We start from the raw sequence: 72,089 nt of genomic DNA, 5'->3' as shown, positions 1-72,089 counted from the left end.
CCGTGCGGTTCTGGAGCTGCAGTCCGGAACCGCGGGACAGCTACGGTCGCAGGTTCGAATCCTGCCTCGGGAATGGGTGTGTGTGATGTCCTTAGGTTAGTTAGGTTTAAGTAGTTCTAAGTTCTAGGGGACCTATGACCTAAGATGTTGAGTCCCATAGTGCTCAGAGCCATTTGAACCATTTTTGAGCTGCTGTCTCATAAAATGTGTCTCTCTCGTATCTGTAACTTCTGGTTAAATAATCACGTTAATTTAATGGTAACACCCGTGTTTGAACCAATAAACCCACTTTCCTCTGTCATTAATGCCACATCTCAATTTATTTCGTAGCATCTTAGAACTTTTTCAGGCATCAGCGAAGTTGCCGACGAATTGTTTGGTGACGACAGTCGAGCGCTACTAGAGTTCAATAGGCATCTACTTTACGAAACTTTTATTTCAGTGGCCCTGAGACCTCTTTTACTGATCTTTCCTATCAGTATCCGGGCAATGTAATTACGCAAACTGCGTAATTTTATGATGGGACACTTCCCTCTAAACAATGCCCTCAGCCAACGTTCATGTGGGTCTTATGGGAATCTGATGGCGGATGGTGGAATGCAAATCAGTTAATAAGCAAGTAAAAATTTTCTGTGCACCGTTTCACTATTTCCGAAGCTCTTCCACCAGCGAATGTGATTAAAACTTTTATAATATTACTAACTATTTAACAATCACTCAATGTCGCATGGGGAGTAAAGTTCATTTCAGTCATGAATATTTAAAGAATATGTTAGAAATTAACTTGCACAGCTAATATTGAATTCAATACTTTAAATTAATTCCCTCACCTCAAAAAAATTTGTAATATAATATTTTAATGTTCTTAATATTATAAATTCGACGCTCATATAAATGTCATCATCGTGCACGGAATGGCATCCGTGCGTTCAGTACACGTTCGATCGTCGGCGCGGTTCTGTTTATTTGCCAGAATTGGTGACGTTGTGAGTTCTGGCGGAGATAAAGCCTCGCTCGTTGATAGGGAGCAGTCACCGCCCTTGAGTGGCATCGATTTCGAGCAGAGAGCTGCCGGCATTGTGCCTCAGAGCGGCAAGTATCAAACGGTCTGAGAGGCTGCAAATGCTCTCTCTGGTTTAGCACTGGAATAGGTGGGTCTGCACAGCGTGAGATACATTATGTGCGGGGGAAAATGCAACACCCACAAGCACAAGACCATTTCATGGTCATGTGCAGCAGTATATGATAACAATTTATGTATGGCGTCCCAAAAGGTCATGTGCTGGGACCCTTCCTGTTTCTTATATATGTAAATGACTTGCCAAGTATGGTGCCGTGTAAAGTAGTGACGTACGCAGATGACACCACTTTCATCACATGTAAGGATGTAGAGGCTTATCTCACTAGGGGTAAGATAGATACTGCCTACAGGAAAATTAAAGAGGCCTTTGGAGAAATGAGAACCACTTGTATGAATATCCAGAGCTCAGGTGGAAACCCAGTTCTAAGCAAAGAAGGGAAAGTAGAAAGGTGGGAGGAGAATATAGAGAGTCTATACAAGGGCGATGTTCTTGATCACAATATTATGGAAATGGAAGAGGATGTAGTTGACGATGAAATGGGAGACATGATACTGCGTGAAGAGTTTGACAGAGCACTGCAAGAACTGAGTCGAAACAAGGCTCTGGGAGTAGACAACATTCCATTAGAACTACTGACAAACTTGGGAGAATCAGTCCTGACAAAACTCTATCACCTAGTGAGCAAGATGTATGAGACAGGCGAAATACCCTCGGACTTCAAAAAGAATATAATAATTCCAATCTCAAAGAAAGCAGATGATGACAGATGTGAAAATTACCGAACTATCAGTTTAATAAGTCACAGCTGCAAAATACTAACGCGAATTCTTTACAGACGACCTCGGGGAAGATCAGTTTGGATTCCGTAGAAACATTGGATCATGTGAGGCATTAATGACCTTACGGCGTATCTTAGAAGATAGATTAAGGAAAGGCAAACCTACGTTCCTAGCATTTGTAGAATTAGAGAAAGCTTTTGACAGTGTTGACTGGAATACCCTCTCTCACATTCTAAAGTTGGCAGGGGTAAAATACAGGGAGCGAAAGGCTATTTACAATTTGTATAGAAACCGGATGGCAGTTATAAGAGTCGAGGGGCACGAAAGGGAAGCAGTGGTTGGGAAGGGAGTGAGACAGGGTTGTAGTCTATCCCCGATGTTATTCAACCTGTACATTGAGCAAGCAGTAAAGAAAACAAAAGAAAAATTCGGAGTAGGTATTAAAATCCATAGAGAAGAAATAAAAACTTTGAGATTCGCCGTTGACATTGTAATTGTCAGAGACAGCAAAGGACTTGGAAGAGCAGTTGAACGGAATGGACAGTGTCTTGAAAGGAGGGTATAGGATGAACATCAACAAAAGCAAAACGTGGAAATGGAATGTAGTCGAATTAAGTCGGATGATGCTGAGGGAATTAGATTAGGAAATGAGACACTTAAAGTAGTAAAGGAGTTTTGCTATTTGAGGAGCAAAATAACTGATGATGGTTGAAGTAGAGAGGATATAAAATGTAGACTGGCAATGGCAAGGAAAGCGTTTCTGAAGAAGAGAAATTTGTTAACATCGAGTATAGTTTTAACTGTCAGGAAGTCGTTTCTGAAAGTATTTGTATGGAGTGTAGCCATGTATGCAAGTGAAACATGGACGATAAATAGTTTGGATCAGAAGAGAATAGAAGCTTTCGAAATGTGGTGCTACAGAAGAATGCTGAAGATTAGATGGGTAGATCACATAACTAATGAGGAGGTATTGAATAGGATTGGGGAGCAGAGGAGTTTGTGGCACAACTTGACTAGAAGAAGGGATCCGTTGGTAGGACACGTTCTGAGACATCAAGGGATCACCAATTTAGTATTGGAGGGCAGCGTGGAGGGTAAAAATCGTAGAGGGAGACCAAGAGATGAATACACTAAGCAGATTTAGAAGGATGTAGGTTGCAGTAGTTACTCACAGATGAAGAAGCTTGCTCAGGATACAGTAGCATGGAGAGCTGCATCAAACCAGTCTCAGGACTGAAGACCACAACAACAACAACAATGATGGAAGAGACTAGTGAGTGGTTCAGGGGCAACAGATTAAAGCTAAACAACTTATACAAGTATAAATTAAAATTTATGTAAGTTATATGTAATATTATATTCTGTTGTCCACAAAGAAATAACTTGTGCTTGACAATGTCTTATGCAACAGCAGTGTTGTCTTCAGACAAATAAAAGAAATTGATTGATTGATTGAGATCAAATGAAACATACAAGTCACAGTAAAGACTGCCCCAACAGTCACATAGATACGAAGTGCACCCACTCCCCGCCCGGGAGGCAACGCACGAGTGTGTTCTCGCATGCAGATGATCATTACAGTGCCGAACTAAGCACAGTTACTGCCTGCACACTCAAAACAGAGGGCGAACCGAGAGGCCGGCTGAGCACCATTTGATCGCCAATCAACGAATCACATAAATCACTAACGCTAGAAACTTTCAGTAAATATCCTCAGTGTAGCAAATCAGCTTAAATCATTTAATAACGACGAGGCCTCTGGTCTAGATCGTATACCAGTCAGGTTCCTTTCAGAGTATGCTGATACAATAGCTCCAGCCTTAGCTCATCGAAAGGTCCGTGCCTAAAGACCGGAGAGTTGCACAAGTCACACAAATACACTCCTGGAAATTGAAATAAGAACACCGTGAATTCATTGTCCCAGGAAGGGGAAACTTTATTGACACATTCCTGGGGCCAGATACATCACATGATCACACTGACAGAACCACAGGCACATAGACACAGGCAACAGAGCATGCACAATGTCGGCACTAGTACAGTGTATATCCACCTTTCGCAGCAATGCAGGCTGCTATTCTCCCATGGAGACGATCGTAGAGATGCTGGATGTAGTCCTGTGGAACGGCTTGCCATGCCATTTCCACCTGGCGCCTCAGTTGGACCAGCGTTCGTGCTGGACGTGCAGACCGCGTGAGACGACGCTTCATCCAGTCCCAAACATGCTCAATGGGAGACAGATCCGGAGATCTTGCTGGGCAGGGTAGTTGACTTACACCTTCTAGAGCACGTTGGGTGGCACGGGATACATGCGGACGTGCATTGTCCTGTTGGAACAGCAAGTTCCCTTGCCGGTCTAGGAATGGTAGAACGATGGGTTCGATGACGGTTTGGATGTACCGTGCACTATTCAGTGTCCCCTCGACGATCACCAGTGGTGTACGGCCAGTGTAGGAGATCGCTCCCCACACCATGATGCCGGGTGTTGGCCCTGTGTGCCTCGGTCGTATGCAGTCCTGATTGTGGCGCTCACCTGCACGGCGTCAAACACGCATACGACCATCATTAGCACCAAGGCAGAAGCGACTCTCATCGCTGAAGACGACACGTCTCCATTCGTCCCTCCATTCACGCCTGTCGCGACACCACTGGAGGCGGGCTGCACGATGTTGGGGCGTGAGCGGAAGACGGCCTAACGGTGTGCGGGACCATAGCCCAGCTTCATGGAGACGGTTGCGAATGGTCCTCGCCGATACCCCAGGAGCAACAGTGTCCCTAATTTGCTGGGAAGTGGCGGTGCGGTCCCCTACGGCACTGCGTAGGATCCTACGGTCTTGGCGTGCATCCGTGCGTCGCTGCGGTCCGGTCCCAGGTCGACGGGCACGTGCACCTTCCGCCGACCACTGGCGACAACATCGATGTACTGTGGAGACCTCACGCCCCACGTGTTGAGCAATTCGGCGGTACGTCCACCCGGCCTCCCGCATGCCCACTATACGCCCTCGCTCAAAGTCCGTTAACTGCACATACGGTTCACGTCCACGCTGTCGCGGCATGCTACCAGTGTTAAAGACTGCGATGGAGCTCCGTATGCCACGGCAAACTGGCTGACACTGACGGCGGCGGTGCACAAATGCCGCGCAGCTAGCGCCATTCGACGGCCAACACCGCGGTTCCTGGTGTGTCCGCTGTGCCGTGCGTGTGATCATTGCTTGTACAGCCCTCTCGCAGTGTCCGGAGCAAGTATGGTGGGTCTGACACACCGGTGTCAATGTGTTCTTTTTTCCATTTCCAGGAGTGTACTAAGAAATGAAGTAGGAGTAATCCGCTGAATTACAGACCACATCACTAATGTCTATTTTCTGTAGCATTTTAGAACATATACTGTGCTCGAACATTACGAATTACCTCGAAGAAAACGATTTGTTGACAAACAGCCAACGAGGATCAAATGGTTCAAATGGCTCTGAGCACTATGGGACTTAACATCTGTGGTCATCAGTCCCCTAGAACTTAGAACTACTTAAACCTAACTAACGTAAGGACATCACACACATCCATGCCCGAGGTAGGATTCGAACCTGCGACCGTAGCGGATGCGCGGTTTTAGACTGAAGCACCTAGAACGGCTCGGCCTACCCCGACATCAATATGGGATATGATCACCATGCAGACTTACGAAGGACGCACAACGTGTTGGCATACTCTGCATCAGGTGGTCGAGCAGCTGCTGGGGTACAGCCTCCCATTCTTGCACCAGTGCCTGACGGATCTCCTGAAGTGTCGTAGGGGTTTGAAGACGTGCAGCGATACGTCGACCGAGAGCATCCCGGATGCGCTCGATGGGATTTAGGTCTGGAGAACAGGCATGCCATTCCATTCGCCTGATATCTTCTGTTTCCATGTACTCCTACACGATGGCAGCTCGGTGGGGCCGTGCGTTATCATCCATCATGAGGAAAGTGGGACCCACTGCACCCCTGAAAAGGCGGACATTTGCAAAATGACGTCCCGATACACCTGACCTGTTACAGTTTCTCTGTCAAAGACATGCAGGGGTGTACACGCACCAATCATAATCCCACTCCACACCATCGAACCACGACCTCCATACAAGTCCCTTTCAAGGGCATTAATGAGTTTGTATCTGGTTCCTGGTTCACGCCAGATGAAAACCCGGCGAGAACCACTGTTCAGACTATACCTGGACTCGTCCGTGAACATAACCTCGGACCACTGTTCCAATGACCATGTACTGTGTTCTTGACACCATGCTTTACGGGCTCTCCTGCGACCTGGGGTCAGTGAAATGCACCTTGCAAGTCTCCAGGCAAATAAACCGTGTTTGTTCAGTCGTCTGTAGACTGTGTGTCTGGAGACACCTGTTACAGTGGCTGCGGTAAGGTCCCGAGCAAGGCTACCTTCAATACTCCGTGGCCGTCTGCGGGCACTGATGGCGAGATATCGGTCTTCTTGCGGTGTTGTACACTGTGGACGTACCGTACTGCAGCGCCTGGACACGTTTGCTGTCTGCTGGAATCGTTTCCATAATCTTGGGATCACACTTTGTAGCACACGGAGGGCCCGTGCTACGACCTGCTGTGTTTGACCAGCCTGCACTCGCCCTAGTATTCTACCGCTCATAACGTCATCAATATGTGTTCTTTGACCCATTTTTCAACACACGGTCACCATTAGCACGTCTGAAAACGTCTGCACACTTACTCGCTGCACCGTACTCTGACATGCACCAACACACCTCTGCGTATGTGGATTGCTGCCAGCGCCACCGTGCGAAGACCGCAGATCAAATGCACCGCATGGTCATACCCCGACGTGATTTAAACCCGCAAACCGCTCACCAGAGCGTTGTTTCACCATGTATCAGCATTATCTTTAATTTATGAGCATGAGTGTAGATTTCCAGACGGTTTTTGTAAATGATGCTGTAATTTACCGTCTTACAAAGTCATGAGACGATCAAAAGAAAATGCAAAACGATTTAGACAAGATATATCTATGGTTACAAAAGTGTAAAGTCGTCCACATCAGTAATAAAAGGAATCCGCTAAATTTCGGTTACACGATAAATCACACAAATCTAAAGGTTGTAAACTGAAATGAATACTTAGGGAATATAATTACGAATAACTTCAACTGGAGCAATGTCATAAATAATGATGTCAGGAAAGCATAACACCCACAAAACGCGCCGGACGGTGTGGCCGAGCGGTTCTAGGCGCTTCAGTCTGGAACCGCGAGACTGCTACGGTCGCAGGTTCGAATTCTGCCTCGGGCATGGATGTGTGTGATGTCCTTAGGTTAGTTAGGCATAAGTAGTTCTAAGTTCTAGGGGACTGATGACCCCAGAAGTTAAGTCCCATAGTGCTCAGAGCAATTTGAACCATTTGAACACAAAACGCAACACGTCTACTAAAGAGACCGCTTACACTACACTTGTCTGCCCTCTTCTGGAGTACTGCTGTACGGTGTATGAGCCTCATCAGATAGGATCGACGGAGGACATCGCAGTAGTTCAGAGAAGGGCAGCGAAATAGGGGAGAGAGTGCCGTGGATAAGATACGCGAACTGGAGTTGCAATCATAAAAACAAAGGCATTTTTCGTTGTGGTAGGACCTTGTGATGAAATTTAAATCACCAACTTTCTCCCCAGACTGCGAAGATATTTTGGTGGCGCACACATCAGTAGGGATAAAAGACCTTCGTAGTAAAATAAGAGAAATCAGAGCTAGCACGGAAACATGTAAGTGTTCGTTTTTCCCGTGCTTTTAGTGAGCGGAACGGTAGATAAAATGTTTGATGGTGGCTCAGATCAAAATGGTTCAAATGGTTCTGAGCACTATGGGACTTAACATCTGAGGTCATTTGTCCCGTAGAACTTAGAACTCCTTAAACCTAACTAACCTAAGGACATCACACACATCCATGCCCGAGGCAGGATTCGAACCTGCGACCGTAGCGGTCGCGCGGTTCCAGATTGAAGCATCTAGAACCAATCGGCCACAGTGGCCGGCAAAGGTGGTTCGATGAACCTTCTGCCAGGAATTTAATTGTGAATTGCAGAGTGATCATGTAGATGTATCTGCAGATATAATGCACATGTTATACTCTGATCGCACTAAACACATTCCTTTAGGGTGCTGGATTTTTTTTTTTTCGAGTGTATCATGTCTACGTGTCACAAATCTTCGTTAGTTTCCAATTATCAGTAATACATTTTAAAACCACTGTGTCACACACGAAACATAACGTTAATAGTCCTTTCGACGACTGCCAACTATGACGCACACTCTGTAATTTGAGCGTACAAACGGTATACTTCGTATGAGATCGTACGTACATCTTCGCTTATGCAAAAGTTATTTATTTATTAATATCAACATTTCCTGGCATTGTAAAATTACTGAAAGGTAGTATTTATGACCCGTAGACTCCTCCTGATGTCTGAGTGGCAGAAGGCAACTTTTGTTAGCAAATATTTATTAACAACAATTACTTGATTCGCGCCAGGATAAATGTACTTTCTCCACATATCTATTTTCTGACGCCACGAGCGATTTCTGCGTCGGAAGCTCATCACACTGACTCTGAAAGCGCCACTTTATATATGTGAAATAGCAAAACTGAAAATAAGGTAAAATATGGTCTTATCTGCTTATAAGGAGTACCTTAAACAGGCAGATGGATTGTCACCATTGTTGTTCAATATAGCACTGGACAAAGTGATCAGGCAGTGGAGAGCAATAACCGAGGAAAAGGGAATACCAAAGACCCATGTGGAGGACAAAAAGGACAACAGTGCTCAAGTCGACTGCCTAGCCTTTGCAGATGACGTAGCAATAGTAAGTGAGACGCAAAGACACAACTCGACAACTTAAGGAAAGTAGTCAGAAAGGTGGAAATGAGGATCGCCTATAACAAGACAAAGACGTTAAATACCACTGCAGACTGGGAAACACCGGAAGGCGCTGTGCAAATGGTGGACAAATTTAAATACCTGGGAGAATTTATAACAGGAACGAACAGGAGCAAGGAGGGAATAACACAGAGGATAAAGAAGATAAGGTCAGCCTTCTACATGAGGAGAGAGATATACAATAAAAAGAATACATCCACAAAGGCAAAGATAAGCCACAGCAAGGCAACGGTGAGGAATGCAGTATTGTATGCTGCTGAGACGATGACACTAGGATAAAATGGGGCAGAAGAACTAGAGAAAGAAGAGAGAAAAATACTGAGAAAAATACTAGGTCCCAAAAGAGGTGAAGAGAGGTGGATGCAAAGACCTAGGGAAGAATTGTTGCGGAACATCTACATCTACATCTACATATATACTCCGCAATCCACCATACGGTGCGTGGCGGAGTGTACCTCGTACTACAACTAGCATCTTCTCTCCCTGTTCCACTCCAAAACAGAACGAGGGAAAAATGACTGGGTATATGCCTCTGTACGAGCCCTAATCTCTCTTATCTTATCTTTGTGGTCTTTCCGCGAAATGTAAGTTGGCGGCAGTAAAATTGTACTGCAGTCAGCCTCAACTGCTGGTTCTCTAAATTTCCTCAGTAGCTGTTCACGAAAAGAACGTCTCCTTTCCTCTAGAGACTCCCACCCGAGTTCCTGAAGCATTTCCGTAACACTCGCGTGATGATCAAACCTACCAGTAAGAAATCTAGCAGCCCGCCTCTGAATCGCTTCTATGTCCTCCCTCAATCCGACCCGATAGGGATCCCAAACGCTCGAGCAGTACTCAAGAATAGGTCGTATTCAATGTTTCATAAGCGGTCTCGTTTACAGATGAACCACATCTTCCCAAAATTCTACCAATGAACCGAAGACGACTATCCGCCTTCCCCACAACTGCCATTACATGCTTGTCCCACTTCATACCGCCCTGCAATGTTACGCCCAAATATTTAATCGACGTGACTGTCTCAAGCGCTACACTACTAATGGAGTATTCAAACATTACAGGATTCTTTTTCCTATTCATCTGCATTAATTTACATTTAACTGTATTTAGAGTTAGCTGCCATTCTTTACACCAATCGAAAATCCTTTCCAAGTCATCTTGTATCCTCCTACAGTCACTCAACGACGACACCTTCCCGTACACCACAGCATCATCAGCAAACAGCCGCACATTGCTATCCACCTTATCCAAAAGATCCTTTATGTAGATAGAAAACAACAGCGGACCTGGGGCACTCCAGATGATACCCTCACCTCAGATAAACACTCACCATCGAGGACAATATTCGGGGAAATCAGACTCAAAAGTTGCTGGCCATATAGATAGGATGTGTATGGACAGAATGACAAAGAGAGTGTGGGAAACAACAGAGAGGACCAGGGGAAAGAGGAACCAAGTGGGTTGTTGAACTTGGGAAGGACTGGTTGGAATAGGGTCGAACGAATGGAAAATTGGAGGAACAAATATGTACCAACCAATATGCCGGAGATCAGTGACAGAGAAGAATACAGAAAGAGATAAGAGTGTCACCAGTGGCGCCGACAGGAGATCTCGGAAGAAGAGCGGGAGAGAAGAAGAGAAAGAATGACGAGGTTCTGGGAGAAATGCAGTCCACGAAGGAGATACCCGTGTTCCTAAAGAGGCTGTAACGCAAGAAGAAGAAGAAGAAGAAGAAGAAGCACTTCGTCTTCAGGCCACGAGTGGCCTACCGGCACCATCCGACCGCCGTGTCATCCTCAGTTGAGGATGCGGATAGGAGGGGCGTGGGGTCAGCACACCGCTCTCCCGATCGTTATGAAGTTATACTTGACCGAAGCCGCTACTATTCGGTCGAGTAGCTCCTCAACTGGCATCACGAGGCTGAGTGTACCCAGAAAAATGGCAACAGCGCATGGCAGCCTGGATGGTCTACATCTACATCTACATCCATACTCCGCACTCCACCTGATGGTGTGTGGCGGTGGGTACCTTGAGTATCTCTATCGGTGCTCCCTTCTATTCCAGTCTCGTATTGTTAGTGGGAAGAAGGATTGTCGGTATGCCTCTGTGTGGGCTCTAATCTCTCTGATTTTATCCTCACGGTCTCTTCGTGAGGTATACGTAGGAGGGAGCAATATACTGCTTGACTCCTCGGTGAAGGTATGTTCACAGAACTCCAACAAAAGCCCATACCGAGCTACTGAGCGTCTCTCCTGCAGAGTCTTCCACTGGAGTTTATCTATCATCTCCGTAACACTTTCGCGATTACCAAATGATCCTGTAACGAAGCGCGCTGCTCTCCGTTGGATCTTCTCTATCTCTTCTATCAACCCAATCTGGTACGGATCCCACACTGCTGAGCAGTATTCAAGCAGTGGGCGAACAAGCGCACTGTAACCTACTTCCTTTGTTTTCGGATTGCATTTCCTTAGCGTTCTTCCAATGAATCTCAGTCTGGCATCTGCTTTACCGACGATCAACTGTATGTGATCATTCCATTCTAAATCACTCTTAATGCGTACTTCCAGATAATTTATGGAATTAACTGCTTCCAGTTGCTGACCTGCTATATTGTAGCTAAATGATAAGGGATCTTTCTTTGTGTGTGTTCGCAGCACATTACACTTGTCTACATTGAGATTCAATTGCCATTCCCTACATCATGCGTCAATTCGCTGCAGATCCTCCTTCATTTCAGTACAATTTTCCATTGTTACAACCTTTCGATATACCACAGTATCATCCGCAAAAAGCCTCAGTGAACTTCCGATGTTATCCACAAGGTCATTTATGTATATTGTGAATAGCAACGGACAGCTCCCATCCAAGTGCCGACCACGCCCGACAGCGCTTAACTTCGGTGATCTCACCGGTACCGGTGTATCCACTGCGGCAAGGCCGTTTCCTAACGCAAGAAGAAGAAGGAGAAGAAAAATAATGGGTACCTTACAAAGTATGCTGGTACTGACGGCCTCATTACAACACACTGACGCGTCCCCGCCGCTCCTCAGAATACATTCACGTTGTCCGATGAGGCTCGGCGCAGAAAGGGAACGAAGGGCAGTGCTTAAAACCTCACAAGGCTGGAGAGAAGGCATTCTTCCAAGTCGCGATAACCGTCGGTAGGCGGCGGTAATCCTGAAGTAATTATAAGGAAGCCGTCAGGAGGGGCTGTGTGGTGCGGAAGGCAGGGGGAGTCGGAATGGCGGGGGGGGGGGGGGGGGGAGGGAGGGGGTGGAAGCCGCCGACTGCAGACTCCGAGCCACTCGCCGGCCAACGAAGATCGATGGAAAACGCTCTCCGGCCGCGCCGACCTTGGTAGACTCAAAAGGCTTCGTTCGTCTAGCAGGCGGCAAGGCTGTGTAGTCGGCTGAGAGAGGAAGCCCCGAAACCTCGCGGCAAAACTGGCGTTTATTCGATACTGTTTACAGAGAGACCTTTTGTTTGTCGCGTCTGACATCACGGACAACCATTCGCTCTACAGAATATCCATAGCGTAAGACGGGAAAATTGCACAGGAAGGATCGATACACGAGAAAGTTGGAACGATATCTCTCTTTTGAACTGCAATTTCCTTAACATTTAACATAAAGGGAGTGGAAGGAACGACCCATACAGTGACCGTTTCATTTCAACATATTTATTTGCATCATAGATGAATCATTAAGAGAATTACAATCATAAATCGGATAATAATGTCCTTAAGAAACGCCATTCAGGCAAACTTTACAATCTGCTTGTTATATGAAACCACAAGCGAAGGCCGGCCGGAGTGGCCGTGCGGTTCTAGACGCTCTAGTCTAGAACGGAGCGACCGCTACGGTCGCAGGTTCGAATCTGCCTCGGGCATGGATGTGTGTAATGTCCTTAGGTTAGTTAGGTTTAATTAGTTCTAAGTTCTAGGCGACTGATAACCTCAGAAGTTAAGTCGCATAGTGCTCAGAGCCATTTGAACCACAAGGGAATTTAATCACTTTGTAAACATTTAAAGATACTGCCACTCGGGCCAAGCAAATCATTTAAAATAAACTTTACATCAGATAACTAGGAAATCAATTATTAGTTCCAGATAGATTGAAAATCGCCCCTCCCGGACGAGATATTACGAAACAACTTTACAAGGTTATAGACAGTTTGATCAATAATAACCCAGTTATTTCCCCATCAAAATTGACACACGCCAGTAAGGCTGAATTGCACCGCAATTTTAGAAAACGGTTTCAATTAAGACACATTCTTCCAGAAATCCCTCAAAATTCTTAAGATAAATATTTAAAACATTTAACCTGGCCAACCTTGCAAAGCCACCACAATTTTCAGAGAACTACAGCTTGTACAACAACTGAGGCCCGAGATTGTGAGGCCGCGGCTTGGCCACGAACGGTGGAGGCGACTGAGTACTTATCTTCGAATTAAGACGTGGACTCCGTTTGTACTCCCACCCCGTTCAGAACACCGAAATCGGAACCAAACAGCACACGCGAGCTCAGGCGAAGTCCACCGCCATTACGCCAGCTAGTAATTTAAAAGGGGAGGCTCTGCACTTCGGTGGACCACTGCTTCCGATCTCTGAAACATAAATCAGAAGCGTCAACGGGGAACCAAACAACCCTTCCTTCTCCTTAATACTCAAACTTGTACAGAAAACTACTTCGATAAAATTGACAGTAATAAAACTGATTTCATTCCTGTAAGTAGAACCACGTACACGAATGATGCAAACGGAACTGGCTCATTAAAACCCAAGCATCACATGGAGCACCTTATTTGGGCCTGTAAGGTACCACACGGCAATCTTTACACACGGAATATAGATCGCTCGGTAAGGCTGCGCACACGTATGAATGTATCAGACACTTGCCAGTTGAAGTAAGAACAGTACTATTAAGGAGCGAAGCACACACTTAGCCGGCCTGAGTGGCCGTGAGGTTCTAGGCGCTACAGCCTGGAGCCGAGCGACCGCTACGGTCGCAGGTTCGAATCCTGCCTCGGGCATGGATGTGTGTGATGTCCTTAGGTTAGTTAGGTTTAAGCAGTTGTAAGTTCTAGGTGACTGATGGCCCCAGAAGTTGAGTCGCATAATGCTCAGAGCCATTTGAACCATTTGACCACACACTTAATGAGAGGCATGAAATATCACATCAAAGTCCTTGCAACGCTTTGGTGCCTCAAGAGCATCCTTATACACTCCTGGAAATGGAAATAAGAACACATTGACACCGGTCTGTCAGACCCACCATACTTGCTCCGGACACTGCGATAGGGCTGTACAAGCAATGATCACACGCACGGCACAGCGGACACACCAGGAACCGCGGTGTTGGCCGTCGAATGGCGCTACCTGCGCAGCATTTGTGCACCGCCGCCGTCAGTGTCAGCCAGTTTGCCGTGGCATACGGAGCTCCATCGCAGTCTTTAACACTGGTAGCATGCCGCGACAGCGTGGACGTGAACCGTATGTGCAGTTGACGGACTTTGAGCGAGGGCGTATAGTGGGCATGCGGGAGGCCGGGTGGACGTACCGCCGAATTGCTCAACACGTGGGGCGTGAGGTCTCCACAGTACATCGATGTTGTCGCCAGTGGTCGGCGGAAGGTGCACGTGCCCGTCGACCTGGGACCGGACCGCAGCGACGCACGGATGCACGCCAAGACCGTAGGATCCTACGCAGTGCCGTAGGGGACCGCACCGCCACTTCCCAGCAAATTAGGGACACTGTTGCTCCTGGGGTATCGGCGAGGACCATTCGCAACCGTCTCCATGAAGCTGGGCTACGGTCCCGCACACCGTTAGGCCGTCTTCCGCTCACTCCCCAACATCGTGCAGCCCGCCTCCAGTGGTGTCGCGACAGGCGTGAATGGAGGGACGAATGGAGACGTGTCGTCTTCAGCGATGAGAGTCGCTTCTGCCTTGGTGCCAATGATGGTCGTATGCGTGTTTGGCGCCGTGCAGGTGAGCGCCACAATCAGGACTGCATACGACCGAGGCACACAGGGCCAACACCCGGCATCATGGTGTGGGGAGCGATCTCCTACACTGGCCGTACACCACTGGTGATCGTCGAGGGGACACTGAATAGTGCACGGTACATCCAAACCGTCATCGAACCCATCGTTCTACCATTCCTAGACCGGCAAGGGAACTTGCTGTTCCAACAGGACAATGCACGTCCGCATGTATCCCGTGCCACCCAACGTGCTCTAGAAGGTGTAAGTCAACTACCCTGGCCAGCAAGATCTCCGGATCTGTCCCCCATTGAGCATGTTTGGGACTGGATGAAGCGTCGTCTCACGCGGTCTGCACGTCCAGCACGAACGCTGGTCCAACTGAGGCGCCAGGTGGAAATGGCATGGCAAGCCGTTCCACAGAACTACATCCAGCATCTCTACGATCGTCTCCATGGGAGAATAGCAGCCCGCATTGCTGCGAAAGGTGGATATACACTGTACTAGTGCCGACATTGTGCATGCTCTGTTGCCTGTGTCTATGTGCCTGTGGTTCTGTCAGTGTGATCATGTGATGTATCTGACCCCAGGAATGTGTCAATTAAGTTTCCCCTTCCTGGGACAATGAATTCACGGTGTTCTTATTTCAATTTCCAGGAGTGTATTTCCCTAATCGTCGGTTCAAAAATGGCTCTGAGCACTATGGGACTTAATATCTGAGGTCATCAGCCCCCTATAACTTAGAACTACTTAAACCTAACTAACCTAAGGACATCACACACATCCATGCCCGAAGCAGGATTCGAACCTGCGACCGTAGCGGTCGTGCGGTTCCAGACTGAAGCGGCTAGAACCGCTCGACCACATCGGCCGGCTCACTAATCGTTGGTAGGACTTTAATTACTTACCTTGATGCCAGCTGCTGGATCGATGTGGCGAAGACGCCAGACGCTGCTTAGGCCGATAGTAACAGTGTGTTCCTTCTCGGAAGCGAGCACATGCATAGCTCCACGAGTTTGCCCAGAAGCCACAGAGCCGGCCCGCTGTTACTGACCCCAGTACGATCAAGCGCTAACTGCCGCCCGTACTCAGGCATACAATGCTCGCTGTCGTCTCTCCAACGTCTCGCTAATACGCACACTTCCGCGTGCCCTGCCCAACGTTGTTTCCCGTTTTCCACCCCGCACTGCCCGCTATATCCTGAGTCGGCCCAGGCTCCAAAGACAAACTTCTGCCAGAGGAAATCGACAGTGCCTAAGCCAAAGATAGCCCTGGCACCAGTCGCGTCTCGACTCAAAAGTAAATAAAAGACTGTTATATGAATACAACAGCACGCATTCATGTAAATGATTGGTCTAGATGATGAATGGATCTACCTTCTTCAGTGCGGATGCACAAGTACCTCCGACCTCCGGCTGGAATCTCAGATTAGCGATCATAGACATGGACTGAGGATAGCAAGCGCTCGGTGTGAGGGTGCGTCGGCCTTGAGACGTATCGAGATAGTTCGCGCGACTGCAATAAACGCCGTGTCCCGGGTGATGCAGTGATTAACGCACCTGCCTAGTAACCAGAAGATCCCAGGTTCGAGTCACAGTTCGGCACACAGTTTCACTCGTCGCCGCTGATTCCGCTTGATGACCTGATGCAGCTGACATCACTTACCCGTCTCCTTTCCTTACCTTCAGTTTATATGTAAATAAAAGTAATCTTCTGAAGTTTCAAGCACGTGTTAAAGGCACAGGAAAGGGTGGAAGTGTTTCAGGGGAAAGGGGTGGCATCACCTAAACATTTTGGTAAAAACCATTTATATTTTTTGTATATAAATGAATGTCAGAAACACAGATAACACTAAGTGTGCCTTACACAGATATTATCCATGTGTGTATGTATGAGGGTCACCCCAAAAGAAATGCACACTATTTTTGTAAAAATACATTTTTCATTATGCATGTGTGAAAGTTTTACAGTGTGTAGATACATCCTTCCCGCTTCTTTTCAAACTTAGTTCAACCTGTTCCCGTGAGTGGCGCCGTCACAGCATGTCTTCAAGATGGCTGCTACACTTGACGTTCGTCAGAAGCAACGTGTTGTCATAGAATTCCTGTGCTGTGAAAACGAGACAGTGGCAAACATCCACAAGAGATTGAGAAAGGTGTATGGAGATGCTGCTGTCGATCGCAGTACATTTAGTCGGTGGGCAAGCAGGTTACGTGACGGAAGCGGACACGGCAATATTGAGGATTGTCCTCGCAGCGGCAGGCCTCGTACTGCACACACTCCAGACAATGTGCAGAGAGTTAACGAATTGGTGACTGCTGACAGACGCATCACAGTGAACGAATTGTCACGCTACGCTGGGATAGGGGAAGGAAGTGTTTGCAGAATACGGAAAGTGTTGGCGTAAAAAAATGTTCGTGCCAGGTTGACAGTGGCTCACAAAGAAACAAGAAAAACGGTGTGCAGCGAACTTTTGGAACAGTACGAGAATGGTGGAGATGAATTTCTTGAAAGAATTATGACAGGTGATAAAACATGGCTCCATCATTTTTCACCAGAGACGAAGAGCCAATCAGTGGAGTGGCATCAAGCAAATTCACCCAAGAAAAATAATTCAAAACCACACCTTCTGCTGGAAAAGTTATGGCTACGGTGTTTTTCGATTCCGAAGGACTCTTGCTTGTGGACATCGTGCCAAGTGGAACCACCATAAATTCTGATGCATATGTGACGACACTGAAGAAACTACTAGCTCGACTGAGTCGTGTTCGACCACATCGGCAAAAGCAGCATGTTTTGCTGTTGCACGACAATGCACGGCCACATGTCAGTCAAAAAACCATGGAAGCGATCAGAAAACTCGGATGGACAACACTGAAACACCCGCCTTACAGTCCTGACCTGGCTCCATGTGATCATGTCTTTGGGAAACTGAAAGACTCTCTTCGTGGAACAAGGTTTGAAGACGATGACTCCCTTGTGCACGCTGCCAAACAGTGGCTCCAACAGGTTGGTCCAGAATTTTATCGTGCGGGTATACAGGCGCTGGTTCCAAGATGGCGTATGGCAGTTGAGAGGGATGTAAATTATGTGGAGAAATGAAAATATTGTTCCTAAAGGATGTATCTACACACTGTAAAACTTTCAAACATGTAGAATAAAAGATGGATTTTAAAAAAAATAGTGTACATTTCTTTTGGAGTGACCCTTGTATATACACATCAATGTTCCACATCTCCTCCTAAACATCTGGACCACGCCAACCAAAACTGGGAGACACATCACTGTCTGGGAAGAATCGCTGTGGGGGGAAGACGACCTACCTATCAAAGGGGCACAATCAGGTTCAAAAGGATTTTACCCCACGGTGCATGAATATTTAGATTTTATTCAAAGCAGTATTTTCGAAAGAGAGCAATTAGTGACTTGGAAGGCAGTTAACACATAATTTCAAACCTTTACGAAATATTTTCTTAATGGCAATCCCCACAAAATGATGAAAGAAGAAAATATTTATTATTTACTACATTTTCTCTGTTCATGCGGTATAACTGCCGCATGAGGCATAACGTTTCAAATAATTACTTCTTCACTAACTCTATACTTCATTCATTTTCTAGACACTATCCACGTATACCTCTGAATGTACCTGTAAAACTGTGTCATTGTACGATATTCAGGGACAGTCACTAACTATTGTCACCAAGAATAATTCCGAAAGTATGATAGAAGCTGAAAAGTTTGCGGGACAAAAGTTGCATGGGACAACGGAGGACATAATATGACGTTGGTTTTCCGTTACTAGGTGGGGTCGCTTCAGAGATATGAAGGTCAACTTTGTTTTTCTGAATGGGATGCTATAGTTTGGTGTTTATTTCTAATAGCGGCTATCGAAACGAATCCAATTATGTGTAACAGTAAGGTCTTTCAAGGTCAACAAAGGTGGCATGAACATCCATTTACAGATGGTGTTCGAAGTGATGACAATTGGTATCAATGCAGTGCTGCAATCTTCTTATCATGGATCGAGTGGTATTCCTTATCACATGTCCATGGCCTGCCCACCCTTGCCACCTCACATCACTTGAACCGGGAACGGTCTTCGTGGATTGTAGGTCGATCGTCCTACCGAACGACGTCAATTGGCTCGCCGATCGCTTATGTGTTGGCAGCAGGGGGGCGCAGAAAGCGATGCGCAGAAAGCAACGTGTTTTCTCAGTTGTGCGCATGACGTCACGGTGGAAGCAGCTGTGCCAAACAGTACACCGAATTGTGTGTGATTGTTGTTGTTGTTGTGTTCTGTTGTGTTTGAAGGAGTATTTTGATTGAGTTCTTTCTTCTAAGGTACTCAGTCAACAGTGGAAACATTCGGAATTCGGGAGTGTTACGGTTTTTGCTGTAATTGATATTTGATTCGGAACTGAAATAGTTAGCGATAGTGGACAGCGGGATCAACATTGTGTTCTCCAGCTCTGTAGTTAGTGGTTTGACCTGTGAAAATCTTATTGGAGAATCTGCAAGTGAGTGAGAAAATTAATTTTTACAATGCCAGGCTGTGCTGTTACTGGCTGTTCTTCCTACAACCGGAGCAAAAAGGGAACTGACGTAATGTATCACAGTTTACCGCGTAATGAAACATTACAAAAACTATGGTTGTCGAAATGTAGGAAAGACTGTAAATGTTGCGCATGCACGAATATGCTCTCGCCATTTCGCAGAAATAGATTACTTAAGGGATTTACAGTTTGAATTGCTTAATTTGCCCCGAAAAAGAATGCTCAAGCCAGATGCAATTCCTTCGTGCAATTTGCCGTGCAGTAGTGCGACTGTCAATGCGTCACCCGCAACACAAGACAGAACCAAACAGTATAAGAAACGAGAACCACATAAGAGATCTATGGAAACTCTGGAAAAGCTGTCACCAAATAAGAAACATCTTAATGTGAAACTTCCTGGCAGATTAAAACTGTGTGCCCGACCGAGACTCGAACTCGGGACCTTTGCCTTTCGCGGGCAAGTGCTCTACCATCTGAGCTACCGAAGCTCGACTCACGCCCGGTACTCACAGCTTTACTTCTGCCAGTACCTCGTCTCCTACCTTCCAAACTTTACAGAAGCTCTCCTGGAAACATCTTAATGGTTCAAATGGCTCTGAGCACTATGGGACTCAACTGCTGAGGTCATTAGTCCCCTAGAACTTAGAACTAGTTAAACCTAACTAACCTAAGGACAGCACAAACATCCATGCCCGAGGCAGGATTCGAACCTGCGACCGTAGCGGTCTTGCGGTTCCAGACTGCAGCGCCTTTAACCGCACGGCCACTTCGGCCGGCAAACATCTTAATAAGAGCACATGTACAGATGACAGTTTTTTTTTTTTTCACACACAGATAAAGTTACTTTGATGAATACTATAGCGGCATTAGAAAGGAGGAATGCTGTTCTTACAAACAAGTGTGTGCTACTTCGAGCTCTTAAGTAAATTCATTTCAATGCGATTGAATGAATAGTTTCTGATTTATTTGAGCCGAGGTTTCGAATTTCAAGTGTGTGTCAGTGTGGTTGTGATCTGATATTTTACCGATGTGTGAGGCATAAGCTGCCAAAGAATATAACTCATCAGATTTAACTGTAATATTTTAGCAGAAGAAAAGCGGTTTAGAAATCTCAATTCTGCTATAAAGAAAATCTTCCGCCAAAAACTTGACGTAAACGCGCATGCCGTGTCGTCTGCTTGTGAGCGCTTGCTTCCACGCTGACGTCACTAGGCCAGCCAATGGCAGAGCAGAGCGCTTACTGCCCAACCTTATTATTTAGTAACATTGGTTGGCTGTGTGTGTGTGTGTGTGTGTGTGTGTGTGTGTGTGTGTGTGTGTAGCGACTCCCGATTTGTCTTCGTGATTGCACAGCTACTGCTAGGTGTCGTTCAAGTCTTCGTGCAAGTGTTTGTCAAACTGTGTATGTTGTTGTTGTTGTGGTCTTCAGTCCTGAGACTGGTTTGATGCAGCTCTCCATGCTACTCTATCCTGTCCAAGCTTTTTCATCTCCCAGTACCTACTGCAACCTACATCCTTCTGAATCTGCTTAGTGTATTCATCTCTTGGTCTCCCTCTACGATTTTTACCCTCCACGCTGCCCTCCAATACTAAATTGGTGATCCCTTGATGCCTCAGAACATGTCCTACCAACCGATCCCTTCTTCTGGTCAAGTTGTGCCACAAATTTCTCTTCTCCCCAATCCTATTCAATACTTCCTCATTAGTTATGTGATCTACCCATCTAATCTTCAGCATTCTTCTGTAGCACCACATTTCGAAAGCTTCTATTCTCTTCTTGTCCAAACTATTTATCGTCCATGTTTCACTTCCATACATGGCTACACTCCATACGAATACTTTCAGAAATGACTTACTGACACTTAAATCAATACTGGATGTTAACAAATTTCTCTTCTTCAGAAACGCTTTCCTTGCTATTGCCAGCCTACATTTTATATCCTCTCTACTTCGACCATCATCAGTTATTTTGCTCCCCAAATAGCAAAACTCCTTTACCACTTTAAGTGCCTCATTTCCTAATCTAATTCCCTCAGCATCACCCGACTTAATTAGACTACATTCCATTATCCTTGTTTTGCTTTTGTTGATGTTCATCTTATATCCTCCTTTCAAGACACTGTCCATTCCATTCAACTGCTCTTCCAAGTCCTTTGCTGTCTCTGACAGAATTACAATGTCATCGGCGAACCTCAACGTTTTTATTTCTTCTCCATGAATTTTAATACCTACTCCGAATTTTTCTTTTGTTTCCTTTACTGCTTGCTCAATATACAGATTGAACAACATCGGCGAGAGGCTACAACCTTGTCTTACTCCCTTCCCAACCACTGCTTCCCGTTCATGTCCCTCGACTCTTATAACTGCCATCTGTGTGTGTAGTTGGCGTTATTTCCACTGACAACTCGTTTTAAATGTTGTCGGCGTACTGGCAGTGAGTCAGTCGGTTGGTGCGGATCAGCGAGCAAGAGTCCGCGCGGAGCAGTCGGTCGAGCACGCTGCCGTTCTCTACGCAGTGTCGGAGTGTGTGGGGGCTGTTCCGATTGCTACGAGGTTCGTGGCTCACCGACCCAGGACATGAAAGTTGAGTGGTGATTTAATTACCGAAACCCGACTGTTCACATTGTGCCGTTGGTTTTCATGGTTGGCTGTTGGAAGTATTCCCGTGAGCAACAGTGAGTGTTCGAGTTGGCGAAAGTTTGCCCACCATCCGGTGAAGTTTAACTGTATTTTGATTATTTGAAGTTCAAGTGCACCAACGGGATTTTCTGCCTTGTGGGCGTTAGCGTTCCGGTTACCTGTCCTGGCCGCTGACGTAGAATTCAGGCAGTGTCCTTTCCTCACCGTGTTGTCGCTGTCCAACACGTGTGTGTAGTTTTGACAGCTTATGCATACTTGGTTGTGGGTGGCTACGCCCTTTACGTTTTGGCTTAGGAGTTCCTTGTGCACTGGTTGGGTGGAAAGCAAGTCGTCTTGTTGGTGGGTCCGTTGGCTGTCTCTTGGTTGGGTTGCCGGCTCATCGGATATACCTGGGCCGACTCCCTGTCTCCCCTAAGCGAACGTTAATATTTTAAGTGCCGACCGACCCCCGGAAACTTCTGAGCGCCGCTGGCTGTACTGTATTTTCTTATATTTTAATTTTAGTTCTGTTGATATGGAGAACGCACAGGATGTGAGAGTTTGAGGAACTCAATTCGAAATTAATGTATCGGATAAGTGTATTGCTCTAAATTCTGGGAATAAAATAAAACATATTACTGTGCTACGACAGGATAACCCAGAGTGATTGTGTATTTTAATGGCTTATAGCCGATGGTTTGAATTTCTATGCTTTTAGTTGGGTTTTTAATAATGCGCCTCCAGCCGCTTTAAAATTTAAACTCCTCATTTGTTAAATCTCAAACTGTCTGGGCCTTCAGCCTGTGTAAAATATTTTTTAAAGACAAAGCTTGGGGCCTTTCGTATACTAAAAATTATTGTAGTTGTGTTAGTCGCCGTTCAGACATTTTTAAATTAAAGATCTCGTCGTTCAAGTATCAGGCTGTGTGGGTCCTTCAGCGTAATTGAAGATAAGGCCTTCTGCATTGTTTTTCTTTTTAGTTAAATATACCTGCAGTCTTAAGTCTTTTGCCTACAGCCGTCTTTAAATTAAACTTGTTTGCTTTTCAAGTGTTAGATTTGTTGGGCCTTCAGCCAGGTTATAGAACTTACTTACGTGAGGCACTTCTGCCTTCTGAATATTCTGTTTTGAGTCTGAATTTTAAGATAATGACTTTCAGCCGTTTTTAAATTTAAGTGGTTGTGCCCTTAAGGCATAAGATGGTGTGGCCTATTCAGCCAATAGCTAAGTTCAAAAATTTTTGCTGTATTGTTTGGACAACTAAATAAAGTTTTATGTGTTCAAGTGTAACTGACAGCCCCCATTTGGCCCTTTTCCACAATTCCAACTACCAGTTCTGTCCTGCGGATTTAAGCAGGGCGTCTCACTCACGTTATTGTCTTACAATGGGAATCGTACACCTCTTGCAGCCGAATATGTGAGGCGAATATATTTTAATTTTAGTTCTGTTGATATGGAGAACGCGTAATATGAATTACGCTGCCATACACACAGTATGTGAGAGTTTGAGGAACTCAATTCGAAATTAATTGTATTGGATAAATGTATTGCTCTAAATTCTGGGAATAAAATAAAACATATTACTGTGCTGCGACAGGATAAGCCAGAGTGACCACAGATCAGAAGATCAGCAGCTTGTAAGCATGACACCCGCGTTATTGCATCCTAATAAGAATAATGTCTGTCGCTACTGAAATAAGTGGTGCGAATTAATCAATTCAAGACATAAAGTCTTTAAGTGAGTCCATGATCATACTGTGGCACTTTATTTGCAAAGGCCCGTCTTGATCACACAAATTTTACATTTCGCTGTTACCGGTGTAGGCTACTGCCATCCTCAGATCTACTACAAATAAAGAACAGTGGTGTAACCAGCGAAGTTCAAATAGTTGGAGCAAAATCTATAACACGCCTGGTGATACATTAAGAAAATAAGACATTTTAACTACTATGCATACCAGCCATACATACCACAAAATATTGTAATGAAAGTATCAACGTCAAAATCTATGTGTGCAGGTACTTAGCAAGTGGTGGTGATGGAATGGATGGAATTTACATAAGTAACTGAAGCATGCGACATTTATAACTACCTTCTGCAGTTCTTCACGGTCTCTGTCCGTCAGAACAATGAGGTCTGGCTGGTCACCGTTTATCTATGGTTGCTCTTGCCCGTTTACACTTAAAGAGTCGACTTGGGCAGCTTTAGAAGGGCTGAAATGTCCCTTATGAACCTGTTACTCAGGTGACGTTACTAAGTAACGCAGAATTCCGCCGAAGACACAACTGTGAATTACACCAACATACGGAAGACATCGTTACAAGCATGAGGAAGCGGAGAATGACTTTTTTGGTCATCTTGAAAGAAGGAACCCGCAAAGACTTACTCATCACATACATTCACCAATTTCAAAAACAAAATCGTATTCAAAATGGACAAGCCAAGTGAAAAAGGATTTACAGGAAGCTGAAATTTCATTTTATGACATTCAGGATCGAGAAGTTTTCAGAGAAAAAGTCAAAATTCCTAAAAATCTTATTTCGCTTACTACGCCAGTTCCACGTCCTGCTTGCAAACGGTCAGAACAGAGAAAAGATGCAGTCAGCCAAAATGAAAATCTACTGGGAAAAGAGGTAAACACAATGAGGAAAGAGATAAAAATCTTCGTGGTCCATAGCAGGCCGAAACGACAGCAAAAAAAAAAAAAAAAAAAAAAAAAAAAAAAAAAAAAAAAAAAAAACTGAAGCATCCAGAGGGCACTAAAGCTGGGGCACGTGAGTAGCCAGTAACGTAAATTTAATAGTTGCGTCCGTAGTAGAATACTACACGTGCACCCTGGGTAACGCTAAATGAACTAGCAAAGTACAGGCGACCAGATAATCCTTAGTTGATCTCCCGGTCACGGCAAATCACGATGAATTTTAGCAAAACGAACCCTTTGACTAGAGAACTCGGATCGCTGATTCGAGTCTGCCACCTGAATATTGAAGGCATAAGTAGAGCCAAATGCATGTACTTGCATAAAGTTTTAACAAAGAACGACATTGACGTAGTCGCAATTCAGGAGACCCATACTGAAGATGACGAGCAGCTAAGATCAAGGAGCATAATATCTGGCTATGACTTAATAGGCGCCACACACCACAGACATTATGGCACGGCAACATACGTCAGGAGAAATATCGAAGAAGTGGCTCTCGTATCAACATCTACCACAAACGAGATTCACGAAGTCATCATAAAACTGGGTGAAGTCACAATAAATAATATATACAAGCCTCCAGGGCAATCGTGGCCCCCACAAGCCCTTCAAATCCTGCCTCACCCAGCAATATACGTGGGTGACTTTAATAGCCACCATGAACTGTGGAAATATCGAATATCTGACCAAAACGGCGAAGACCTGGTGAAATGGACAGAAGATCATAATACTCAACTAATCTTTGACGCCAAAGACCGAGGTACATTTAAATCAGCCGCTTGGCTAACTGAGACCTGCCCTGACCTCAGTTTTGTTACAACTGACAAGAACAACAAACCCCTGCCGGTCTCTCGCAGGGTACTTGAGGATTTCCCCCACTCTCAGCATCGTCCAGTGCTCTTAGAAATAGGTCTTACTATTCCCCTGATATCCTCTTATCCTCGTCCTAGATGGAACTTTGGGAGGGCAGATTGGGCTGCTTTCTCGGAGAAACTTGATAAATGCCTTGGATGGATACCCCCAACGTATAAGAACTACGAAAGATTTGTTGGAGCCGTCATCAGCTCAGCTAAAGTCAGTATGCCCAGAGGATTCAGAAACGAATATGTGCCAGGTTGGAGCGAGGAAAGTGAACGGCTTTATAGACAGTTTCTGGACAATGGGGATAAAGAAATTGCAGACGATCTATTACATAGCCTAGACGCGGCCAGGCGTGCTAAGTGGATGGAGACCGTGGAACAAATGGATTTTACAAGATCAAGCAGAAGGGCGTGGTCTTTGCTTCGGAGACTTGGAGGTGGAGGTAAAAATCTGCGAATGACCAGCGCTATGTCCCCAAATACAGTTGCGGTTCACATCAGCAAGACGTCCAGGGCCCCAAAGGAACGAGCCCATACTATAAAAATTAAAAAGGAGCTTAAAGAGCTAAAATCGACAGCAGAGAACAATACATCTTATTCCCAACCCTTTTCAGTCGAACAGTTAAATATGGCCCTGAACGATATAAAACCAGGAAAGGCCCCAGGGTTTGACGGGATTCACCCAGAATTTCTGCTCCACTGTGGTAAATTTGCAAGATTATGGCTTGCGCGATTCTTCTCTAACGTGTTGCAAACTGGAAAAATTCCGCACACTCTCAAAAAGGCTAAAATTGTTGCCATATTAAAACCGGGCAAACTGAGTGACCAACCTCAGAGCTACCGCCCAATCGCCTTACTCAGCATGATCTATAAATTACTGGAGAGACTTATGTACAACAGAATGAGTGAAGTCATCCTGGAGGCTGTACCGGTAGAACAGGCGGGCTTCCGGCCGAAAAGAAGCTGCACGGATCAGGTCTTCGCTCTAACAACCTACATCGAGGCGGGCTTCCAAAGACAGCAAAAAACATCAGTGGTATTTGTTGACCTGACGGCGGCGTTCGACACTGTCTGGAGACAGGGCCTGATTTATAAGCTCCTCCACATCGTGCCATGTCTAAAAACGGCTAACCTTATCAACGAAATGCTCTGCAGTAGACCATTCCAGGTTGTCGTCGGTAACAACAGAAGTAAATTCATGAATCTTAATAATGGCCTGCCCCAAGGCTCAGTACTGGCTCCACTGCTTTTCAGCATGTATATAGCCGATATGCCTAGGACGAGATCCAAAATGTTCGGCCACACAACACCGGGTGATGGAGGAAACCACGCTATCCAGCGATTTGACCACTCTAGGAAAATACTTCCGTGACTGGAGGCTCCAACCCAGCCCATCCAAAACAGAGGCCACTTGTTTCCACCTGAATAACAAATTAGCAAACAAAGAGCTCAAGATCCGCTTTGATGGCGGCATTCTTCCATATAATAGAACACCAAAGTATCTGGGCGTGACACTCGATAGAACATTGAGCTATAAACAACACCTTGTAAACACTGCTGAAAAAGTCAGAACTAGAAACAACATTGTCCAAAAGCTTTGTGGCACTAGTTGGGGGTCCACTGCCTCGGTTCTGCGTAGCTCTGCACTAGGACTTGTCTATTCTGCAGCAGAGTACTGTTCCCCAATATGGTTAAATAGTGCTCACATCAAGAAGGTGGATGCAGTCTTGAACCGAACGATGAGGATTATCTCTGGAACGATCAGGTCAACTCCTGTCCAATGGCTGCCTGTATTGAGCCATATCCCGCCGCCACATTTGCGCAGAGAAAACGCACTTGTCAGGGAGTGTCGAAAAATCCAAAATAGCCCAGATCTTCCTATCCACACCCTGAGTAATGGAATTGAGCAAAATAGATTGAAATCCAGACACCCCCCTCTCGCAAGTGCCAAAGATCTGGTAAAGAACGCTTTTATTCTTGAGGAGCGCTGGAGAGAAGAATGGGAGGAACAGACACCGCCTCAGGTTAACACCTTATTGGGAACATCTAACAGACCTCGGGGCTTTGATTTGCCCCGCAAAATCTGGTCTACCCTTAACAGGATCAGGACGAGCCACGGCCGTTGTGCGGACTCCTTGTACAAATGGAGCATAGTGCCATCACCACAGTGCGACTGCGGCGCTGACAGGCAGACAATTCACCATATCGTGGTAGAATGCCCTCTGAGGGCCTACCCTGGGCCAACAAGGGACTTCATGGATGCGACTAACAGTGCAATCGATTATATTTCTAACCTAGATGTTTGTTTGTGATATTGTAACTGTTTTGTGTGTTATGTACTTTTAGATTTTTCATACGTGATTTGTACTTGCCATACGCTAAATAAAAAAAAAAATAGTAGTTGCAATGCAGCGCGCGTAGTCATTAACGAATATTACTTCACATGACAAAATGAGCGTCTGACAATAAAATATGAACTGATATACAATATGTGGACTTAGATCAACATTTAAAATGCACATAACAGGTGCAAATAGTGAGAATGGGCAGGTCCGCGCCAGACGCGAACGAATTTCTAGACTCGTTTTAGAGAGCTTACGTATAACCAAAATAAGAGCGCTTTCGATATGCATTTGGATAAAGAAAAACATACGGCAGGAAACATACAGGATAATATGGAAGTGTTGCACAAGGCATCAAAAGGACAATTGTTGAATCAACTGGAAGAAATGGAAATCTACGTGCACAGAAAATGGTAACCGGAATTACTGTAGAATAAACAGAATGAGTCTAACCTGAAGGATTATTTTTGTGTGTTCAGAGACCCACGAGCCTGAGCAGCCACGAGTGCCGCGGCAGGTTGGCGCATGTGTTGTTCACTGTCGAGGTTTTATTTAACAGACACTGTTTTGTTGATTACCTTACGGTTGTGGATTAATTGTTTTGTCATCCTGGAAGGTTTAGATTTATAGATGCGATGCTATTTTTAAACTTCTTATTCTGGCTTTTACACAACTGCGTGTTATATAATATTCCAAGCAAGAAGCTTTCCCATTAATACTATTTACACGTTGTATGTGACTATTAGGTATCGATGTGATTCCACACATTTTACGTCAGTTCATGTTTTACTGTCAGATGCTCACTTTGCCATGTGGAGTAGTTTCAATTAATTACTGCTCATGCCGCATTTCAACTATTAAATTTACGGTACCAGTTATCGCTGTTGGGGAGTGACACTTCGTCGCTAAATAGAACGCGTGCAAAAAATCTGTCATCGTCCCGTAATTTCTCTTGTGCCCAGCGGAAGAACTGTACACGACGTTCAAAATCGTCGCCATGCCATTCCTGGTGCATAGAAATATGGTACGGGTGCAATCCATGTTGATGTGGCATCCTCAATACCGACGTTTTTGAGATTCCCGATTCTCGCCCAATTTGTCTGCTACTAATGTTCGGATTAGCCGCGACAGCAGCTAAAACACCTACTTGGGCATCATCATTTGTTGCAGGTCGTGGTCGACGTTTCACATGTGGCTGAACACTTCCTTAAATAACGTAACTATCCGGCCAACGGTTCGGACACTTGGATGATGTAGTCCAGGATAGCGAGCAACATACATAGCACACGCCCGTTGGGCATTTTGATCACAACAGCCATACATCAACACGATATCTATCTTTCCCGCAAATGGTAAACGGTCCATTTTAACACGGGTAACGTATCACGAAGCAAATACCGTCCGCACTGGCGGAATGTTGCGTGATACCACGTACTTGCACGTTTGTGACTATTACAGCGCCATGTATCACAAAGCGAAAAAAGTGGTCCAACTGCAACATTCATGAAGCTTCCTGGCAGATTAAAACTGTGTGTCCGACCGAGACTCGAACTCGGGACCTTTGCCTTCCGCCGGCAAGTGCTCTACCACTGAGCTACCGAAGCACGACTCACGCCCGGTACCCACAGGCAAAGGTCCCGAGTTCGAGTCTCGGTCGGGCACACAGTTTTAATCTGCCAGGACGTTTCATATCAGCGCACACTCCGCTGCAGAGTGAAAATCTCATTCTGTGAAACATTCATATTTCTGTACGTACTACGCGAATATGTAATAAAAAATGGGGGGTTCCCATTTAAAAAAAACGGAGTAGATTTCCGTTTGACCTATGGCAGCGCCATCTAGCTGGCTAACCATAGCGCCACCTGGTTTCCCCCTTCAAGCTAGACGAGTTTCGTTCTTTGTAGTTTTTTCATTTGACGCTTATTTCGTGAGATATTTGGCCCGGTCACTATCAATGGACCACCCTGTATGTATATTTCTTATATTATCCCTTTCTTGTGTTTCACTTAATAATAATAATAATAAATAAATAAATAAACACAGAAAGGAAGGGATAATATAAACTATATGATAAAAACGTAAATTAGTTGCAAAATACGGCATGCACACAGTTTAGTCCACATGTAAACATCACTACAGACATTCGTATTCAGGTTATGACATGTTCTATATGCCTGACATCATTCACGATGGTTTGGCGCAAACGAATAGCGAAATTCTGCATGACCCGCTGATGTGTCGGAACATTGATGCCGTCGATGACCTCCTGAACGGCTGTTTTCAGCTCAGCAATGTTTTTGAGGTTATTGCTGTACACCTTGTCTTTAATATAGACCCATAAAAAGGAGTCACATGTGTTCGGATACAGAGAGTCGCGGCTCATGCCAGTGGCCACAGGGCAGAGGCAGAATGCGGTCCCCAAAGTGCTCCTCCAGGACTCCGATGGGGTCGAGCTCCGTCTTGTAAGAACCACATCTTGTCTTAATCAGGATCACTTTGGATAATTGGTTTGAAATCATCTTCCAAAACCTTCACGTATCGTTCGGTAGTCACCGTCCCATCAAGGAATACCGCACCGATTATTCCGTGACTCAACACTGCACGTAACACAGTCACTCGTTAAGGGTGAAGAGACCTCTCGATCGCGAAATGAGGATTCTCAGCGCCCCCAAATGCGCCAATTTTGCTTATTGACGAACTCATCCAAAATGAAAGTGGGTTTCGTCTCTAAACAAAACCGTACATGCGCATGCTAATTCCCATCATGTCCTTCGGCCAACCGCGCATTTTGAACGTCCTAACGCAAACCTTTCAGAAGTTGTGACGATTTTAGTTCATATAGTTCAAGAAATCCCCCTATATCTACATGCATAGATTTGACATTAGAACCTTCAGTAGAATATTTTTTAGTATGAATGGCTTGTACGCATGGCTATTAATCAAAAAAATGGTTCAAATGGCTCTAAGCACTATGGGACATAACATCTGAGGTCAACAGTCCCCTATACCTAGAACTACTTAAACCTAACTAACCTAAGGACATCACACACATCCATGCCCCAGGCAGGATTCGAACCTGCGACCGTAGCAGCAGAGCGGTTCCGGGCTGAAGCGCCTAGAACCGCTCGGCCACAGCGACCGGCGGCTATTAATCACGTAATGTTTTATTCTCTCATGTATTATCAGGCATGTCACAGATTTTGCTTCAGCTAATGGAATTTAGTTGGTTACAACACTGTTTTTTATTTGTAACCGATCTAAAAATGGCAGTAACCGAAAGTGAAATGTAAAATCTGTAACATCAAGACATAATTTTACAAATTACTCCTGTCGCTATTGAAGTAAGTGGAGTGAATTAAATACACCTCCACTCTTTTCCAAAAACACACACTTAACTGTCTGTAAATAACGGTTAATATTCCTGTCCTCTGGTTCTGATCAAGATTTTTGAGAGTGCTCGCTTGTTTATCATGAAATTGCCGGAAATGAGAATTCCACTGCCTACCTACTTGGATATTTGGGCAAAAAATGTTCTGTAATTAACAGTGAATAGTAAATGTAAAAAAATGAACACTATCACTTAAGGCTGATGCCACCCTTATGGTGGAAATAATCCTGAGGCAAAGAAACTTCACTTCGGATTTTCGGGTGGGAACGAATGTTGCCATCATCATCATCATCACCAAAGCATCTGGCGTTCTACGGGTCGAAGCGTGGAATATTAGATTTTTTTAATCGTGTCGGACAGTTAGAAAACCTAAAAGATAAAACCTGACAAATGGGTAGGTTGAAGCTAGGCGTAGTGAGACTTAGTTCAGTGTGTTGGAGGGAAGGGCTTCAAGCAGGGCAAGAACAGGGTAATCAACACAAAGTCAAGTAGCAGTAATGTGGGAGTAGGTTTAATACTGAACCAGGAAACCTGAATGTGCATAAACTGTAAGGCATAGCATAGTAAACGCATTATGTCTGCTAGCTCCGCAGATCAAGAAAATGTATGACGAGATAACCAGTACGTAAAATAAGACAAGAGTTGACAGCAAGAATAAGAAAAGAGGGAAAGATTAATTTGGAACACGGACTGGGGAAAAAGAATCAAAGAGGATACCGTCTTGTAGAGTTTAGTGATATTTTTAACACTTGGACTGAATATGATAAAAGAAGATTGTATACGTTGAAGAAGAGTCCTAGAGACACAGGAAGGTATCATATAGATTACTTAGTGATAACACAGATATTTCTAAGTCATATTTTAAAGCGGAAAATATTTAAAGGCAGAGACGTAGACTCTGAATGTAATTTAACAGACATGAACTGCAAGTTAAAATAGAAGAAACTGCAGAAAGACAGAAAATCATGGAAATGGGACGTCGATAAGCCGAAGAAGCCAACCGTTGTTGGGAGTTCCGAAGTGAGCATTGCGCAGATGAGAAACGGGTAGCGTTGAGAAATGAAATAGGTATCAAATGGGCAAAAAAAAATCGCAATAGGAATCCTTGGATAACACACGAACTATTGAATTAATAAATATACTACACCACTGGACATTAAAATTGCTACACCAAGAAGAAATGCAGATGATAAACGGGTATTCATTGGACAAATATATTATACTAGAACTAACATCTCATTACATTTTCACGCAATTTGGGTGCATAGATCCTGAGAAATCAGTACCCAGAACAACCACCTCTGGCCGTAATAACGGCCTTGGCACGCCTGGGCATTGAGTCCAACAGAGCTTGGATGGCGTGTACATGTACAGCTGCCCATCCAGCTTCAACACGATACCTCAGTTCATCAACAGTAGTGACTGGCGTATTGTGACGAGCCAGTTGCTAGACCACCATTGAACAGACGTTTTCAATTGGTGAGAGATCTGGAGAATGTGCTGGCCAGGGCAACAGTCAAACATTTTCTGTATCCAGAAAGGCCCGTACAGGACCTGCAACATGCGGTCGTGCGTTATCCTGCTGAAATGTAGGGTTTCGCAGGGATCGAATAAAGGGTAGAAAAAAATGGTTCAAATGGCTCTGAGCACTATGGGACTTAACATCTGTGGTCATCAGTCCCCTAGAACTTAGAACTACTTAAACCTAACTAACCTAAGGACATCACACACAACCATGCCCGAGGCAGGATTCGAACCTGCGACCGTAGCAGTCGCGCGGTTCCGGACTGAGCGCCTAGAACCGCTAGACTACCGCGGCCGGCCAATGAAGAGTAGAGCCACGGGTCGTAACGCATATGTAATGTAACGTCCACTGTTCAAAGTGCCGTCAATGCGAACAAGAGGTGACCGAGACGTGTAACCAATGGCATCCCATACCATCACGCCGGGTGATACACCAGTACGGCGTTGACTAATACACGCTTCCAATGTGCGTTTACCGCGATGTCGCCAAAACGGATGCGACCGTCATGATGCTGTAAACAGAACCTGGATTCATCCGAAAAAATGACGTTTTGCCATTCGTGCACCCAGGTTCGTCGTCGAGTATACCATCGCAGGCGCTCCTGTCTGTGATGCAGCGTCAAGGGTAACCGCACCCTTGATCTCCGAGCTGATAGTCCATGCTGTTGCAAATGTCGTCGAACTGTTCGTGCAGATGGTTGTCTTGCAAACGTCCCCATCTGTTGACTAGGGATCGAGACGTGGTTGCACGATCCGTTACAGCCATGCGGATAAGACGCCTGTCATCTCGACTGCTAGTGATAAGAGGCCGTTGAGATGCAGCACGGCGTTCCGTACGAACACACCGATTCGATATTCTCCTAACAGTCATTTGATCTCGACCAACGCGAGCAGCAATGTCGCGATACGATAAACCGCAATCGCGATAGGGTACAATCCGACCTTTATCAAAGTCGGAAACGTCATGGTACGCATTTCTCCTCCTTACACGAGGCATCACAACAACATTTCACCAGGCAACGCCGGTCAACTGCTGTTTGTGTATGAGAAATCGGTTGGAAACTTTCCTCATGTCAGCACGTTGTAGGTGTCGCCACCGGCGCCAACCTTATGTGAATGCTCTGAAAAGCTAATCATTTGCATATCACAGCATCTTCTTCCTGTCGTTTACGTTTCGCGTCTGTAGCACGTCATCTTCATTGTGTAGCAATTTTAATGGCCAATAGTGTATTACACCACACAACCAGTCTACCTAACATCACTTTTCTAATGGTGCTGAGAGTCACAAAAATTCCGAAATTACTCGCAAACGAGGGTCCACCAGGGTGAATGGCTGCAGGTTGTGATACCTGGCATCTTCACCTACATCACCGTATATTTGGTTTCAAAAAACAGATCCCACAACTGGAGTGAGACACAGCAGGTTCCACAGGATGTCGGAGTGTGTCAGGGGTCACGTTCAGAATGGACTGCACAGTGCATGTGTTCCACTAAGCTACGTTTGTAATTGGAGCACTGAAGACACCATACCTCAGATACTCCCACAGCCAGAATGGTTCAGATGGCTCTAAGCACTATGGGACTTAACATCTGAGGTCATCAGTCCCCTAGACTTAGAACTACTTAAACCTAACTAACCTAAGGACATCACACACATCCATGCCCGAGGCAGCCGCGTGGTTCCAGAATGAAGCGCCTAGAACAACTCGGCCACAGCGGCCGGGCCACAGCCAGAAACCACACGGATTAAGATCAGGTGATCTGGACGGCCAGGCTGTAGGGAAATGGCGGCTGATAATTCTACCATTTCCCAAAATGTCCCTGTAGCAACTGCTCCACTTGCTGTGCAATTTGCGCCGTCGTGCGTAAAAATGATGCTACCCGCACATCCATGCTGTTGAATGGTTGTAATGACATTGGTGCGCAAAAGACTCTCATAGCGTTTAACAGTGGGTGATGTGTGACTGATTAGTTTTCCCAACTGTATAGATAAAATACCAATCATCACATAACCGGTTTGATCAAAGTCGGCTAACAACGTATCTACATCTACATCCATACTCCGCAAGCCACCTGACAGTGTGTGGCGGAGGGTACATTGAGTACCTCTATCGGTTTTCCCTTCTATTCCAGTCTCGTATTGTTTGTGGTAAGAAAGATCGTCGGTATGCCTCTGTGTCGCCTCTAATCTCTCTGATTTTATCCTCATGGTCTCTTCGCGAGATATACGTAGGAGGGAGCAACACACTGCTTGATCATCGGTGTGTGATTATATGATAGCGGAACAAACACTGGCAGCAGTTACTTCTGTAAAATATCTGGGAGTATGCGTGCGGAACGATTTGAAGTGGAATGATCATATAAAATTACTTGTTGGTAAGGCGGGTGCCAGGTTGAGATTCATTGGGAGAGTCCTTAGAAAATGTAGTCCATCAACAAAGGAGGTGGCTTACAAAACACTCGTTCGACCTATACTTGAGTATTGCTCATCAGTGTGGGATGCGTACCAGATCGGGTTGACGGAGGAGATAGAGAACATCCAAGAGCGGCGAGTTTCGTCAAGGGGTTATTTGGTAACCGTGATAGCGTTACGGAGATGTTTAGCAAACTCAAGTGGGAGACTCTGCAAGGGAGGCGCTCTGTATCGCGGTGTAGCTTGCTGTCCAGGTTTCGAGAGGGTGCGTTTCTGGATGAGGTATCGAATATATTGCTTCCCCCTACTTATACCTCCCGAGGAGATCACGAATCTAAAATTAGAGAGATTCGAGCGCGCACGGAGGCTTTCCGGCAATCGTTCTTCCTGCGAACCATACACGACTGGAACAGGAAGGGGAGGTAATGACACTGGCACGTAAAGTGCCCTCCGCCACACACCGTTGGGTGGCTTCCGGAGTATAAATGTAGATGTAGATGTAGAAGGCATGTTCTCGAAACTTCAACAAAAGCCCGTACCGAGCTATTGAGCGTCTCTCTTGCAGAGTCTTCCACTGGAGTTAATCATCTCTGTAACGCTTTCGCGATTACTAAATGATCCTGTAACGAAGCGCGCTGCTCGCCGTTGGATCTTCTCTGTCTCTTCTATCAACCCTATCTGGTACGGATCCCACACTGCTGAGCAGTATTCAAGCAGTGGGCGAACAAGCGTTCTGTAACCTACTTCCTTTGTTTTCGGACTGCATTTCCTTAAATTCTTCCAATGAATCCCAGTCTGTCATCTGCTTTACCGACGATTAATTTTATACGGTCATTCCATTTTAAATCACTCCTAATGCCTACTCCCAGATAATTTATGGAATTAACTGCTTCCAGTTGCTGACCTGCTATATTATAGCTAAATGATATGGGATCTTTCTTTGTATGTATTCGCAGCACATTACACTTGTCTATATTGAGATTCAATTGCCATTACGTGCACCATGCGTCAATTCGCTGCAGATCCTCCTGCATTTCAGTACAATTTTCCATTGTTACAACCTCTCGATAAACCACAGCATCATCTGCAAAAAGCCTCAGTGAACTTCCGATGTCATCCACCGGGTCATTTATGTGTATTGTGAATAGCGACGGTCCTACGACACTCCCCTGCGGCACACCTGAAATCACTCTTACTTCGGAATACTTCTCTCCATTGAGAACGACATGCTGCGTTCTGTTATCTAGGAACTCTTCAATCTAATCACACAATAAGTCTGATAGTCCATATACTCTTACTTTGTTCATTAAACGACTGTGGGGAACTGTATCAAACGCCTTTCGGAGGAAACACGGCATCTACCTGGGAACCCGTGTCTATGGCCCTCTGAGTCTCGTGGACGAATAGCGCGAGCTGGGTTTCACACGATCGTCTTTTTCGAAACCCATGCAGATTCCTACAGAGTAGATTTCTAGTCTCTAAAAAAGTCGTTATACTCGATTATAATGTGTGTTCCAAAATTCTACAACAACGTGCTGTAGCTGTCCAACCAGACTGGAGCGCGCACAGCCAGAGACGTGAATCCTTTATCGCACCCCCATGTGTTGCGTGTTCCAGCCTTTCACACACACACACACACACACACAAAACCCTCCTCCATCCCCCTAGTCTGGCAATGAAGGGGTGGAAGGCGCCGTCCTTCATCAGCGCTTGTTTACTCAATTAGAGAGCAGTGCGCGGGAAGACTTTTTAGTGCGCCTCCTCAAACGGTTTGTCGTGGACGTAATTAGTTTACGAGCGCAGCTTCGTTAGCGCCGAGGGCTCTGCGTACAAGAGGCCCTTTCCTCGAAAAAGTGAAGGCTCGATCCATCTTTTTATGCTGACACGTTGCCGTTCCGGCTTCCTCGCCTGTCGGTTGTACTGGGTACAAAAAGCTGCCACACCCACAAGACGGCGCAAGGTGTGTGGCAAGAGACTGCTTGTTACCAGTACTGTGTTTTCTCTTTCCTGCGAGACAAGGTCTGCGTGTCGAGAATGCCGTTTCAGAAATGCACCCTAATATCTTTAGTTTTACCTCTGTCGTCTTCTCAAATGGACAAGCGAACCCGACAACGCTTCGCAATTGCTAAATTGCATGGGAATTGATCACTATTGGCCATTAAAATTGCTACACCAAGAAGAAATGCAGATGATAAACGGGTATTCATTGGACACATATATTGTAGTAGAACTGATATGTGATTACATTTTCACGCAATTTGGGTGCTTAGATACCGAGAAATCAGTACCCAGAACAACCACCTCTGGCCGTAATAACGGCCTTGATCCGCCTGGGCATTGTTAAACACAGCTTGGATGGCATGTACAGGTACAGCTGCCCATAGAGCGACAAAACGATACCACAGTTCATCAACAGTAGTGAAGAGCCAGTTGCTCGGCCACCAGAGACCAGACATATTGAATTGGTGAGAGATCTGGGGAATGTGCTGGCCAGGGCAGCAGTCGAATATTTTCTGTATCCAGAAAGGCCCGTACAGGACCTGCAACATGCGGTCGTGCATTATCCTGCTGAAATGTAGGGTTTCGCAGGGCTCGAATGAAGGGTAGAGCCACGGGTCGTAACGCATCTGAAATGTAACGTCCACTGTTCAAAGTGCCGTCAATGATAACAAGAGGTGACCGAGACGGTTAACCAATTGCACCCCATACCATCAAGCCGGGTGATACGCCAGTATGGCGATGACGAATAAACGCTATGTGCGTTCACGATGATGTCGCCAAACACGGATGCGACCATCATGATGCTGTAAACAGAACCTGGATCCATCCGAAAAAATGACGTTTTGCCATTCGTGCACCCACGTTCGTCGTTGAGTACACCATCACAGGCGCTCCTGTCTGTGATGCAGCGTCAAGGGTAACCGCAGCCATGGTCTCCGAGCTGATAGTCCATGCTGCTGCAAATGTCGTCCAACTGTTCGTGCAGATGGGTGTTGTCTTTCACGCGTCACCGTCTGTTGATTCAACGATCCAGACGTGGCTACACGATCCTTTACAGCTATGCGAATAAGATGCCTGTCATCTCGACTGCTAGTGATACGATTTCATATTCTGCTAACAGACATTGGATCTCGACCAACGCGAGCAGCAATGTCGCGATACGATAAACCACAATCGCGATAGGCTACAATCCGACCTTTATCAAAGTCGGAAAAGTGATGGTACGCATTTCTCCTCCTTACACGAGGCATCACAACAACGTTTCACCAGGCAACGCCGGTCAACTGCTGTTTGTGTATGAGAAATCGGTTGGAAACATTCCACATGTCAGAACGTTGTAGGCGTCGCCACCGGCGCCAACCTTGTGTGAATGCTCTGAAAAGCTAATCATTTGCATATCACAGCATCTTCTTCTTGTCGGTTAAATTTCGCGTCAGTAGCACGTCATCTTCGTGGTGTAGCAATTTTAATGGCCAGTAGTGTATATACAGTGGAACCTCGCTAAAAGAACAGCCCCAACGACGCGCAATTCGCATAGGAAGCAAAACAAATCGAAAAAAATGACTTGCTTAAGGAGCGATGTTTCGCATAAGTAGAGACGACGATTTAGACTGAGGTGGGTTTAACGGTCTTTCTGATACCATGTTAGTGCACCTTGTGATCACACATTTTTTCTGTTTTTTGAGCTGTGTTACTGCTCAAGTTACGTGCTGCAGAAAGCAAAATTGCAATTTAACCACAGCTACTCAAAGGAGATACGAAGCTAGGGATCTTTGCTGATGGACAAACTTGTGGTTGGAACATAATTTTAATTTCAACAAAAGATCAAATTTCATTGTTACAGATTACAGAATCAGAATAACAATATAAAAATTTAATTAGTACCTTTGTCCTCTTAAGAATATATACAACTGTCTTCAACCGTCTGCCTTGTTTTTCTTTTTTTAAAAAAGGATGCTAATGGAATTACGAAAGTACAAGTCTTTAAATTTCGGACGCTTGTCCTTCACCAGAGTTAGAAAAACTATGTGATTAGATCATGGATTAATATAAAAAACAGAACTTGAAAGATATTAATTAGATCTGGTTGTAACAGGATCACAGACAGACACCACCATAAGCACACTATCAAGTTCATTGCTTACGTAACCAAAATTCACACACCACTAATGATCCACCTTGAGTTACTTGTGGAAAGATCTCGTCCGTCCCAGCGGACAGGCCGGATATTTAACTAAAGAATGGAAGCGATGCTTATACACGGTGGTACTCGGAACAAACGAGTAAAAAGAAATCGCCGAGCAATTTAGAAGATGATCAGGGTGCAAGCCAGGGCAGAAAACACACCGAACACACACACGATCGCAGCCTGCCCGCCAAGGCGACAAACGCCATATGCCCCACGTACCAGACCATTTCTGCAACAGCAAATAATTCACGCAGCAGACAAATTCAACTGGTGATTCAGCTTTTCCAAGACCATGCAAAGCTTACTAACTACGTGACTATCTTTCTAATAACTTCCGGGAATTCAGCCAGGTAACACTTTCAGCGACCGCCGATATTTCGGCGGGAGAACACCCCGCCATTTTCAAGGCAAACTGCAACGGACCGGCGACGTGCATGCAAATTTAAAACCTCGGTTCTCGGACTGATGCGGGAAAGATAACACACACACACACACACACACACACACACACACACACACACACTGAGCACTAGTGCCACCAAAGATGACCAAAGTCAGAGCTATCGATAGTGAGACTATGAATTCGCAGGCGAGGTAGCATTGACTCTGTCCCTCTGTTTTTTGACAATGGAGAGAGCCGGATTCGAAACAGAGTTTAAACAGAAACCTCCACCCCTGTTAACGAGGCTGTTCGCTAATTTAATCTCAACTGCCTCCTTAATAGCACTGTCCCAATAGCTGGGCGTGCATGCCAATATCTCGGTGTTGTTATATAATATGAGGTGACCAGCAATGTTCGGCAATAGCAGATCTATTTGGCTGCTTTAATCGTGTGTGCCGTTTATGCTCAGTACATCGGTCCTCCACGGTCCTGATAGTTTGACCAACATATGCCATGCCGCAGCTACAAGGAATGCGATATACATCCTCCTTACGCAGGCCAAGAAAACTGGTCACCCAATGTTATATAACAACACCAAGATATTGGCATGCACGTCCAGCCATTGGGACAGTGTTAATAAGGAGGCAGTTGAGATTAAATTAGCGAGCAACCTCCTTAACAGGAATGTAGGTTTTTATTTAAACTCTGTTTGGAATCCGGTTCTCCCCCTTGTCGAAAAACAGAGTCAATGCTACCTCACCTGCGAGTTCGTAGTCTCACTATCGATAGCTCTGACTTTGGTCATCTTTGGTGGCACTAGTGTTCAGTGTGTGTGTTATCTTTCCTGCAAGACAGCCAAGTCACTATGAGAGGAAGCCGAAAGGCACGCGTTCAAGCTCACGCAGGCTGGCGTGAGGTCTGGAACAGGTAAAGTGATTGAGACTAGCAAATAAAGTACGAAGCTGCTGGAATACTTAACTTTAATCCATAAGTGGTGAACATAGCTCTTGACGGTACATGCATCACAAGACAAATAGCAAATGATAATGGCGCCTTGCTAGGTCGTAGCAAATGACGTAGCTGAAGGCTATGCTACAGGGTGTTTCAAAAATGACCGGTATATTTGAAACGGCAATAAAAACTAAACGAGCAGCGATAGAAATACACCGTTTGTTGCAATATGCTTGGGACAACAGTACATTTTCAGGCAGACAAACTTTCGAAATTACAGTAGTTACAATTTTCAACAACAGATGGCGCTGCGGTCTGGGAAACTCTATAGTACGATATTTTCCACATATCCACCATGCGTAGCAATAATATGGCGTAGTCTCTGAATGAAATTACCCGAAACCTTTGACAACGTGTCTGGCGGAATGGCTTCACATGCAGATGAGATGTACTGCTTCAGCTGTTCAATTGTTTCTGGATTCTGGCGGTACACCTGGTCTTTCAAGTGTCCCCACAGAAAGAAGTCACAGGGGTTCATGTCTGGCAAATAGGGAGGCCAATCCACGCCGCCTCCTGTATGTTTCGGATAGCCCAAAGCAATCACACGATCATCGAAATATTCATTCAGGAAATTAAAGACGTCGGCCGTGCGATGTGGCCGGGCACCATCTTGCATAAACCACGAGGTGTTCGCAGTGTCGTCTAAGGCAGTTTGTACCGCCACAAATTCACGAAGAATGTCCAGATAGCGCGATGCAGTAATCGTTTCGGATCTGAAAAATGGGCCAATTATTCCTTTGGAAGAAATGGCGGCCCAGACCAGTACTTTTTGAGGATGCAGGGACGATGGGGCTGCAACATGCGGCTTTTCGGTTCCCCATATGCGCCAGTTCTGTTTATTGACGAAGCCGTCCAGGTAAAAATAAACTTCGTCAGTAAACCAAATGCTGCCCACATGCATATCGCCGTCATTAATCCTGTGCACTATATCGATAGCGAATGTCTCTCGTGCAGCAATGGTAGCGGCGCTGAGGGGTTGCCGCGTTTGAATTTTGTATGGATAGAGGTGTAAACTCTGGCGCATGAGACGATACGTGGACGTTGGCGTCTTTTGGACCGCAGCTGCAACACGGCGAACGGAAACCCGAGGCCGCTGTCGGATCACCTGCTGCACTAGCTGCGCGTTGCCCTCTGTGGTTGCCGTACGCGGTCGCCCTACCTTTCCAGCACGTTCATCCGTCACGTTCCCAGTTCGTTGAAATTTTTCAAACAGACCCTTTATTGTATCGCTTTTCAGTCCTTTGGTTACATTAAACCTCCGTTGAAAACTTCGTCTTGTTGCAACAACACTGTGTTCTAGGCGGTGGAATTCCAACACCAGAAAAATCCTCTGTTCTAAGGAATAAACCATGTTGTCTACAGCACACTTGCACGTTGTGAACAGCACACGCTTACAGCAGAAAGACGACGTACAGAATGGCGCACCCACAGACTGCGTTGTCTTCTATATCTTTCACATCACTTGCAGCGCCATCTGTTGTTGAAAATTGTAACTACTGTAATTTCGAAAGTTTGTCTGCCTGAAAATGTACTGTTGTCCCAAGCATATTGCAACAAACGGTGTATTTCTATCGCTGCTCGTTTAGTTTTTATTGCCGTTTCAAATATACCGGTCATTTTTGAAACACCCTGTAAATATCGTCTCGGCAAATGAGAGCGTAATTTGTCAGTGAACCATCGCTAGCAAAGTCGGCTGTAAAACTGGGGCGAGCGCTAGGAAGTGTCTCTAGACCTGCCGTGTGGCGGCGCTCGGTCTGCAATCACTGATAGTGGCGACACGCGGGTCCGACGTATACTAGCGGACCGCGGCCGATTTAAAGGCTACCACCTAGCAAGTGTGGTGTCTGGCGGTGACACCACAAAAACTCTATTCTCTTTTGCAGTTGCCGAAATAATTAGCTCCGCGAAAACTACACTACGAAGCCTTAGACTTCGTAAGTTCCGTATAACACTCTCTTATTCAGAACCATCCTTAACTGATCTCCGGTAGATACAACATGCCACCATAAGATTCACAGGTTGACAGCAGACTGTGAATCATACGTAACTTCATGCTTCCAGTTATGCGATGAGATGATGTCCAGCCTGAGATGACGGACCCGCGACCGTTTCGCACGCAAACGCGTCGACTTATCAGCACCGTACAGCCGGCGAGCGGCAATACGTCGAGGACGGCGAGGCCCAGGCAAAGCGGATCGGGACGAGGGCCTGCCTTCAAAACATGTTGCCTCGTTGAACGCCGACCGGAGAGACCACGGCCACACGGCAAGCCGGAAAGCCAAAGGCGAAACAGAGATACAAGACCCAGACGGGTGTCGATATCAGCGCCCAAGTGGAGCATACGAGGCGCGGCTGGAAAAAAACCGGACTGATGCTGGAAAAAACATTTATTTACAATTATTTACAATTTCATGTAACAGTCGCCAATGGGCAAGGTTTTTCTTCCGTTCATTAGTGAGGTCACACATCGTATTGGGAAAGTTTTAAGCAAGTATGGAGTGGAAACTATTTTCAGACCCACCAGGAAAATAAAAGAATATTTAAGATCGGCAAAAGAAGCACGACACCCTTTGGCTACACCGGGGCTATATAAAATTCCTTGTAGTTGTGGACAGGTTTATGTCGGTACCACAAAGAGATGTGTGAACACCCGTCTTGGTGAACATAAGAGGAATTGCCGCCTGGGTCACACAGATAAATCCGCCGTAGCGGAACATGTTTACCAGGAAGGTGATCATGAAATAAAATTCTGCGAGACGAGCGTCATATCAATAACCGCGCATTACGAGGTGCGGCTAGAAAAAAACCGGACTGATGCTGGAAAAAACATTTATTTACAATTTCATGTTATCTCCTTCAATGTACTCTCCTCCTCGGTCTCTACACCGCTCCATACGAATTTTCCACTGTTCATAGCAATGCTGCAGATCATTTTCGGTAAGTCCATACATTACTTCCGTCGCTTTTTCTTCTACTGCTTCAACAGTCTCAAATCTAGTTCCTTTCAAAGCTGACTTGACTTTAGGGAAAAGAAAAAAGTCACAGGGGGCCAAATCCGGTGAGTAGGGTGGATGATCTAAGATGGGAATGTTGTGTTTTGCCAAAAACGTCTTCACTGACAACGCACTGTGAGCTGGGGCATTGTCTTGGTGAAGGATCCATGACTTTTTTCTCCACAAATCGTTCCGTTTTCTCCGTACTCGCTCACGTAGGGAAGCCAGGACGCTAATGTAGTAATGTTGATTCACTGTTTGTCCCTCTGGTACCCAATCAATGTGCACAATCCCTTTGATGTCAAAAAAAAACCATCATCATTGCCTTGAATTTCGATTTTGACATTCGTGCTTTTTTTTTGTGGTGGAGAACCAGGAGTTTTCCAATGCATCGATTGGCGTTTAGTTTCGGGATCATAAGTAAAAAACCACGATTCATCGCAAGTAATAACATTTTGTAAGAAGGTGGGATCACTTTCAATGTTTTCCAGGATGTCAGAACAAATCATTCTTCGGCGTTCCTTCTGTTCAACTGTGAGACACTTTGGAACTATTTTTGAACACACTTTGTTCATGTTGAAACTTTCATGAAGAATCTGCCTAACACTTTCCTTGTCAACTCCTGTTAACTCAGACGCTGCTCTGATTGTTAAACGGCGATCTTGTCGAACAAGTTTACCGATTTTTTCAATGTTTGCATCAGTTTTTGCTGACAATGGTCTGCCAGTGCGAGTGTCATCACTGGTGTCTTCGCGGCCATCTTTAAATCATTTAAACCACTCAAACACTTGTGTTCGCGATAAACAATCATCGCCGTACACTTGTTGTAACATTACAAACATTTCACTTGCAGATTTTCCTAGTTTGAAACAAAATTTGATGTTAACACGCTGTTCTTTCTGTACACTCAACATTTTCCGACGCACAGACAAAACGTCAACTACTTAAAACAGACGCCACGGGCAGACTGAGTGCAGGAGGCAGATGAAACTCTAGCAGTAGGCGGAGCGAGAGTCACGTGACAGGCCACGCGACTTTCAGGCTTATTGCATTCGTTTTATTGTTTCACCAGTACTAGTCCGGTTTTTTTCTAGCCACACCTCGTAACTAGCGCCGGTCGCCAAGGCTCGTTTTTTATGGGCAAATTTTAATAATCTTCATAGAAATGTTCACGATAGCCGCAAGAAGACGACCATAAGAGAAAGAAAATAACCTTATAAATGAAACGTAAAATAATCAAAAACGGAAACGTGGTGTGAGCGTTTCTGATTTAGCACACGCATACAATCAGTCTGCATCAACTATTTGCACTTTCAAGAACAAGGACATGATTAAGGAGACAGATGCTTCAAAAGGAGAATAGTCTCTAAACAACGGATTCGTAACCTGGATGATGCCGAACGTTTGGTCTTTATATGAATAAATGAAAAGAAATTGCAAGGCGACACTATTAACAAGAACATCATTTGTGAGAAGGCGAGAATGATTTTCGCCGACCTCGTTAAAAAACGCCACGATCATCGGCTGCCGGAGAAGGGAAGCCGTGGGTGGTTCCAGAAGTTTAACAGAAGAACCGGCATCCACAGCGTTGCGAGGCACGGTAAAGCAGACAGCTGCGACACAAAGGCAGCCGAGAACTTCATTAGCTTCAAGACGCTTGTAGATTCTGAGGGTTATCTGCCGCAACAGGTCTATTCTGGAGAGAGATGCCGGAGCGTACCTTTAAAACAGCAGAGGAGAATGCACTGCCCGGTCACAAGATAATGAAAGACCGTCTCACATTGCTATTCTGTGCCAATGCAAGCGACGATTTGAAAATTAAACCGCTGCTTGTTTACTACTCAGAAACTCCAAGAAGCTTCAGGAAGTGTAAAGTCCAGAAGAGCAGGTTGAATGTGATATGTAGGTCCAGCAACAAAGCTTAGATGACAAGTGATCTTTTTTTGTGATTGCATAAATGAAATGTTTGATTCTTCGGTGAGAAAATATTTGCTTGAGATGAATCTGCCACTCCATGTCTTGCTTGTTACGGACAGAACTCCTGCCCAATCTCCAGGCATACAAGACCATCTCCTTGAAGTATTTCAGTTCATCAAGATCCAATTTCTGCCTCCCAACACCACTCCAGCCTATGGACCAGCAGATTATTTCTAACTTTAAGAAGCGCTACAGTAAAGCTGAAATATGTCAACAGAAAATCAAACAGGCCATGAAAAAATTTATAAGCCAAGAAATATGTAAATAACAATTATAATGTGTAAGAAAAACGTTAAGAAAAATGTTTTGTAGAATTTATTTAAGTTCTTTGTATATCGATGGTGACAGTGAAGTATCCGCACCAAGCTCTTTGTCGGCGGGAGAGCCCACGTATTGATAAATACGGAGAGCGGCGAGAAGCGCACAGCATTGTCGATAGAACACTCTTGAGTCAACCTTTGTGCGGTGAAGGTGTGTCTAGAGACAGAGCAGTGAGCTCGTTCACCACCAGCTATATATTATTTGAAGAATACTATAATTATATAATTGATAATTATTCATGAATTGCTAAAAATCGACATCATCAAGACATCAAAGGCATTTAAGCGCTAACTGCACATTGTAAGTTCGTTGTTGCATTTTTAATCTGTTTTATGTAAACGATCCCCAAACTAATGTTTTATAAAGTGAATCATTATAAAGAGTTAGAAAAAACGCCAAATTTAAAGAAGTTGAGGGACACAGAAATAAGATTTAAACCAAAAATTGACAAACGACATACAATGAAAAGGGTATTTACAGATAAGGAACGACGAAAAGCATCGGAACGAATGAAGAGATACTGGGCCACTCGGAAGGGGAAAATACCAAAGAAGAGGACCAGAAATGATTGACTGAAGTGGTCCAATGAGGCCGTAAAAGCAGAAGAAGACGAAGAAAGAGTTAGAAATTTATATTCAGTCATTTTCAGAATTGATCAGTTTATCTCAGTCAATACCGTATTATTTTTCATTGAACCCAGTAACCACAAGATTTAATTTTTGTTGAATTTTCTCAATTTCTTTATTTAGTAATGACATTTAATTTTTCACCAGTAACTTCAAACAAAGAAGGAAATAAGTAATAAGTACAGTTTCAGCTCACATGTTTGCAATCCCAGTAAATGAATGCCAACCCAAATAATTATCAACAATAGATCAGAGTGAGTATATGCAGTCAGATGAAGTTATCCAGAGGGGATCCAATAAAATAAAAGATAAGGAAAATATATATGTATGTTTTCAGGTTCACTGCATACACAACCAGTACTAAGGGCCATGGCGTAAGCTTATGCGTTCACGTCGAAATAATCTTCTTTTGATCAGTCACATTAATATTGTTACCAATAAAGGCACAAGGAGTATAGCACTATGTACGCTAAAGACTATCAGATCAGACACGTTGTCAAAAGCAAGTCCAGACAGGAAAGCTGAAAGGCACAAAAAGTTCAATTCTCTTTCTTTCTTTCATTAGAACGAAAGTAAATTAAATTATTTCTTTTATTTATTCGACGGGAAGGTTTCAAAGCACTATTCGAGCATTGCTTTGAGTTGACTGAATCTACCAATCTCACTCTGAGAGAGTTTTTGAAATATCACTTCAACATCGTTGCCTGCGGCAAGATGATCGTGGGAAGGGGTTACCTAGAGAACTTCTGCTTGGAAGAAGCTTTGGTCGGAGTGCGTTGTCGAATGTAACAAATTTGAGTCAGTAACTGTGGAGCCTGCAGTCGATGGGATTGTGTCTTTGCCCAAGAGCATGTGACTGTAAGTGGATAACAATTATATCAATGAGCTTGTGGAAGTTCACAGCCAAGAAATGACCGCCGAAGAGGCTATGGAGCTGCAGTGTGTTTCACAGCAAGAAGTTGTGGATAGGAGCTCTACAGAGGAGGAGGAGGAAGCGCCAACAACAAAGCAGCAATCCTCTGACGCAATTAGAGAAATGCTGAAAGCATGAGAATCGGTTGCATCGCACACTGAACATCATCATCCCAATAAAGCAGCGGCTACACACGCTAAAAATTTATTTGACTATAATGCTTTGTCGCATTTTCGCCAAGTGTTGAAGCGTCGGCAGAAACAAATTGCTATAGGCAGCTTCCTAGTAAAAAAGAATTAGTTATCTATCGTGAATACTAAAGCACATAATACTGTTAGTATGAGTTTCGCACTGTAACATTCTGGAACGAATTATGCTCGCTATTGGAGGTTCCGCTGTATATCCTAAACTCGTTCCCAACTCTCTCTGCCCATCTGTTTGTTCACGCCTTCGCTCCCCCTCCTTCTCTATCGATGTCGTTCTTCCACCTCTCTGGCCGTCACCTCCTTTCCTCTCTCTGATCTTGAGCCTTGTTTATTGTTATTGCCAGCTTAATCATGATTGGAAATTGAAGTTGCTTAGTATGAATAGGTTAATCGATTGGAATCATACGAGTGCAAGAGATACCTCCGACTGTCGGATTTGCGAGAATAGTAGCTTCTGTGACACTACTTCGCATAGTTTTAATCCCCGAAGTGGTAGGAGTATAAAGTTTCGAACGATTCAGATTCTAACCGTAAGCCGATAGGCCACAAACACACATTTCCTATTTCCTGCAAAACCGACGGTGGGTAAGAAAACAAAAGAGTACATTCTTGAATATACTTTTTTTTTCTTGTTTGTTGATAGGGCGCTCAACTGCACGGTCATCAGCGCCCGTACAAAGTATCAATTTTTACACAGTCCAATCTAGCCACTTCGACAAATGGTGATGATGATGAAATGATGAGGACAACACAAACACTCAGTCCCCGAGCAGAGAAAATCCCCAACCCGGCCGCGAACCGAATCCGGGACACCGTCATCAAGAGGAGCAACGATAGCCACTAGACCATGAACTGCCGACATATACAATTTTTGATTGAAACTATATGTGAATAGAGTGAACATGTCAGATACAAATTGTCTAGTAGTTTACATACCTTCCTGTCGTAGCTGAAACTAACTGCAAGAAAGGAAATAAAACCGCATATTTTCACAGCGCACCACTGCATTTTCTTTCTCACTGTCACTTTTAACAGAAAACCTATGCATTATCGTTTGAAATATGGATAGCCTATGTCCATCTGAATGTTGATTAGCGTATCGTGTCAAAATTTGAAGTAAATCGATCAACTTTTCAAGATTTGTGGTAACAACGTTTCCTCTTTATATGTTACATATGTATTTATATATAATATATAAACATATATAGCCTATCCGAATGTTTATTAGAGAATGGTTTAAAAATTTGAAAAATATGAGTCAAGAATTTTTCGAAACTTTTAGTAACATGGTTTCCCTTTATATATTGGTGCGTTAATCATATTTAAAAATATGTAGCCTATGTCTGTTCAAATGGTCATCACAGTATCAGGTAAATCTTCGAAGTGAATCGGTCAAGAACTTTTCGAGATTTTTGGTAGCAAAGCTAACCATCGACTTGTCCTTATAAAATAATATAGATTGAAAATATACGTTTATATACCATGACTACAGGATGAGGCAGTCAAGTCATGACATCCCTTTTATCTCCCCAACCGTAACAGATACAAAGATGCCGTTTTGTCAGAGAATTGCAGGGACAGGTGCTACTTGAATACATCACATATCATGTTTGTGCTATTTTTTATTACAGAGATATGAGGCCATTTTGGTTTTTTAAATGGAACCCTATGTTAAGTTTTAGCGTAACATGGTGGGCTTAAAAAGACGGTTTCAAATATGTGTATATCATAATATTTAGGTGAATAGTTTTTGAGACACAGGTATGTGCCCGTATCGTGTTCGTCCTTCGAAGCGGCGTTGTCCAATGCGAACTTTCCTTTTGTGTAGAAAAAACGGTTCAAATGGCTCTAAGCACCATGGGACTTAACATCTCAGGTCATCAGTCCCCTAGACTTAAAACTACTTAAACCTAACTAACCTATGGACATCACATACACCCATGACCGAGGCAGGATTCGAACCTGCGACCGTAGCAGCAGCGCGGTTCCGGACTGAAGCGCCTAGAACCGCTCGGTCACAACGGCTGGCTTCTGTGTAGAGTACATGGTAAACGTCGCGAGTCCATCCTTACCCAAACACGCTCATTTACCCGACAATTGTAATACATACTGCGATATTTTGCACAAAAATTAACTTATGATGTCGCGCAAATATTATTCAGTTATTTGGCAACTGTGATACCAAAATAGTAGACAACATACAGTATTAAAATACTACAAGATGTTAATACATTTTAAATAACAGAAATACAAATGTAAATTAGCAGGCCCTTATTGGTCACAATTATTTCGTACGTATTTGTTTTTTATTTTAAAATATTTACTATTGGTCACGATACGAATCAAATACACACAAAGATGCAAAATACATAGTGTACATGATACAAAACTTAGCCGGTCGGTGTGGCCGAGCGGTTCCAGGCGCTTCAGTCTGGAACCGCGCGACCACTACGGTCGCGTGTTCGAATCCAGCCTCGGGCATGGATGTGTGTGATGTCCTTAGGTTAGTTAGGTTTAAGTAGTTGTACGTTCTAGGGGACTGATGACCTGAGATGTTAAGTTCCATAGTGCTCAGAGCCATTTGAACAAAACTTTACTGAAGCATGTGCTCAAAATGCTTCCCCTCTGCTGCGATGCACATTTGTAGTCGCCGTTCGAATGATTTGTGAACGGCTGCGAGGGTGTCACGTGAGATATCAGTGCACGCTTCGATGATACGTTGCTTCATATCGTCTAGAGTTGTTGGTATTTGAACATACACTTTATGTTTGACTGCTTCCCACAGAAAAAAATCAAGAGGGGTCAAATCCGGAGACCGGGCTGGCCACTTCACTTGAGCACGTCGTCCTGTCCAACAATCCGGGAACTTTTCATTTAACAGCTCTGTAGCCACACGGGAAGAGTGAGCAGGACAGCCGTCATTTTGGAACCACATTCACTGACGCGTAGTTAGTGGTACCTCTTCCAGCAAAATGGGCAGAACGTTTCGCAGGAATTGTGCATAGTTATTGCCATTTAGTATACCCGGAATGACGTACGGCCCCAAGATGACATTTCCGACGACGCCGCACCACACGTTAACACTCCACGGTTTCTGATGCTGTACCTGTCGAAGCCAAAGAGGGTTCTCTATTGACCAGTAATGTATATTATGTAAATTCACATTACCGTGGTTGGTGAAAGTCGCTTCATCAGTAAAAAGCACCCGTTGAAAAGACATTGGATGATCTTGTAGGCGCTGCAGAGCAAGCCGGCAAAATTCCTGACGCCGTTCGAAATCCACACCGGAGAGTGCTTGATGTAATAAGAGGTGAAACCGGTGAAATCTATGCCGGTGCAATATGCGCAGAACACTTCTCTGACTTATACTACATTCCGATGGGATACGTCTTGTCTTGACGAAACAGTAGGGTCGTTACGCACCAACGCTAGAAACCTCACTTCATGTACCACGCCAGTTGCAGTTTTCTGCCTTTGTATGGCGTTCCATGATCCCGATTGAAGTAGTTTCTTGCCAATGCGTGCAAGAAGCTGGCGCGTAGGACGCTCACGATCAGGATACAGGTCTCCATATCGCGTTATTGCTCTAACAGCATTTCTTCTGCTTTCACCATACACTATCTAACCATACATATCTAACTTTTCTTCGTTGGTGTACATGTCTGCTCCAAGAAACTGACTGAAATGCGATGTCTCATTACCCTAGTAGCACATTTATACCCTTCTCTCCAGCTACCTCGTGCGTCACCTTCCTGCGTTATCGAGAAGCAGGAAAACAGCGCCTTCCCTGTTAAGTTCCTCAGTGGTCAACAGGAAAGGTCGCATTGGACAATGCCGCTTCGAAGGACGAACACGATACGAGAACATATCTGTGTCTCAAAAACTATTTGCCTGAATATTAAGATGTACACATATTTGAAACCGTCTTTTTAAGCCCATCATGTTACGCTAAAATTCAACATAGGGTTCCATTTAAAAAATAAATAACAATTGGCCTCATACCTCTGTAATAAAAATAGCACAAACATGAAATGTGATGTATTCAAGTGCCGGCCAGAGTGGCCGAGCGGTTCTATGCGCTACAGTCTGGAAACGCTCGACCGCTACGGTCGCAGGTTCGAATCCTGCCTCGGGCATGGATGTGTGTGATGTCCTTAGGTTAGTTAGGTTTAAGGAGTTCTAAGTTCTAGGGGACTGATGACCTCAGTAGTTAAGTCCCATAGTGCTCAGAGCCATTTTTGATGTATTCAAGTAGCCCCTGTCCCTGCAATTCACTGTCCAAACGGCATCTCTGTATCTGTTACGGTTGGGGACATACAAGGGGTGATATGACTTAGCTGCGTCACCCTGTATTTGAAAAATATGTAACTCACGTTAGTCGGAACGTGTAAAAGTATTGTGTAAAAAACTAAGGTAAATCGACGAAGAGTTCAACGAGATTTTTGCTATAAACATTGCCCCTTTCTATAGTATATGTGTACTTATATACCATAATATTAGAAAAATATGTAGCTAATGTCCCTCCAAACGCTTATTAGAGTATTGAATACAAATCTGGAGTAAGCTTGTCAATTACTTTTGGAGATTTTTGGCAAAATGACGTTGAACGACTGCTTATCTTTCTACAGTAGAATTGATGTACTGTCATTTTCCCACTAAATTTGTTTGTTAGATACAGTTTATTATTACTTTTCTTTTACTTTATTTTTATACAGCGTGTTTCACAGTCTTTGCGTTATTCGTCTAGGTCTGTGGGTGAATCACGTCGTCAGAACCAGTTTCGGTACAGGTAAAATGTTGGTTGACACTTACCAGTGATGCTACGAGCCTTTTATACTTTGTTTTGCCCCGGCAGGTAGCAGAGTGTAGACACTCTGCAGTATTCCTATGCAGTGCATGTTGCCAATAATCCAGTGATCTGATATGTGCAGAGGGAGGGACATGTAGCCTCTAAAGTAACTTTTTCTGCTTAGAGGCACTTGTTCTTAAGGTTTTCTTGTTGAAAATGACTCTGCAAGTACAGCGGGACTCGTAGCATGGAAATGAAGCCATTGATGAGTAAGCCCTGCTAGTTCAGTGAAATCTCGTCCCACTGAATAGAATAAAAATCCTAATACTGGACAGGAATCGAACCTAACAAATTTGCATTTCTAACCCGGCACTTCACTGTTGAAGCACCAAGTCATTTTTTTTACAGACAGCTATTCTCACACAGCAGTTCATGCTTAGCAGTTTTGCGGAACTTCCTCTACATCACGGGGCACTGAGTTCGATTCGCAGCTGTGTCGAAGATATTCTTGACAGGTATTGTGTGTGTGTGTGTGTGTATGTGTGTGTGTGTGTGTGTGTGTGTGTGTGTGTGTGTGCGTGCGTTGTCAATCTTTTCCTCTCGTCGGACGTACAAGTCGCCGAATTGGCGTCTAACAGAAAGGAATGCACTTGGTGGCTGTAGGATAATTTCATTTCTTTTTTTAAAATTGGTCACATACCAAACGTACAAAAAAAAAATTAAGTACGTGAAGAGATATTTCGACAAACTGGTTACTGGTATCTGCCACAAATGTAAGGATTCACAAAGTGGAAAAGGCACATGGAATTAAAAAAAATTTTGACAATTAACGTGCGGTTGTGCTGTGGCGTTCGACCTGGAGGGAAGCCTGTTCGAAGCGTGGTCGTGGAAAAATTTTCACTGTCAGTGTTTGGCAGACAAGGGGAGGAGAGGTGGTAGCGTAAAGTTCCTGATCACCAGACTTTGAGTCCATATCCTGGTTTAAATACCAAACCTCTCCGCAGTGTCTCATGAAGTGAGGGCATGTGACGTTGGTGGTGATGTCCGTCCGCTGGGCGGCGATGTTAAGCTTGGCAACCACATTGGTGCTGTCCGCTCATCATCATCATCATACAACATAAACACTACACTACACTTCACACAAACACACGCTCACGCACACACACATACAATACATACATGTAATATTACAAATACTGTAACGGAACATGTTGTAAAGAAACAAACAATAAATAAAAAGTACATATCAGGAAATTCAGCACAACAAGACAGTGAAACTACAATGCTTCTATGCAAATTAGTGCCTAATATTGAATTAAAAATTATGCACGCTAAGAACGCTGGAGAAAAGAATCATGAGAAAAATTATAAAATCAATAAGAAGAACAGAAGCTTGGAAAATAACAAGCAATGAAGTAATAAATCAAAACATAAAAAAATAACACAAACAACGACGGAAGAAAACTGTTAGCTTCTGGACATTTAAACAGGATGAATGACAACTGACTAAACGTGGAATCTCCAAGTGAACTGATAACCCCAGAAAGCTAACAAGTCCACTTTTACAGATTTTACAGGAGTTACCAAAAACATTTTGCAAAAAAATCTAGACCAAAATTATTCTATATTTTTTCTAATAACATGTTGTTGTGCAGTGCTTTATATTATGTAGTTTTTGTCCAACTCTGTCACTGGTAGCTAAAAAGATTTATATTTTGGAGCTGGAGAGGCACCCATTTTGCAATGAAGAATGTGGAATATAAATTAAAAGCGTTATATTTTGAGGATACAAATTTATTTTACAGAGTATTCTCTAACTAAATAAATTTTAAATATTATTACATCAAGATAAGTTCATGAACTCAAATGTTCTTTTAATTTTGTCTCTGTCTGTTGTCAGGTATGCGAAAATTTCATTCGAGAATTACATTTTTCTTCCTGAATTAAATTAAACTTTTTAAATATCATCCAGTTTTAAGATTTACATGGTTCGTTTAGCTTTGTAGACATGTTACTAGGAAAATTCTAGATTGATATTAGCATTCCTTAAATAAAAGCTAGCAGTTCGCAGGCCATTGATGTTTATCTTACATTGAGCGACGTGTGATGTATCTATGCTGACATTAAAGCCATGATACTCCGGTAGGGCAAAAGAAATCTTTTGCTTCTATGGAACACCTTTCCCATGAAATAGTAACTAAGGCAAGATTTTTGGAGAATTTTGGCCACCAACTATTGCAATCTTTGAAGTCTTGTGTTTTCATAAGAACAACACTAAGTTTGTCTTTTTTTCTGCGCAGAATCCAGTACCAGATCTATCGGCTCACTAACAGTGCAATACCGTTCCTGTATCTTTCAGTGTTGTCCTGACGATGCCAAAATCCGCGGTAAGCGTGAATTATATCTGTTGCTACAGGCACTTCATTAACTACGGACAAGTCCCATATCTGCAGAACAACAATACGCCGCCGCCCGCAGTGGCCGAGCGGTTCTAGGCGCCTCAGTCTGGAACCGCGCGACTGCTACGGTCGCAGGTTCGAATCCTGCCTCGGGCATGGATGTGTGTGATGTCCTTAGGTTAGTTAGGTTTATGTAGTTCTAAGTTCTAGGGGCTGATGACCTCAGATGTTAAGTCCCATGGTGCTCAGAGCCATTTGAACTATTTTGAACAATACGCCTATGCAGTTTCACTTCTTTGCTGCAATAAAACGAATTTTGAAAATTTTGGATATGTTTCCTTTCTGCGATTCATAGATCTCTGGAAAAGGAATCAACTGCAAGATGGGTGAGAGAAGGTAAACAAGATTTAGAAATACGCAATATAAAAGCACCGGAAACAGATACTATCATAAAGAACGTGATAAATTTAGAACGACTCCATGGAAGAAGCACAATGAGATGTGAGTTGGTCTCAATAAAGAAAGGAGTTAGGGAGAAAAGATGAAAGCAGAACAAACGACAAAATAAGTAGAAATAAAAAATGGTTCAAATGGCTCTGAGCACTATGGGACTTAACATCTGAGGTCATCAGTCCCGTAGAACTTACAACTACTTAAACCTAACTAACCTGAGGACATCACTACCTCTGTTACCGAGCGAGGTGGCGCAGTGGTTAGCACACTGGACTCGCATTCGGGAGGACGACGGTTCAATCCCGTCTCCGGCCATCCTGATTTAGGTTTTCCGTGATTTCCCTAAATCGCTTCAGGCAAATGCCGGGATGGTTCCATTGAAAGGGCACGGCCGATTTCCTTCCCCATTCTTCCCTCATCCGAGCTTGCGCTCCGTCTCTAATGACCTCGTTGTCGACGGGACGTTAAACACTAATCTCCTCCTCCTCCCACTACCTCTGTTACACCAGAGCCAAGGTAGCCCGGCAACTCATATAACACCACAGAGGACGAGGTTGTCTATGCCCAAGGCGTACCCAAAAACACCATGGTAAACACCGCTATTTACATACAAGATAATGTAAAAAGACATTCCGAGCACTACTTCCTGCATGGGGAGCTCGTGCCACGGCCTGCAGGAAGTATCACTACACCAAAACCTGATTGGCTGGAGACAGCTATTTAGGGGCTAGAACCAGGCCCGAAGTTCAATTCACACCGGATGCCAACCTCGTGTACTGCGACCATTGAAGTTTTCTTCTTCGTCTCGGAATTGGACTGTTACTAGTGTGTGAGTGTGTTGCCACGAAACTTTGTTTGTGAACTTTTGTTTGCCGCAATTAGGAGACTTTTTCGTTATTGTTACCTTTCGTTTGTACGTTCAGTCATCAACCTTGTGAACTTACATCAATAAAAGTTGTGTTTGTAAAAAATTGCGAATTGTCAGTCACAACAACCTCCTTCGCAGAAAATAACATTCACAGTATCGTAAGAGGCGTAAGTAGGGGTGTACACGGGGTGGGGTCCGCAACCGTCTCCAGCTCCGTGAGGATGACGAAACTTGCTAGCTTCTGTGACACGAGTTATAAAAACATTTTCTCCGCCGTTACATTTCTGATACTTATAGGAACGGGCAAGCAACAAGACAGCTTATGGCTTGACTGTGCTGACGGCACTGTCGAGATGTCTGAATGTTTGCGGAAGAATGGCAGCCCACTCTTACTCAGGAGCAAAAACCAGAACATGTAGAAACGTTGGATGCTGTTGCCTGGAGCGAAATCGATTTCCTAATTCATAGTAAAGGTGTTCCATTGGTTTCAAGTCGGATCTCAAGGCAGACAAGTCCAGTTCAGGAATGTTACTGTCCACACACCACTGTCTCACAGGTGCTGCGTAGTGAGAGGATGCACTGTCATGCTGATGCAAACAGTCCTCGTCCCCGAACTGTTCCTCTACTGTTCGCATTACACAACGCTGCAAAATTTGTTGGTATCCTTCCACATTTTCCGTCTTCTTAAATGCAAAACAGTAACCACTCCCTAACCACGAAAACCACCCCCCATGCCGTAACTCGCCCTCCTCTGTACAGAAATGATGGTGCTACACATGACACCATGTTACTTTCACCACCCAAACCCTTCCAGCGGATTGCTACTGGCATATTCCATCACTCCAGATCACTCGCTTTCAGTCTTCCACCGTCCAATGATGTCGCTCTCTTCACCGCCTCAAAGGCTCCTTAACACTGACTAGAGATACACTCCTGGAAATGGAAAAAGAACAAATTGACACCGGTGTGTCAGACCCACCATACTTGCTCTGGACACTGCGAGAGGGCTGTACAAGCAATGATCACACGCACGGCACAGCGGACACACCAGGAACCGCGGTGTTGGCCGTCGAATGGCGCTAGCTGCGCAGCATTTGTGCACCGCCGCCGTCAGTGTCAGCCAGTTTGCCGTGGCATACGGAGCTCCATCGCAGTCTTTAACACTGGTAGCATGCCGCGACAGCGTGGACGTGAACCGTATGTGCAGTTGACGGACTTTGAGCGAGGGCGTATAGTGGGCATGCGGGAGGCCGGGTGGACGTACCGCCGAATTGCTCAACACGTGGGGCGTGAGGTCTCCACAGTACATCGATGTTGTCGCCAGTGGTCGGCGGAAGGTGCACGTGCCCGTCGACCTGGGACCGGACCGCAGCGACGCACGGATGCACGCCAAGACCGTAGGATCCTACGCAGTGCCGTAAGGGACCGCACCGCCACTTCCCAGCAAATTAGGGACACTGTTGCTCCTGGGGTATCGGCGAGGACCATTCGCAACCGTCTCCATGAAGCTGGGCTACGGTCCCGCACACCGTTAGGCCGTCTTCCGCTCACGCCCCAACATCGTGCAGCCCACCTCCAGTGGTGTCGCGACAGGCGTGAATGGAGGGACGAATGGAGACGTGTCGTCTTCAGCGATGAGAGTCGCTTCTGCCTTGGTGCCAATGATGGTCGTATGCGTGTTTGGCGCCGTGCAGGTGAGCGCCACAATCAGGACTGCATACGACCGAGGCACACAGGGCCAACACCTGGCATCATGGTGTGGGGAGCGATCTCCTACACTGGCCGTACACCACTGGTGATCGTCGAGGGGACACTGAATAGTGCACGGTACATCCAAACCGTCATCGAACCCATCGTTCTACCATTCCTAGACCGGCAAGGGAACTTGCTGTTCCAACAGGACAATGCACGTCCGCATGTATCCCGTGCCACCCAACGTGCTCTAGAAGGTGTAAGTCAGCTACCCTGGCCAGCAAGATCTCCGGATCTGTCCCCCATTGAGCATGTTTGGGACTGGATGAAGCGTCGTCTCACGCGGTCTGCACGTCCAGCACGAACGCTGGTCCAACTGAGGCGCCAGGTGGAAATGGCATGGCAAGCCGTTCCACAGGACTAGATCCAGGATCTCTAAGGTCGTCTCCATGGCAGAATAGCAGCCTGCATTGCTGCGAAAGGGTGATATACACTGTACTAGTGCCGACATTGTGCATGCTCTGTTGCCTGTGTCTATGTGCCTGTTTTTCTGTCAGTGTGATCATGTGATGTATCTGACCCCAGGAATGTGTCAATAAAGTTTCCCATTCCTGGGACAATGAATTCACGGTGTTCTTATTTCAATTTCCAGGAGTGTATGTACCACATTCTTTTTAACTTTCTGGTAGCATTTTGCAGCTCGCGGTTGATTTCTTCAGCTAATTTCATGCGATTTTTCTCATCCACCGTACGTAATGCTCGACGGGCCCTGCCCGTCGGTAAACGGGGTCTGTCTGGTATTCGTTAGGTGTTTTTACACTTAACGTATTCGCAATTGCGAATATGGACAACCGTAAGCGTGCATGTGTGTAAACATGCGCACGCCGCGCTGAGGCGCTCAGCCTTGGCTTGGAGCTCCCGTTCGCTGTTACCGCCAAGTGCGAACTGCGCACAGTTACTCGGTTTTTGAACGCAAAAGGCACTGCGCCGACTGAAATTCATCGCCAATTGACGGACGTGTGTGGTGAGTCGTGCATGGATGTCAAAAATGTTCGTAAGTGGTGCAGAGAGTTTGCAGCCGGTCGGACCGAAATTCACGACGAACAAAGGAGCGGGAGACCGTCAATTTCTGAGGAGACAGTGTTGAAGGCCGAGCAAAGCATGCGTGAAGGTCGGCTGGTCACCCTGGATGATCTCTGCACGTTGGTTCCTGAGGTTTCCCGAAGCACCGCTCACAGAATTTTAACGGAAACATTGAGCTACCGGAAGCTGTGCGCAAGATGGGTGCCACGCATGCTGACTGAGGACCACTTGCGGCAACGAGCTGATGCTTCCCGCGCGTTTCTTCACCGCCTTGCAGACGAACAGCACAACTTTCTGGAGTCAATTGTCGCGGGTGACGAAACCTGGGCATACCACTGTACACCTGAGACCAAGCAACAATCACGCCAGTGGCGGCATCCTTCTTCGCAAAAGCCGCGGAAATTCAAACAAACACTGTCTGCCGCTAAAGTCATGGCAACCGTTTTTTGGAATCGGGAAGGGGTATTGTTGATCGACGTTATGCTCACTGGGACCACAATTAACGCTGACGGGTACCGTGAGACTCTGAAAAAACTCAAACGGGCAATTCAAAACCGGAGAAGAGGAATATTGAGCAAGGGCGTACACATTCTCCATGACAATGTTCGCCCACACATCGCTGGGCAAACCGTTACTCTCCTGCAACAGTTTCAATGGAACATAATCACCCACCCACCCTATAGTCACCGAGCGAGGTGGCGCAGTGGTTAGCACACTGGATGCATTCGGGAGAACGTCGGTTCAATCCCGCATCTGGCCACCCTGATTTAGGTTTTTCGTGATTTCCCTACATCGCTCCAGGCAAATGCCGGGATGGTTCCCTTGAAAAGGCACGGCCGCCGTCCTTCCCCAATGCGATGAGACCGATGACCTCGCAGTTTGCTCTCTTCCCCCCAAACAACCCAACGCCAACCACCCTATAGCCCTGACTAGGCGCCCAGTGACTATCACCTGTTCCCTAAGTTAAAAGAACACTTGGCCGGAAACCGATTCAGCTCCGACGACGAGGTGAAAGAAGAGGTTCATAACTTTCTGAACAGGCGAGCTGGTATGACATGGGCATACATAAACTGCCACAGCGTCTACAAAAATGCATCCGCGGAAATGGTGATTATGTCGAAAAATAGCTAAATGTTCAAGCTGTAAACTGATGTAAAGCATTGTAGAAATAAACAGGTGTATGTACTCATAAAAAAATAGGAGACCTTACTTTTGGGATTACCCTCGTACATAATGGACGTACGAATGCAGGTTATAGACACGTGGTTGAAGACATGAGGCGTGCTCAGATAGCCTAATGGTAAGGCGACCGGTCGCGATAAGCGGGAAATCCGGCTTCGAATCCCTGTCTTGCACAAATTTCAATTGTCGTCATTCCATTCTACAGCTAATGGTTGTCCATATTCGCAATTGCGAATACATCAAATGTATTTCATACCGGCTGTAGTTGCCGCATTGCCTGTTCCTTTGCATATGCATGCCTGTTCAAAAATTCGTTCAAATGGCTCTGAGCACTATGGGACTCAACACCTGAGGTCATCAGTCCCCTAGAACTTAGAACTACTTAAACCTAACTAACCTAAGGACATCACACACATCCATGCCCGATGCAGGATTCTAACCTGGGACCGTAGCGGTCCAAACTGAAGCGCCTAGAACCTCACGGCCACACCGGCCGGCTGCATGCCTGTCCCAAGGAACATTGCATCATAATTCATAATAATACAGGCACTGCAACATCATATCGTATCGTTTAAGTATGTTTGCTCCTCACGTCTGCGCCTGACACATGTTCCTGATCCATTTGTTACTCAGCTGACATCCAGTGGTCGCGCGGGGTACCCGCTCTGTCTAGGGCGCCTTGCCACGGTCCGCGCGGCTCACCCCGTCGGAGGTTCGAGTCCTCCCTCGGGCATGGTTGAGTGTTGTCCTTAGCATAAGTTAAAGTTAGATTAAGTAGTGTGTAATCTTAGGGACCGATGATCTCAGCAGTTTGGTCCCGTGAGACCTAACCAAAAACTTCCAGTTTCACATCCAGTGACTATTAGGCCTACGCGCTGGAGATCTCTGTGGTCTGCTGCTAGTGCACCTCTACTGATACTACAATGCGTTCCGCCTCCTTCGACACAGGCGCGAGTCCGTGTCTCTTGATATCTATTGGCCAATTCCACATTAAGCAGTGATGTCTGGGTACATTTGATAATGTACACTGCTGGCCACCGTAAATGCAACACCAAGAAAGACAAGAGGTAGCACAACAAAATTTATTTTGTAGATAACATGTTGACCAAGTATCAAATGATTACGTTTACAGACGTCTGTGACATGTGGTTCCTGCCAGAATCAGTAGCCAGAGTAGCCGCCATTGTTGGAGATCACCGCTGCCACACGTCTCGGCATTGAGTCAAAGAGACGTTGGATGTGTTCCTGGGGTACAGCAGCCCAAGCAGCTTCCACACGTTGCCAAAGATCATCTGGTGTGGCAGCTGGGGATGTAATCTGGGTCACTCGTTGAGCAACCGTGGACCACATGTTTCCTATCGGCGAAAGATCCGGAGAGCGAGCCGGCCAGGGAAGCAATTCAATCTGGTTATTGACGAAGAACCTTTGGACAATGCGTGCCACGTGTGGTCGCGCATTATCCTGTTGAAATATGGCTGTGGCCGAGCCCTGAAGGTAAGGAAAGACAACTGGCTCCAGCACCTCGGATATGTAGCGCCGGCTATTTAAAGTACCGGCAATGCGTACTAGAGGCGTGCGAGAGTAATATCCAATACCGCCCCATACCATAATACCCGGTGCAAGGCAAGTGTGGCGGTGCATAATGCAGCTGTCCAGCATCCTCTCTCCACGGTGTCTCCACACTCGAATCCGACCATCGTGGTTCTGCAGACAGAAGCGTGCCTCGTCAGTAAAGACAACGTCATTCCATTCTGCCGTCCACAACCGTCTGTCATCACACCATTGGCGACGGAGACGTCTGTGGATCTGCGTCAATGGTAGACGAAGCAATGGACGTCTTGCGGACAGACCACTCTGCTGTAAACGGCGTCGAATGGTACGCGCAGACACTGGATGATGCGTTACAGACGCAATGTGCTGTGCTATGGTTCGGGATGTCACTGAGCGATCCGTCACTGCCATGCGCACAATTTGCCTATCAGCACGTGCAGTGGTGCACCGAGGTGAATGCGATCGACCACGTCGGTCCGTCGTACCCTCCTGCATCCAACGGTCACATATCCGCATTACAGTTGTTTGGTTTCGTCCATCACTACTAGCGATTTCTCTGTATGATAGTCCACAATATCGGTAAGCCACTATCCTTCCTCTGTCGAACTCGGATACTTGATCAAAAGATGTTCGCTGCTGTCTACGAGGCATAACTGATCGTCTTGTGAAACAACCACAAGGTAAACACACGTGCCGAACGTACACTCGTCGAAATCGCCAAGCCTTAAATGGCGCTATGAGGTGGCGCCACTGAAATTCTAATCAGTTCCATATCTCATCGCTGCAAACTCATGGTGTAAATTTCACTTGATTCGGATGCTTCCTTCAGGGTGTTGCATTTACGGTGGCCAGCAGCGTACATTTCTTTGAAGGAAAACATCATTGTACTGGACTGTGCTAAAGTTGTACGTCACTCAGCAGTTTTAGTTTCGAGAGCTTAGCTCATTTTCAGGTGCACCTGTAACTTGTACACATGCCACAGTGCCACAAACATGTGTGTAGGTGACGCAACTTCGAATCACGCACTTTGACGACCGTGATATGCATGACGACTTAGAACTGAGGAAGATGATGTATCCACATCAATTGTAGATACACTTAAATAAGAGCTCAGCTCAGCTCAGCAACTAGTAGTGCTTAATAACGTACAATTTTAATGCACCGTGGTGGAATGACGTCTTCCTTCAAATTTATGAAGGCTGTGGTGCGCACCGAGAAGAAATGGAACTAGGATATTAGCAATATTTTTTTCCATTTTTACTTTCTAGAGTCTTTAAACGTATGCGCCTTCACTGTCAATCTAAATCAGGTACATTCATCGCAGCATCACCTATGAGTGATCCATTATAAGTAACTCTGAGTGACCCATTGTAACTAACTTGTAAGTTACCCTCTGCATAAACTCTCTTCTGTTTTGATTTCCTATGCGTGTCAGATTGAGAATTATTAGATTTCCTACAACTTTTGTCATATAGCTAGTAGTACTAGTACAATCACTGTTTCGTACACAAAGCGATATTTGGGAAACTCATATGTATGAAAACGTGTGACAAGAAGGAAGAGGAGGATATTAGTGTTTAACGTCCCGTCGACAACGAGGTCATTAGAGACGGAGCGCAAGCTCGGGTGAGGGAAGGATGGGGAAGGAAATCGGCCGTGCCCTTTCAAGGAACCATCCCGGCATTTGCCTGAAGTGATTTAGGGAAATCACGGAAAACCGAAATCAAGATGGCCGGAGACGGGATTGAACCGTCGTCCTCCCGAATGCGAGTCCAGTATGCTAACCACTGCGCCACCTCGCTCGGTGTGTGACAAGAAGTAATGCTTAAATGTAAAAAGTGTTCAAATGGTTCAAATGGCTCTGAGCACTATGGCACTTAACATCTGAGGTCACCAGTCCCCTAGACTTAGAACTACTTAAACCTAACCAACCTAAGGACAGCACAGACATCCATGCCCGAGGCAGGATTCGAACCTGCGACCGTAGCAGCCGCGCGGTGGCAAGCCATCCTGAGGTTACATTTCAGCAAGATAATGCCTGCCCGCACACGGCGCGAGTTTCCTCTGCTTGTCTTCGTACTTGCCATACCCTACCTTGGCCAGTAATGTTGCCGGACCTCTCAGGAATTGAGAATATGTTGAGCATTCGGGCGGGGCCCTCCAACCAGCTCGAGATTTTGACGATGTAAAGCGCCAATTGGACAGAATATGGTACCATATCCCTTAGGAGGATATCCAACAACTGTATTAATCACTGCGAAGCTAAACAACTGCTTGCGCAAGGGTCAGAGATGGACCAAAGTATTATTGACTTGCTCTATTTGTGAGCCTCTTTCTCTCGAATGAATCGTCCAATTTTTCTGAAACTATAATCATTTGTTTGCATGTACATTGCTCATATTGACTGTTTCAATACCTTCAGTGTGTTCTTTTGTTTTTCAAATATCAGTAAAAAGTCACTACATCAAGATTAGGTAACTTCACTACATTACGAGAGTGTTGTTATTATAACAGTAAACACAGCAAATGCGATCACTGTGTTGGATTTCGTATTGATCACCACTTAAACACTTCTTAAGCGTAGGACAGAGTGATGTATCAGACGACAATTCGTGCAAACTCCAGTAACGTGGGTTGTTACTGGTAGACAGATGGGTATTTCATTAGTACCATTTATTTTCAGATGCCAACTAAGGTCCTTTGTAACTGCCCCCCAGTGTACTTAGAATCACTGGGGCGAGTATCAATAGTTTACACCAGGGTCGCTGTAGATCGATTTTCAAGTCCTGGTATCTCAGACTTGGTCGCAAATTTCTTTTAATCGGAGTGACCGGTTTCAATCCTTAAGAATCATCTTCAGACTCCAGAACGGCAGGTGGACTTCAATGGAGCAGTCAGTTTAGCGTCGTGGTTCGGCGCAGCTTGCTCCACTTGATTTAAGTTGCTTCACTACTCCGAGGATATTTACTTCTACGTTACTCATGTTGACAGCTGCTCTCGATTCGAATGCTGGAATATTTACTTCGTCTTCTTTTGTGAAGGCTGTGTTTAGTAACTCTGCTTTGGTAGCACTGTCTTCGATAGTATCTCCATTGCTATTCCCAAAATTTCGTTACTCTACAGTAATTACTTTTGGTGTTGCAATTTTTCCCGTCAGTGTATTCGTAAGTAACTGTACACTCATCGTCCTTCAAGGTACACATCAAAACACGAGATGGAGTGTCGCCGTAAGAGACGGGGCTGTTGCCGAAGGGCAAGCAATAGCAGGCGCCGTGCCCGTCTGTTGTGTGCGCCGTCGCAGCCTTTGTGTGCTCCGCCTGTTTACAGGGCAAACACAGCCAGCACACGAAATTGGCCGGCCCTCTGTCGCGCTGCGGGCACGCCGCCCTACAGGACGTTTTATGCGTGACGCAAAATCTGATGGAAGCACTAAATGGCCAACAGACTTCCAAGGTAGCGTACAGCGCGCTATGCGGGTTGACGTTCGCGAAGGCGTAACTTGCCTGCTGGTTCCACAGGGGTCCGTTCTGGGACCTTCACTACTTACATTTTTATGAGGCTGAAGCATGTTTCTTTTCTGCCGCCATATTATCTGGGAAAACTGGTTACTCTTCCTCATCTCTTTTTTGTTACTGCAGTGTTTCGCTTGTGCACTGTGTATAAACAGAACAGATGCTTCCAGAATGAGATTTTCACTCTGCAGCGGAGTGTGCGCTGATATGAAACTTCCTGGCAGATTAAAACTGTGTGCCCGACCGAGACTCGAACTCGGGACCTTTGCCTTTCGCGAGCAAGTGCTCTACCAACTGAGCTACCAAAGCACGACTCACGCCCGGTACTCACAGCTGTACTTCTGCCAGTTCTGCAAGTTTCGCAGGAGAGCTTCTGTAAAGTTTGGAAGGTAGGAGACGAGGTACTGGCAGAAGTAAAGCTGTGAGTACCGGGCGTGAGTCGTGCTTTGGTAGCTCAGTTGGTAGAGCACTTGCCCGCGAAAGGCAAAGGTCTCGAGTTCGAGTCTCGGTCGGGCACACAGTTTTAATCTGCCAGGAAGTTTCATATCAGCGCACACTCCGCTGCAGAGTGAAAATCTCATTCTGGAAACATCCCCCAGGCTGTGGCTAAGCCATGTCTCCGCAGTATCCTTTCTTTCAGGAGTGCTAGTTCTGCAAGTTTCGCAGGAGTGCTTCTGCAAAGTTTGGAAGGTAGGAGACGAGGTACTGGCAGAAGTAAAGCTGTGAGTACCGTGCGTGAGTCGTGCTTCGTTAGCTCAGTCGGTAGAGCACTTGCCCGCGAAAGGCAAAGGTCCCGAGTTCGAGTCTCGGTCGGGCACACAGTTTTAATCTGCCAGGAAGTTTCATATCAGCGCACACTCCGCTGCAGAGTGAAAATCTCATTCTGGAAACATCCCCCAGGCTGTGGCTAAGCCATGTCTCCGCAATATCCTTTCTTTCAGGAGTGCTAGTTCTGCAAGTTTCGCAGGAGTGCTTCTGCAAAGTTTGGAAGGTAGGAGACGAGGTACTGGCAGAAGTAAAGCTGTGAGTACCGGGCGTGAGTCGTGCTTCGGTAGCTCAGTTGGTAGAGCACTTGCCCGCGAAAGGCAAAGGTCCCGAGTTCGAGTCTCGGTCGGGCACACAGTTTTAATCTGCCAGGAAGTTTCAGAACAGATGCTATTTATTTTAAAGTTGCGAAAAAAATTTTCAAAAATCAGTCCTCGTAACAGAGGAAAAACTCTGGTAGAGATGAGCAAATAAAATGCCTCCCTGGTAAATAGCACCTGTGATTTTTCTCTCTAAAACGTAATACATTCTGCCAATAAAAATTTACTGGTTCTTTGACACTATGCGTTCTTTCAGTCACAGCTGCTAATGGGAAATTCACAAAATGCAAACTGTGTATTCATGTGAAAAAGAGCTGTCAGATATATTCAACTATTGTATCCTAGAGAATACCGGTACTGTAGGGGACATTTCAGTCTGATCAATATAATGACACTCCCAAGCCTCTAGATGTATGCAGTGCTTATAATTAAAGTGTACCTACTGACGAAAGTTCAGCGTTCGCTTTAATTATCGTATGGCAGCGAAACTTTGTAGATATGCTATTGCATTAATGTGGAATCGATTTACGCCGGAAAAATATTAGTTCCAATTTTGGCTACGAGGTGCAAATCTGCCACTATACACTGACTGTTTTAGGGTATGACATGCACGCTGTCATTCGACAATCAATAACACGCTTGAACATTGTTGTTGTGGTTTTCAGTCCAGAGACTTGTTTGATGCAGCTCTCCATGCTACCCTATCCTGTGCAAGCTGCTTCATTTCCCAGTACGTACTGGAACCTATATCCTTCTGAATCTGCTTAGTGTATTCATCTCTTGGTCTCCCTCTACGATTTTTACCCTCCACGCTGCCCTCCAGTACTAAATTGGTGATCCCTTGATGCCTCAGAACATGTCCTACCAACCGATCCCTTCTTCTAGTCAAGTTGTGCCACAAACTTCTCTTCTTCCCAATTCTATTTAGTACCTTCTCATTAGTTTCATGATCTACCCATCTAATCTAATCTTCTGTAGCGCCACATTTCGAAAGCTTCTCTTCTTGTCCACACTATTTATCGTCCATGTTTCACTTCCATACATGGCTACACCCCATACAAATACTCTCATAAACGACTTCCTAACACTTAAATCTATACTCGGTGTTAACAAATTTCTCTTCTTCAGAAAAGCTTCCCTTGCCATTACCAGTCTACATTTTATATCCACTCTTCTTCGACCTTCGTCAGTTATTTTGCTCCCCAAATAGCAAAACTCATCTACTACTTTAAGTGTCTCATTTCCTAATGTAATTCCCTCAGCGTGACCTGACTTAATTCGACAGCATTCCATTATCCTCGTTTTGCCTTTGTTGATATTCATCTTACATCATCCTATCAAGACACTGTCCATTCTGTTCAATTGCTCTTCCAAGTCCTTTGCTGTCTCTGACAGAATTACAATGTCATCGGCGAACTTCAAAGTTTTTATTTCTTCTCTGTGGATTTTAACACCTACTCCGAATTTTTCTTTCGTTTGCTTTACTGCTCGCTCAATATAGAGACTGAATGACATCGGAGAGCTGCTAAAACCCTGTCTCACTCCCTTCCCAATCACTGCTTCCCTTTCATGTCCCTCGACTCTTATAACTGCCATCTGGCTTCTGTACAAATTGTAAATAGCTTTTCGCTCCCTGTATTTTACCCCTGCAACCTTCAGAATTTGAAAGAGAGTATTCCAGTCAACATTGTCAAAAGCTTTCTCTAAGTCTACAACTGCTTGAACATGCGGCTGAGGAAAAAAGAGACCGTGCTTTGCTATTGAAACAGTCTTATGTCAACAGCAGCAATTACAGGGCTGCATTGAGAGAATATCGCCGACTGAGTAGAGGTCCAATGCCATCAAATTGTTTAAAAAAGATGATAATCAAATCCGTAAACAAGGGCGGGCTTGGTGCGGCACCTGGGAGAAGAACGCATTCTGTGCAGGTCGAAATTATTGGCAAGTTGCTGTTACTGTAAGTGACCATGGAGCACGTGCCCTTGGTTGTCCTAGTGCTCGTGCACTGCCACGAGAATTGAATATCCCCTGGTCAACAATACAAAGTTTGCTGTCTGTTTTACGCTGGTACAAGATCCAGACGGTGCAGCAACAGAAAGCTCTTGACCCACAGCAACGTTCCGAACTTGCTATTCAGTTCCTAGCATTGATCGAAGCTGAAATGTGGCCGGGCAATTTTATGGCATGACAAGGCACATTGTAAACAGCGAATACACAGAATTGACGATTTTAGGGTACTGTTAACCTGAGTGTTGTGCATTCATAAGCACCTTTACACTCGGTCCATTCTTCTTTGAAGAGTATAGTTCCAGACGGCCTGTCAGGTGTACCGTGACGTCTCCACGTTATAGGGACCTCATGGTACAAAATGTGATTCCTACGTTGGAACAGCGCAACTGTGCGGAAGACACTGTTTTCACGCAAGGCGAGGAAACAGCACCACATGTCGCTCGCCAACCTAAGAAAAAAAAAAAAGGTTCAAATGGCTCTGAGCGCTATGGGACTCAACATCTGAGGCCATCAGTCCCCTATAACTTTGAACTACTTAAACCTAACTAACCTACGAACATCACACACATCCATGCCTGAGGCAGGATTCGAACCTACGACCGTACCTGTCGCACGGTTGCAGACTGAAGCGCCTAGAACAATGCAACCTCCCAGAAACGTGTTATCTCCAGAGGTTTTCCAGATATATGGCCTGCGAGATCATCTGATTTGGATCCGTGTGACTTTTATGCCTAAAAGAACGTGTTTACCAGGGACACATTCGGTCTCTACCTGATTTCGGGGCCAGGATACAGAAAGGTATTGCTCAAATTCCTCCGGAACTGCTGCGAACAACTGTTGATCACGTCGTTCTACACATGCAGCATCTTGTTGACGTCTCCGGTGCTCATACTGAACAAATTGTGTAAGTAGCGGTTAATAATAAGATCAGCTTTGTGCCTTTGTCATTTGTTTGACCTTTTCTATGCACAAAAAACAATTTTGAACGTTTGTGGTAAGTTCTATGGGACCAAACTGCTGAGGTCATCAGTCCCTAAGCTTACACGCTACCTAATCTAACTTAAACTAACTTACGCTAAGGACAAAACACACACCCATGCCCAAGGGAGAACTCGAAACTCCGACGAGGGGAGCCGCGCGAACCGTGTTGATACGCCTAGGACCGCGCGGCGACACCGCGTGGCCTCCTGTCCACATACACATTCCTAATTCATTACATATCGAAACATTTCTGTACGCCTTTTTTGCATTCAGAGCGCCATATTTGCAACTGGTGGCCAAAATGGGAACTAATTTTTTTCCTGCATAAATCGGTTCCGCATTAGCATATCAATCAAGGTTCGCTGCCATACTATAATTACAGCGAACGCTCGACTTCCAAGAGTAGCTCCACTCTAATTAAAATGTAAATGTCAGCCGGCCACTGTGGACCAGCTTCTACATCTACATCCATACTCCGCAAGCCACCTGACGGTGTGTGGCGGAGGGTACCTTGAGTACCTCTATCGGTTCTCCCTTCTATTCCATTCTCGTATTGTTCGTGGAAAGAAGGATTGTCGGTATGCCTCTGTGTGGGCTCTAATCTCTCTGATTTTATCCTCATGGTCTCTTCGCAAGATATACGTAGGAGGGAGCAATATACTGCTTGACTCTTCGGTGAAGGTATGTTCTCGAAACTTTGACAAAAGCCCGTACCGAGCTACTGAGCGTCTCTCCTGCAGAGTCTTCCACTGGAGTTTATCTATCATCTCCGTAACGTTTTCGCGATTACTAAATGATCCTGTAACGAAGCGTGCTGCTCTCCGTTGGATCTTCTCTATATCTTCTATCAACCCTATCTGGTACGGATCCCACACTGCTGAGCAGTATTCAAGCAGTGGGCGAACAAGCGTACTGTAACCTACTTCCTTTGTTCAGTCTGGAACCGCGTGACTGCTAGGGTCGCAGGTTCGACTAGGGCCTCCCGTCGGGTAGACCGTTTGTCGGATGCAAGTCTTTCTATTTGACGCCACTTCGGCGACTTGAGCGTCGATAGAGATGAAATGATGATGATTAGGACAACATAACACCCAGTCCCTGAGCGGAGAAGATCTCCGACCCAGCCGAGAATCGAACCCGGGTCCTTAGGATTGACATTCTGTAGCGCTAAGCACTCAGCTACCGCGGGAGGGCTGCACTTTTACTACAACCTCCTGTTACAGTCACAGGGGAGTATCTACGCAGTTACGTGACTGATTCTATCAATATTTGACTAATAGCAGCCAGTACGTTATACTGGATGGCAAATGGTCTACAGAAATCACAGTACCATCGGGTATGCACAAAGGAAACTTAATATGTCTTCCAATGTTCTCAACATTTATAAACTGTTTCCTACATAGTGCTGTGCAGCAATCATAGATTATGAAGAATTCGTTCCTGGTGTTTTTGTTTACGGTTATGGATGCTTCTTTTTGCAGAAAGACGTTCTGCCTCGTACAATTCTTGCTATTATTTCCAGTCAATGATCTGTTCAGTTGGATCCATTCATTGTAAATACACCTCACATGCGGGACACAGCGAGACACAGCTGGCTCTCTTTGTGCATGACACACAACAGGCTCCTAGGTTATGCCATATTTCTCGACTTTCAGAAGGTGTTCGACTCAATTTTGCACTGTCGCTTGCTCCAAAAAGTGCGCGCTTATGGTCTATCCGATGACATATGCGGTTGGTTAGAAATTTTTCTAACAGACAAGGAGCAGTATGTCGTCCTGAGCGGGGTGACTTCAACAGAAACAAACGTAACTTCTGGTGTGCCCGAGGGTAGTGTAATAGGTCCGCTGCTTTTTACTATTTACATAAACGATCTGGTTGATGGTATTGACAGCGGCATTACACTGTTTGCCGATGACGCTGTAGTCTACAGGAAAGTAGTATCACTCGAAAATCGTGAACAAATCAATGAGGATTGGCAGAAAATAAATGCTTGGTGTAATGACTGGCAGTTATTTCTCAATATAAGTAAGTGTAGCCTACTGTGTATAACAAAGCGAAAACCCCCATTAATGTATGAGTACAAAATAAATGATCAGTCTTTGGAAGCGGTAACATCAGTCAGGTATCTGGGTGTGACTATTAGAAATGATCTCAAATGGAATGATCAGATTACACAAGAAACGGGTAAAGCAACCTCTAGATTGCGGTTTATTGGTAGAATCCTGAAGCGATGCAGTCCTTCAACAAAGGAAATTGCCTACAATACTTTAGTTCGTCCAGTCTTAGAGTATAGTTCGTCTGTATGGGATCCTTACCAGTTGGGTCCGATTCAAGAGACTGAGAAAGTCCAAAGATTCGTGACGTACATTTTGCCATCGCGAGAGCGCTACAAATGTCATAGAAAGTTTGAAGTGGAACACACTTGCAGATAGACGGTGCGCTAAGCGGAAGGGGCTGCTCACTAAATTCCGAAATCCGATCTTCACCTAGGATGTAGAGCGTATTACCACCAACTTTCAAATCGCGCAATGATCACCGTTCAGAGGTAAGGGAGATTAGAGCTAGTACTGAGGCGTTCAGACAGTCGTTTTTCCCTCGCGCGATCCGCGAGTGGAACAAGTATGGGGGGGAATATGAATTTGGCTCGAATTGTGCCCTCCGCCACACACCGATTAGTGGCTAGCG

The sequence above is a fragment of the Schistocerca americana genome, chromosome 10 (assembly GCF_021461395.2).
Source record: "Schistocerca americana isolate TAMUIC-IGC-003095 chromosome 10, iqSchAmer2.1, whole genome shotgun sequence".
Lineage (NCBI taxonomy): Eukaryota > Metazoa > Arthropoda > Insecta > Orthoptera > Acrididae > Schistocerca > Schistocerca americana.
The sequence above is the reverse complement of the archived record's forward strand: the minus strand, read 5'-3'. Positions refer to the sequence as shown.